This window comes from Pelmatolapia mariae, linkage group LG7, assembly GCF_036321145.2.
Source record: "Pelmatolapia mariae isolate MD_Pm_ZW linkage group LG7, Pm_UMD_F_2, whole genome shotgun sequence".
NCBI lineage: Eukaryota > Metazoa > Chordata > Actinopteri > Cichliformes > Cichlidae > Pelmatolapia > Pelmatolapia mariae.
Window position 1 is genome coordinate 17,407,236 of NC_086233.1, and position 72,089 is coordinate 17,479,324.

At 39.3% G+C, this 72,089-nt stretch overlaps 3 protein-coding genes across 3 annotated transcripts in view; all 3 read right to left on the reverse strand.

Moving 5' to 3' along the window:
* dab2ipb (DAB2 interacting protein b) overlaps nucleotides 1-5,395 on the reverse strand; it is a 156,796-nt gene extending 151,401 nt beyond the window's left edge. The window contains exon 1 of the mRNA XM_063478187.1: nucleotides 5,153-5,395. Coding sequence (XP_063334257.1) covers nucleotides 5,153-5,192 — 40 coding nt within the window. The 5' untranslated portion in view covers nucleotides 5,193-5,395. The remainder of the gene's footprint in view (nucleotides 1-5,152) is intronic.
* A 5,932-nt stretch (nucleotides 5,396-11,327) lies between these two features.
* On the reverse strand, nucleotides 11,328-38,399 carry si:dkeyp-72a4.1 (uncharacterized protein LOC100148058 homolog). Its single transcript, XM_063478192.1, has 4 exons — nucleotides 38,317-38,399; nucleotides 19,380-19,504; nucleotides 12,442-12,547; nucleotides 11,328-11,954 (listed from the first exon to the last, which is right to left on the reverse strand). The coding sequence occupies exons 1-4, from the start codon at nucleotides 38,354-38,356 to the stop codon at nucleotides 11,902-11,904; spliced, it is 324 nt and encodes a 107-aa protein (XP_063334262.1). The 5' UTR covers nucleotides 38,357-38,399; the 3' UTR covers nucleotides 11,328-11,901.
* An 8,131-nt stretch (nucleotides 38,400-46,530) lies between these two features.
* Nucleotides 46,531-51,123, reverse strand: zgc:63972 (protein CutA homolog). The gene is made up of 6 exons (XM_063480591.1): nucleotides 50,809-51,123; nucleotides 50,122-50,270; nucleotides 49,024-49,083; nucleotides 48,216-48,261; nucleotides 48,072-48,121; nucleotides 46,531-47,574 (listed from the first exon to the last, which is right to left on the reverse strand). The coding sequence occupies exons 1-6, from the start codon at nucleotides 50,881-50,883 to the stop codon at nucleotides 47,472-47,474; spliced, it is 483 nt and encodes a 160-aa protein (XP_063336661.1). The 5' UTR covers nucleotides 50,884-51,123; the 3' UTR covers nucleotides 46,531-47,471.
* Nucleotides 51,124-72,089: the final 20,966 nt, after the last annotated feature.

Consider the following 72,089-nt stretch of genomic DNA (forward strand, 5'->3'; position numbering starts at 1 on the left):
CCTCTCTTTTCTCTAACTTACAATGAGGATTACAGCTTATTCATTTACAATGACAAAGGACAGGTATTGGCTAATGACAGATAGCCAAAGCCAAGATCTTTGTATTGGTATTCAAACCTAAAAAGTTGGAACAGTGCGTCCCCTTTTGCAAGAAATACAGCAAACATGACACTGACTTCTTTCAAAGCACCACCTAGTTAAGTTTTATACCGACAGCTTGAAAAACTTTCAAGAAGACTCAGCCTTCTCTGTGGTTTCAAGGTCTTTTGTTGCTGGGTTTTTTCCCCTTCTTTTTTTTTTATGTTGTACTATCCATTATGCAATTATGCAAATACCCACAGCAATCTTCTTGTGTGGCTGCACGGCTACAAATGTGTGTGATGGTTTCTTTTTTCACTTCAGAAACATTCACACTATTCCCCACAGAAAAAGTCAAATATACTATTAAGTGTGGAAGCAGAATCCCATCATAAGCAGTCAATTGAAATGCATTTGTGGAGAATTTTAAATCCAAGTGTGAAATGCAATCAGCTCGAATAGATGCAATCTGGATCTGGATGACGCAAGGTCTTAAGTTACAAAGCTATATTCTTTTTTTTCTTCTTTTTAAAAAAAAAAATACATATGTAGTCCAGTACCAATGAGAGGTGGACAACTGTGGCTATATTTGAAGGTAATGCCTGGTTTTCATTTCAAAATAACATCAGAGGCTCTTTAGTTAAGAAACGCCTTTGCCACAACACACAGCCTGTCATTTGAAAACTGCTCCTGACATTCTTTTCCTTGCCAGCTAATCCAGTGGCAGGTTGAAGAGGTGCTCCTTTGTTTATACTTTGGCTCTTAATGACAGGCTGTCCGATAGATTTGGCTGCCCTAAATTATAGTATGAGGTCATCATGTTAAATTCTCAATATCCAGAAATCAAAGCTGACATATGTACACAATGTGACATAGTCTTTGTTCTTACCTGAATAGAAGGGTAATGGTATTAAACGTTAAAGCCTCTCTTTGTAACTTCACTGGATAATTTGTAATAACATGTATCATTTGCCATGACAATAAAGGGTAAACCATTTATTATTATACTTGTAAAAATAAGGATATAAATGTACGTTTAAAAAAAGTAGTATTTTTTCCATATTCTTCTTCTTCTTTATATTATTATTGTTTAATTATTAATTATTTATTTGCTATTATGATGTAATTTGTATTATTGTACCATATAGAATATGCGATTTTTTAATCTTCTAATAATCATTAAGTAATAAAAATTAATCATTTATGTCACAATATTATCATTCCCTACTGGTGGGATGGAATCAGTGAGGCAGAAGTTGGTGGTAAAGAACGCTATTACCTAATATAGGCAGCATAAAAGGGCATACCTAATGGTTGCAAAAAGACTTCTGGTTGTGAAGTGAGCTTCACTGACTCATTGACTCGTATTGTACTCCTTTCACAATGGACACATGTTGACAACTAACTCTCCCTTAAATTGGGAGCGTTAAGGGAGGGGTAAGAAAATGGCTTGAGGCTTCATAACAGAATTTCACAAAAACAGTGGGTGAGATTATGGTCTCTACCAGGCCTCACAGATGAAGCATGTGAGATACAATGATATTATTAGGCATTACTGCATAAGCATGAGAAACATATAAAGCACAAGGACAACCACAGCAGTCAAAGTTGAGGTTTAGAGAAAATCTAGCTCGTCTCAAGTCTGCTACAACTATGTGAACCACATGGTTGCAGCAGATGGCTGCCCCTCCCTAAGCTTGGTTCTGCTGGAGGTTTCTTCCTGTTAAAAGTGAGTTTTTCCTTCCCACTGTCTCCAAGTGTTAGCTCATAGGGGGTCGTCTGATTGTTGGGGTTTTTTTTGTATTATTGTCGGGTCTTTACCTTACAATATAAAGCACCTTGAGGTGACTTTGGTTTTGATTTGGTGCTATATGAATACAATTCAGTTGAACTGAATTTAATATGAAGTCACATAAGGTCTGTATAGTGTGGGTAGTGACATTTTCAGTGATAAAATTCCCCAGAGGATCCCACTTGTAGTGTATCATTTAGTTATATACTATCATCAAGAGCTGAAAAAGAAAATGACAAATTGCAGATGTTTTTCCATAACTGTTGGATTTTTCAATTAGCAACTGTGCTCAAATGAGTTTGCTATATCAGACTCAATTAGTTCACAACAGTAACTGTATTTAAAAGTCGAAGCTGCCATTGGTTTAGTTCAGTGAAACCAAAGTGAAAGTCGATTAACGTGCAATACCATGATGACTCTAAAGGTGCGACACAGCCCTTTTGGGAAGTGGGACAGAATGACCGCATATTGTCTTTCCACCAGTTTTTGGCCTTTTTGCAAGATAGTGTCTCATTTATTAAAACTAGATTACAAGTGTTAAGCTGACAGCCCAGTTCCTAAATTTGCTCCTGCTGTACCACCCAGCTCCAGTCTGCTAGCTAGGTTTAAGCAATATGACAATAGGAGCAAGAATAAATCTTTTATTAAAAGCCAAGCATTTTTAATGACAAAGCCCACAGCACTTTAAACCATAAAACCACAGCTCTGGATGGTATATTTAGAATGGTAGTCAGACTATGGGGTCAAAATGGAAAACAAAGAGAAAGCCCACTGTTTTTCAGGAATATCAAAAAGCTCAGCTGGTCCAGTCTCCCCGTCTAATGTAAGACAGGTTAAAGCCCACACTCACATACTAGAAAACATTGCTATATTTTGTCCTCCAGTACATGAGCAGGCATTCAACCTTTCTCATCTAGGACAAAAACATGCAGACCTATTTACATGTCAATGAAGGCCATGGATAAGGACTCTCTCTCTTTATACTTCCCTTCCTGAAACCTCCTCTCCTCACCGCATGCGCCTGCTATAAACTAGCACACTGCATGTATTTATTTGGATGCCTAAAACGGCAAGGCTGCTTTATACTCATATGCTTTACATTGTCTTATCATTAAAAGATGTGCCGACCTGATCGGGAGCAGTATTATGACTTATCCCATCATATCATGACAGATAAATGTGTTTTTTGTCTATATTTAAAAAGCTACTCTCCTTTATGACAGCTGCCCTTGGTAGAAGATAAATACACAGGAACATAGGAAAGTGACAGCCCTTTGGCTATGTGCACTTCTGCAGTGCTGGCATGTCACAGGATGGATACATAGACTTACTTTCAACATGACCGATATGGTAAGGCACCTGAAAAGAAATAAGTATATACTGACTTCAGTATAAGCTGGTGGCAGAGACAAAGCAACGACATGGAAACTCTGGGGAGCATCTGCTGAGAGTGAGAGTGGTTTCTTTAGTGCTGAAAAGGTCAAAAACTTTACTGGGGTAAATTTAAGCACAGGATGAAACTACAAATATGAAATCCATGAAAAAAAAGAGTTGCATTTTTTTCATATATATGTATATAACAGTAATAGGTCTGACTATTGATCTCTTTTTATTAGCTTATCTGGTAGCAGTCCCACTTCCACCCAGTGCTATTTCATAAAGTAATACACAGCATCAGCATTTCTCTGCTTTCTGCCAACAGAAATGGGAAACAGGTAGATTCAGTCACAGATCAGTCCCATAACAATCAGCCAGTTGCAGACAAGGACTCTACATCTACTTTAAATGTAAAATACGTAATGCAGTGGGTACAACATGTAAATAATAAGCTTATACTGTATAAATATACTACTCTTAGACTTGTTGTGTGCGTGAAAGTGTGTGCGCATGACAGATGAACTGAAGCCTGCAAGCCTCGGGAAGTGTGAATTCTTCCTGTAGCTTGCAAGCCTGAAGTGAGAATGTAATTGGACGATATCAGATTATTGCCTTTCCTACACCAACTTTTCCTTGTATATTAAATCTTTTGAAAGGAATGTGAGGAGAGTACGGTTGAGAAGAGAAAGTTGATGTTAGAGCAATGAAGCTGCCGTTTTATCTCGAGACAGCCCAATAGTGAAGGTGAGGGAGGGAACAAATAGAGCTCAGTGTTCGCGCTTATTTGGGTTAAACTTTTACCAGAAGTTTCACGTCTCAAGGGATGGATGAAAATGCCAAAGTTTCATCTAATGGTTTTCTTTCCCCCTTTTCTTTGTCTTTTCCTTCTCTGTCGTGGCAGACAGCCCAGTGCATAAAGCAATGTGGCTTAGATGCTGGCAAAGGGAAACTATGGTCTCTTGGAAATATGCTCTCTGTTGACTCATTCTGTTAACCGCATTCTTCATCAGCAGCACAGCAGAGTCCTTCCCCGTTGGTCATGAAGACAAAACATCGTCTTTTCTGGCCCAGTTAATAACACACCAATGTTTTTCCTTCTCCCTTTTCTTTTTAACTATCTAGTTTAGGCTCTAACATTTTGGAGTGGTGGAAGAAAAGAAAAGGCAGTGGAAAATGAGGGGGAAGAGAGAGAAAGAGTGGCCTACAGTGCCGTTTCGATACCCCTGGATTTATTTGTGTACATAACTCTTTCTCTTTCTGCCCCCCTTCTCTTTCCCTCTGTCTCCTGCTTTCATTTGTTCCTGCTGCTCTGTGTCTCTAACACAAACACCCACATGGTACAACCACTATACAGCCTACAAATATTCAGATTGAAATATCTCGGTGCATTTGAGATTAAAAAAAAAACAAAACACCAAAAACATTAACTGGTCCACCCACGGACCTCACATATTCCACGTTTAATTATTCTATTCAAAGACCGAGCAGAGAGCTTCCGGCTGCATGAAGCTCATACCAAAACGCAGTCAACAACTGAAGGCAAATCCCAGAGAGAATCAGCACAGCACAGAGGTTTGAACTTGCTCACATACAACAAAGCCAAAAACTAATCCTGCTGAGACAAGTACCGTCTTTAGCAGGCAGCCCATTTCATCACATTGCTATGTAACGCCCTTCACCCCTTAACCCCCTCACTCAGAAGAATAGACTGGAGTCCTATTCATCACTGACCACTGAGGCCCTAGTCAACAGCTCAAGAGCCAAGCGAAAAGCCTAGTCATAACAGAAAGCTGACAGGAAAAGCATGTGACCTAACTCTCTTTTACATACGTGCCTCAACTTTCTTTCTTTTTTCCACTTAAAGTATCACTTCCATCATTTCTCATCTTTTTTCCTCCCACTTACCATCCTGTGCCTCTGGATGATTGCTGGTGTCAGTGTCCATGTTAAATTCACAGAGTGATGAGCGCTCGGATCAACACACCCATATCCTGAGGCAAAGTTTACTCGATAACTCGGCTGCAACCGCTGGAACTACAACTGCAAGTCCTGTTTTATCTCCTCTGCCAGTGCCGTCTCTGCTCTGCCGTTCCCCCCCCCCAATTCGGAGCTGCTGCCGCTGGTCTGGCCCCTGCAGCCTGCCAGCTCAGCTCAGGCTTCCACCGCTGTGTTACATCTGTCTGACTGAGCAACCTCTCTGGAGAGCAGGCAGAGAGAGAGAGAGAGCACAGAATGGGAGGGAGGAGAGAAAGGAGCAGTTTCCACATGGAGAGAGAGAGAGAGAGAGAGAGAGAGAGAGAGGGAGAGAGAGACAGATACGGGTGGAGGGAGTGTTGGTAGTGTTGGTAGTGTTTCCACTTTGATGAATATTACACTTTATATGTATTTTCTCTCATCATTAAAAAAGCAACAACAAGTCTGTAATATCAGTTTTGGAAAAAAGTACTTGCTGAAGAACTTCAGAGCTTATAACTCTGGAGTTATGAGTGGGCACAAAACAGCACATTTAAGTTCAGAGTTCCTGCACCATTTAAAAAAGTCATACTAAATGTTTTTAAACATTGCTTTTAGACCTACAAACATTCAAATTCCAATAAAATCAAGAAGTGTGAGAACTATGTGTAACATTATTGCCTCTACATAACTAACAATCTCCTTCTTCTTTCCACACATGACAGTAAAATTATAAGAATGTTTGTATGATCAGTGGTTTTAAAGATCTATGCTCATTAGGGGGTTTTCAACCTAAAGTTGAAATTTTGCATTTGTAAAACTCCTTATATATTTAATATTACAACCTCAACTTGGCAAGTGTATTTTATTTGAATAGGAACCAAATTCAGTTTTCACAGTTTTACATATTTAATCCTATTGCTGCTCTGTTTAGTTTGATTAAATCTACTTTGCATCATCATAATGAATTTTCTTAATGATCTACACATATCGCACTTGAGCCACCTCTCTCATGTTCGGTGTCACGTCTTTGCTGGATTTGTCCTATTTCTTAAGGACTTTCAGATGCTGTTCATCTCCTGTAGATAGATTTTTAAGTCTGCCACTTCTTCTCTTGCCCTCTAGTTGTCCAGCTTCTTCAATTTTTTAAGAACTCACTGCACACCATGCTGAGATATGCCATATTTTTGCACAAACAAGAGCTGTTTGAGAATCATCCATCCGTCTGTCCATCCACCCTCTTCTGTTAATCCAATTCAGGGTCACGGGGGTGTGTGGAGCATAACCCAGCTACCATAGAGTGAGAGGCAGGGTACACTCTGGACAGGCTGATTGGTCAAGACCACTTTAAAAAGAAATTACAAGAAAGCCTTGATCCTAAAAAAAAAAAAAAAGAAAAAAAAGAAAGAAAGAAATTTGAGGTGGGTGGGGGTTGTGGTTGTAATGAGCAGTTATTTGGGTTACTGTTGTCTTCCTTTCAGGTTGAACCAGTTTGGCAACTGTCAGCTGACCTCTGGAATTAACAAGGCAAATTCTAATCTCACTGGATATTTTCTCTTTTCCAGACCATTCTCTGCACACACTAGCTATGTGTTCAGTAGATCATCAGTTTCTGAAATACTCAGACCAGCCCGTCAGGCACCAACAATTCAAAGTCACTTAAATCACCTTATTTTCCATTATGATGTTCGAGTTGAAATTCAGCAGATTGTGTTGACCACGTCTACATGCCTAAATGCACTGAGTTGCTGGCATGCGATTGGCTGGTTTTATATTTGCATTTCCAAGCAGATGAACAGATGTACAAAGTGGCCGTTGAGTGTACATGAACCTATTTCTATTGCAGAAATAGGTTCGTGTACAGCAACAGGGTGAGTCAGCACCTACACTGCAATTGTTTCTGTTCAATCCTTTCAGCATAGTAATTCAACCAAATGGAGCCATTAATCTCTATACATACAGCACTTGAGCTTATCTAGCTTATATGGCTATAGGTTAAGAAAATATATAGAGAGATAGCTGATCTAAAATAAGATGAGCTATATCTCCACAATATTTCAGATGTTTTTTATTTTAAGACAAAATAATCAAATACTGATCAGCCCAATGTCAAGTGGCACAATGTGAAGAACACTATCACTTTTAGTTAATAGTAGCTAATTGTAATTAGACACTCTGTGAAGAAAAATGACTTGAGGGACTTAGAACACATGTGATTCAGTATTTGGGCTGTAAGGCTTGTATAAATCATTCAGCAGCCTTTGGTCAGTTATGTAGTTCTACTTAATCCTATCTAAATGTTACAGCTTACAGCAAGAAAAAAAGGAGGAAAATAGGGCAGCATGTGCCCAAGAACCAAAAGTTGAGAACTCTTCTGAGGCTAAAACTTTCACCTGCATGAAATTAAGCTCAGTTGTTCTGGTGGGAGCATAACAAGGCTCTCGCTCTTATGGGTGTTTGTGCAGAAAACTCGACGAGTTCAAAAGAATAGAAGCGGCAGCCACTCGCTATTCAGTCTGAGGATGAGATGAGACCGCTCTCTGATTTGTGCTAGATTCCTATTCATCAAAGTGAAGTTTTTATTCATCACACTGCTTGTTTAGAGCCCGTGTCACACAAGGACAAGAGCGGTAGGGACCTATGCCAATGAATAATTTAGTAAAAAATAGACGGTGAGAGTGTTTGTAGTGTTGTGATGTGGATCAAGATTAGAAAATGCTACAGGTGCAAAACACGCACACGCACACACACACACACACACACACACACACACACACACACACACACACACACACACACAAAATCCAGCTTTAAAGGTTACACACTGCCAAGGGGATTAAAGCACATATTACTACTTGCTTTAGGAATAAATTTAGAAACCCTTGTGTCAGTTTCGGTTTTTGAAGTGATCAGTTTTTTTTCTTTTTGCCCCTGTTCCAGTGAACAAGAGTCATTTACTATTAGTTTTCACTTAGTTTTGGAGACCATCATGTTTCTGCTGCAAATCTGCACTCAATAAGGTAACATAAGTTTTTATTTTTTATCATGACTCGTTGGACTTACATTTAAAGACTTAGATCGGTTTTGCAGTAGTAGCCATTTAATGGGTTAAGAAAATTATGTTTTGGATCTAAAATGTAAATTGCAGTTGATTGCCAGTACAAGAAAAGTACTTTATTAATCCCCTGTAGAGAAATTACTCTCTGCATTTAACCAATTCACTCAGAGAAGCAGTGGGCAGGCACCAATTCAGTGCCAGGGGAGCAGTGCATAGGGACGGTACCTTGCTCAGGGATACCTCATGGTAGCCTTTCGATGAATTTATTTATAATACTATGCTCTGTTTCATTAGTATTAATAATCTAATAATGGCATTTTTTTAATAAGCGCAGACATAATGACACATTGTCTATATCTGTTCCCTTTCACTCAATTAAGACAGTTCAACATACCGTATAGGATATCATGGACACGCATACTATATGCTCTATATGCTCTCATGCCTCTACTTCAGGGAAGAGAAGTTATAACTGTTCGTTTCAACTTTTATAGTGACAAAATGATTGGCATGGTTGCAAACATGCTACCTCTTGCTAGTTGCAAAGGGGCTTGTTGACAAAGTAGACACACTAATGCTACATAGCCCTGCAGATGACAGGGCACATGTCCGACTTGGAAAAGATGCTGGCCAAAAGACAAGTGGCCCTGGTAGCTAATGGATTTTCATTAGTTGAGCGTGACCGAATATAGTAATCACATCTGTGCTCTAAATTTAGTCAAAGAAGATTATGACAAGCAAAAAGGAGGGCAATGCTAATCGTTTATTTTGGTGTAAGTGTTTTGGCTAACTTATCAATGCAGCGCCATTACCAATCTATATTTAAATTATGCACTTACACCAGGGGTGTCCAACTCCAGGCCTCAAGGGCTGGTGTCCTGCAGGTTTTAGATATCATCCTGGGTCAACACACCTGAATCAAATGATTAGTTCATTACCAGGCTTCTGGAGAACTTCAAGACATGTTGAGGAGGTAATTTAGCCATTTAAGAACACATCTTGATACCCTTGAGGCCTGGAGTTGGATACCCCTAGTTTACACTCTTAATATTAACTTTATCATAACTCACAAGCTACAAAAAGTCAGGCGCTCACACGTACGCAGATCAACAACATGTAACAATAACGTTATTGTATATTAAGTCAATACTGGTAATGACATGTGCATAACTATTTCTACTGCTAGAAAGAGCATCTGGAGTCTTATTAAAGACTTTAATAAGTTTTATAAGTGATATCCACTAATCATCAGAGGAATCACTTAAACTTAAATCAAATATGTAAAAACTACAAAACACTTGATAGCATATAAACAATGCCATATTTGCTATGGCATTGTTTCAGCTAGCATGGTGTTGTGGTTTGCGCTCACAGTTGTAAACTGCTCGCTTTCTGTGTGGAGTTTGCAAGTCATGCCTGCTTAGGCTCTCTGCTGTTCTTTCCTACAATCCAAAGACATGCATGTTAGGTTAACTGATGACTCTAAATTGACTATAGGTGTGAATAATTCTGTAAGGTGTACCTGGCCTCTGTGACAGCGAGGGTAGGCTCCAGTCTGCATTCAAAATAGATAGATCTAACTGTATCAAGTTATCTTTACAGTCAAATTGTGTGTAATATGGCAATTCTATTAAAAAATAACAAGATGAATTTGCCTACATACTCTCAAGGTAAAAGAAGACTATAAAGAATGAGGCTACATTTTAACTTCTGACATAATAACTGCTACATTAATATAGTATTAATGTATTGTAATGTATTCTACCTAACGCTCAGAATAGATTATGTTGACTATGGAAATGCGAATCAGCAGTTCTGAAACTGTGTTACATAATCATCATGGAAAATGTTTGTGATTGTCACTGGCAAAGTTGCAAAGGTACCCTGTAATTATGGGAGAAGTCGCCAGACTATTTATTCGTTTAGCCTCCGTCTCTTCCCAAACAAAATCAACCTAATCACAGAGATGCCGTGTAATCAAGTGTCTTCTGCTGATTTCCCATTATCATGTCATCGCTCGAATCAATCGGAATGGATGGCAAAAAAAAAGGGAAACACATGTTGCAGAAGAAAATATTATATGTGTATGGCATTCTGGGTTGTCAGCTCATTTAGAATGAATGTGGCCGTAACATTGAGACTGACAGAAAGACCTTTCTGCTTGTCACATTATCTAGCTCTCATTATTCTAACATAACAATAATACGGCCTTACTTGGGCGGTAAAGGTTAACGATATGAGTCAATAACAGAATGCAAGAAGGAAGAAAAAATGTAACATATTTAAGACATTTTAGCTGAGAATACAAAATAAATGAAAACATTTGTAATTCACATGCTTTTTTTGTACTTTTTTAAAGTTGTTTCCACTAGTGATGGTTTAACAGTGCAGTTGTTTCTATGACCCCTCACAAAAATAAGCATAAGCTTATATTTAGCACACTAATTGGGTTCAATCTATATGTACCAGCTATATGTATCAGCTCACAAGCTGACAGCCAGCAGCCACATTTATTCCAAATAAGCAGAAATACACACTCACTCACAAACATAGAAACAGACTCTCTCAAAAAACTCACGGCAAGAAAAACTACCCAGATTTTTGTTTGTGCCACAGTGCTTAGAAGAAATGCTGCTATAAATAAAAGCAAGTGCATGCTGAAAGAAACAGTGCTCTCATAGTAGCTGCAGTAAAAACAGAAGATGGAAATAAACAAGGTAATATTCACTGAAACAAAATGTAATGTAAATAGAATCATCTCTTCAGAGGAAAAACAAAGGTCCGCATTAGATATGGAGACAAGCTTCAGGTGTTTAGGGTGTACATTTGATGCAGTCCCACTATAAAAAGTAAAAAATGTGAGCAATACTACTTGAATAACACGACACACATGTAAGAGCACAGTTACTACATGCAATCAGTTGCAGGTTCCCTATCAGCGAAGTGGAGATATTGGCAAATTTCCAAACAAATCCACAAAAGCTGATAAAACAAGTAAACCAGAGCCACTCACTACTAAAATCAAGAATTTATTACAGAGAATAAAACTAATATAAGCAACATGTTGACTCATCTGCTCTCATCTGCAGCCCACCCTTGTAAAACTGACTTAGTCTGGAAAAGTAGAGTTAGATGTTAAAATGAGCTAAATGGCTCCCTCTGATGGTGATGGTTGGTGAAAGCTGCAAATTCCACTCCAAATGAACCAAGCCTTAAAGTCTAAGAGCCAGGTTTACTAAACAGGGTGCACCAGCATGTGAGTGCAATCTGCAAAAATTTCTTTTAAAAGTTTGTTTTAAAACATGTATTTCAGTAATAAGTGTAAAAAAATAAATAAAAATAAAACCAGTTCACCTTCGAGAAGGGAAGTCTCAAAAATACATATGCAACAGTCTCTTGAGGTCTCATCCCTTACACAGAATCTTGTAACTGTGATGTCGTTGTAAATACTAAATACACATCTCTAAATCTTTCCCAAAACTAAAACAGATAAATGGGGAGGGGGGGGGGATCACAAAACTAAAAAAACTTGAGCATAAAGCATGTGCAGCAATCATGGAGTCGGAGCTTGTCATCCAAAAGCACCATAGCACAGCTGGCTCCACACCGGCACAGCATCGGTTGGAAAGCTGGTAGTGGCGTCTCATTTGGACTGATTTCGACAGATTTCAGTGACACAACTGTCCACACATGTACCTTTAAAAAAGAATTCAACACACTATTATCACATTGTCATAAAAGCAAGAGGAAAAAGTCCAGTGTAACTGCAGCACTTGGAAAGAATATTTCCCTATCTCTCTTAGCCGTTAACATGAGACGGCACAAGTGCAGAGAAGTGCTACAAAGCAGCAAGCTCTCCATCTAGTGGATATACAGTGGAAGAAAAGAATTTTCTAAGTCTCACCCAGGCATGTAAGCAGCTCAAGACCCAGTTGCCTCAATTAGTTATGCGACTGTTTATATCACAAAGAAAGCACTTCTCAAGATAAGTTGTTGACTAAAATTCTGCAGCTTTGGAGACAGAGGACTGAATCTAAATAAAAAAAACCTCATCAAAAGTCTCTATTCTTAACATATTAACAGAATTATCAATCACTCTACTTTAAGAAAATGCCTTTTAGAAAGCAACAGGAGTATTACTAATAAGTGCATGTGTATGAAAGCGTATCCTCGGGCAACTCACCGCTCTCGGTGGACAGCTGGCTGTGGAATTCTGGAAACTGTGTTTCCACCGGGACGCTGATGGTGCGACGCAGGAGATGTCCCCTGGATGACGCAGAGCGCCTCTGCTGCAAAAGCAAGAAATGCATCTAGCTGAGAATAAGAGTGATTCAAAGGGACACAGATGCAGAGCAAATCATTCAAGACAGATACAATCCTCAATAAATTCAAGTGAAAAAAAAATCAATAAAATAAAAATCGCAAAATAGATAACACAGAAGAATGGTTAAATAAATGGTGGTGTTAAAAAACAAAACCAAAAAACTAATGAATTACACAGACAGGCGTCACTGAGTCTCCTTATCTGTTGTTGTGGATATTCTGGTCACCATCTTTAATGCCGTGCTAAGTCATCAGCACACAATAGCTGTAGCAGTCCTGATAAATTAGCAGTCATTGACTAAAACAGAGCATCCATTAGTGGCACATCAGTCAGTGTCTGATCATATCATCCGACTGCTTGCATACCAAATGTTTGGCTCCAAACGATTAGTCAGACAAAGGAAGAAAAGAATGGTTGTGGTGAGAAAAGTGGTGAGTTGGGGGAAGAAAAAGAAAACAAGAGAGACAGAAAGGGCCTGTTGTCCTCGAAGTGGAGTGATAATGGCTTATCGAACATCCTCACACCTCTCAACTCAATGCAGCACCCTGTCTGTCTGCTTTTCTGTTCCTGTGTTTCATGTCCATCTGTTTATCTCTCTTTCTCTCTCTGAGTTCCTCTCTGAGTCTCTCCCTCTGTTTGCCTCGTGGGACTTGAGTTTTAAGGACAGCTCGAACTGACAGCATCAGTGATAGTGTCTGGTGGCAATAATGACTTTGCAATATTGGCTATAACTTGAAGCACGTTTCTCCAAGACAGTCTGCAGTCTTACATGCGCTACAGTACTGCAGATTCTAGAACACTGGTTTTAAGCAGCGACTGGAGTAAAATCTGCGGCTTTGTTGTGATAATCAATTATTTAAATCATCTTAATCACCCTCTCATCAAGCTATTAATTTTTCAAGCTCAGTGACAGTGTAATAATTTATCTGAAGAGTGAGCGTACTCTGCATTCGGATGCCTAAAATATTGAAAGACTAGAGATGAGATTTTACATAACCTATGCTTCCTTTGCTCTACAAAGGTCTTAACCTGAAACAATGCAAATGTCTAATTGACCAGTTACATGCATTTAGGCAGCAACTCTGTGGATTTAGGTATGTAGACATGGTCAAGGCAACCTGCTGAAGTTTAAACTAATGATCAGAATGGGGAAGAAAAGTGACTTTGAATGTGACGTGAATGTTGGTGCCAGATACTCAGGCTGGTCTGAGTATTTGACAAACTGCTCATCTGCTGGTATTTTCCCACACAACCATCTCTAGGGTTCATAGGGTTCAGAAAAGACTAAATGTCCAGTAAGCAGCAGTTCTCTGGCTGGAAATGTCGTGTTGGTGCAGGGGAGAATGGCAAGACCGTTTCAAACTGATAAAATGGCAACAGTTAACTCAGATAACCACTCTTTACAACAAAGGTATGCAGAAGAGCATCTCTGAATACGCTTCTGCTGCAGAAGACCACACCGGGTGCAATTCCTGTGAAATGGAGAGACATGGAAAACACAGCTGTACTATTGCCGACCGTGCCCATCTCTTTATGAGCACAGTGCAATCATTGTCACCAGATTCCAATCCAGTAGAGCACCTTTGGGATGGCATGGAGCAGGAGCTTGTATTACGATTGTATTACGGTTCTGAAGACAGAAGGGAGTCCAAAACGGTACTCAATGATACAAGGTACAAAATGTGACTAATGACGTAGTGTAGTGTAGATTTAGTGTAATGACTGAGTGGATCACAGTGTGCTCTAAAGACCCAAGGAAGGCTTCACAACAAGCTAGGATAGTATAGACTGTAGAAAGCCTTCAGATATCACACCTTTGTTTCAGTTTTATCACCTACAGTTCGCAGTGCAGCCCTCAAAAATTTAAAACGCCTGACAAATTTAAAACTGGTATCAACTCAGCTTTGCCTCTTTTTGCCTGCTGTTTGTGTTTCTAATTTTCATGTGTTAAGGAAGAAACAAATTGGCTTTACAAATCACAAAGGACTTGCATGGATTACGCGAGCATCGGCTGTCGTCACGCTATGTTTTTCACATCTTTCTCATAACGGTTTGCAACGCACAAATAAGGAAGAGGAACAGGCGTAAAAAGACAGGACTGATGAAAGCAGAGATTAAGTGAACCGAACAAGACAGAAAAACAGAAGACGACAACAGATGAAACGAAAAGTCAGAAACAAAAACAATAAAGAAAAGCGAGTATTTACCAAAAGCCCTACAGCAAACATCATCACAGCAAAGAAAACAATCAAAACTTTTGTTCAAAGACTTTGAGTCTCGCTGTACTTCTACGCATTGATTACTTTTTTTCTTTTCACTTCCACATTTTTTTTCACTTTGGTAGCACAAAGAATGAACACAGAAAAATTATACAGCACAATTACAGCTTAAGACTTAATTTACTTTTAAAAAAGGCAAGCCCACAATAAATGGAGCCGTAAACCTTTTACCGAGGTTGAAGTCATGTTTTCTTCTAATCTTCTTATGTCACTTTTTATTTTTGAACACGGAGAATGAAGAAATTAGAGAGTTTTTTTTTCATTCCTTCAATTTCAATTGCTTTGTTTTTCCACTTGCCCACCTCTGAGTATCAGGGCACACATCACGGTTGTAGGCCTGACCAGCTAAATACCATGCTGGACCATGCTGGTCTGAGCTGAATGTATATGTAACCCTGTTGCTGTTAGCCAAATTTACATTGCTGATGTTGATTTGCTAACGATAGTTTTTAGTAGCATAATGCTTGGCTAAAGCTAACTGAATGCAACAAAGAAAAAAAGCACACACACACACACACACACACACACACACACACACACACACACACACACACACACACAAAACAGAGCAAAGGCTCATAAAAAACCACCACAAACAACTTTGGGGTGGCAACAATGTGACAGAAGAGCTGCTAAACAAGCTAACAGTAAACGGCTAACAGCAAACGTACCTTTTTCTCTCTCTGTGCAATCATTTGGGCATTTTTGTTTCTGTCACTTCCGTAGTTATCGTTCCACATTATCATTTTCCCAAATACACTTGCGTGGTGTTTTATGAGATTTTGTTTTATTCCACTTCTTTTGTATTTATTTATTTTTTGCTTTTGTAACATTTTTTTCTATTTGCTGTTGTTTTCTTAAGTTGCAGCATGTTTGACCTTTCAGGGCCGCCATAGTGGCAAAAAGACAAATAGGACATCGACAACCTGAACAAACCACCATATCAATGTTGAAAAACAGAGGCCTGAAACAATGTTGATGAATGCTATGAAAAGTAATTAATATGTGGACAGAACCTGCTTGTTGTATATCTATCACATTTAGCAGACACACTATATGGGCTACACCTTCTAATTTTTAAATTCAAGTAGTCATTCCCATTGACGCAGGTGACTAAAAATCAAGCATCGAGCTATGCAGTCTGCTTTTACAAACATTTGTAAAAGAACAGGTCATTCTGTTTAGGTGTGGCACTATAATAGGATACTCCTCGATCAGCTGTAAGCAGTATTATTACAAAGTATAAATGTTTAAGAACCACAAAAACCCCATAAAGTTACAGAGTGTGGGTTAGCAAATGCTGAGGAGCATAGTGCTTTTAAGTCCCAGATGCTCTGCTGATTTAGCAGCTGCAGTTCCAATCTTCTCTGGCATTAACATCAGCATGAATAGTAGTGTGCCAGGAGCTTCATGGCCTGGGTTTCCATGACAGAGCAGCTCCTCTAAGTGCAACCATTGTTGCCAACTCCTCAGTAAGGAAAATCGCTATTGGCTGTCCTAAAAGTCGCTAGAAGTCGCTAAATGACGTCATCGCCTAATTTGCATAATTGGTCATGCTAATGTAATTGTAACCCATGTTGTTGGAGAGAGAAATAACAGCGTGGAAGAGACATAAAGTGAGTAAGAATGTCCTAAATGCATTTAGAATTTATTTAGAACTACAAATTAAATTTCTTTTAGCAATTATTGTTTTTTTAATGTCACAATTCCAACCCTGCTCCTTTACCCGGGCTTGGACCGGCAAAAGTGACCCGAAATTGGCACTCTGGGGGAGTTACTTTGTGTGTGTGTGTGTGTTTATAAGTAGTTTTAAACCTTGTGATCCACAAAACAGTAAAAGACGAACTGACTGCGTTGCAGTCATTGCGGGAGCAGCGGCCGTTTGGACGCATTGGTGTGAACGTCTCCTCCCCTGATAGCAGCTGGGGGAGGACTATCCTCCGCCTGTGAGCACTTTGGCACAGGTGAGGTGCCTATGGCAGCACCGCTGCTTGTTAAGAGTAAGAGCGATATGTGTTTTCACGTCAAAAAGTCGTCATAAATAAGTCTCCAATAACACCAGAAAAAGTCGCCAGATTTAGAAAAAAAAGTCGCTAAGGGGTCTGAAAACTCGCTAAATATAGCGACAAACTCGCTAAGTTGCCAACACTGAGTGCAACATGTAGTCCAGTACATTTGTGTGTAGAGTGTCAATAATAACAGACTGAACTGCTTTTTTTTCTTGCTTTCCAGTGAACTATCAACATCATTACATGCACCTGCACATAAACATCATAAAATACTCATATAAAGAGCAATCTCTACAGGAATGCATGCTAAATGAGCATTAATGAAGCTATTGTTTTGTTGTTGTTTAGTCAAACCACTCACTTTGTGACTAAGTATAATCCTCAGCTCAGAAGAAAATGTTACTAAAATAGTTGCCATTACATAAATGTCCATTAAGTGTATATAATGGTTTGACCCTGAATGTATGATTGCTTGTTCACTAGAGGTGAGCTTGTTCAGCTGTCAAAGTCAGGTCATCACACTGTTACGGTTTGCTGACATGACAGAAATCCAGCCGTGCTAAGAGATAACCTTTTCAAGGCTGGGTCTCTAGATGGATGCATTTAAAAGCTGTTGTCCTTTTGTTGTTGAGAAACAAAAAGCACTGTGGAGGAAAGACTGCCAGTGGGTCGATTGAAATTACTCCTCCCTGCAATTATTGCTCTGTTTCAGTGTGGCATAGCCGGGTAATTGCATACAAAGAAACACTGAAGCCATGCTGTTCTTCCCAGTTTCGGTAGACACACTGGTATATTGAAAGGTTTGGTAAATCCAATAGCCATGCCTTGTTTTTGTGCTTTTGGTCATCACTATTTTAAAAGTTAATGCAAAGGTTCCTATAGTCCCTTCGATAGGGGATGTTGCGGGCTGCTGCTGCTGGCTCTTAGATCAAAGCATCTGTTGAAACTGAAACATGAGCTGCCTGGCAACATTATCCCTAAGACATCACTGCAGTAAAAGACAGCTCTGTGAGGACAAAGGAGATGTTCTGAGCATCCTGTATATTCAATTACTTTTTCAGAAGTCCCAGTTCGAGTAATTTATTCCAGTATTTATTCATTTAAAAGGGGTCTTATATAATGTGATTTTTTGTGCCATTCATTGCAGGCTTGAATCCGCCTCAGCCTCAACTGTAATCATCAGATCATTTCATCTATAGCTGCTTTATACAGAAAGTGAGCCAAGCCCCACTGTGGCTCAATCTGGTACTGCAAAACACACACACACACACACACACACACACACACACACACACACACACACACACACACACACACACACACACACAAACAAACCAAAACCTCAACTGTTTTCTGGCTTTACAAAGCAAATCCCTGCATTGTAAGGTCAGTCTGATCATAATAAATGATTGAAAACATGTTACTCTGTGTAAATAATCATCTACTTTGAGCAAACAATTAGACAGTAGTGTTTTTTACCATTAATATTAGACTGGCTGCGTAGGTCGGTAGTATCACAGGCCTTGAATATTACAATATTATCTCTGCCAAGGAGGTTATGTTTTAGGTAGCATTTGTGTGCGTGTCATTCTCTCTGTCTGTAAACATGATAGCTTAAAACATTTTGAGTGAATTCTGATAAAACTTTGTAGGAGCGGAAAGTGGGGGAACTGATTCTTACAAGTGTGGCGTGTATTGTCAACATATAGAAAGTACTCTATAAAATTTTAAAACATCATGTATAATTTGACTTCTGACCTCTCCTTTATGGTCAACAAGGACAACATTAGTGTCTGTCCTCACATGTGCGCTTTTGGAAGAATGGTCAAAAATTCCCATAAACACTCCTAAACCATAAAGAGTTGAAGCTGTATTAGCTACAAAGGGTGGGCTGACATCATATTAAACTCTGTGGATTAACGATGGGTTGTCACTCAAGTTCTTACTTTTGGCAATACTTTTGGCAGTATAGTGTATATTGTCCAATCCCTGCTATATCTAGGGATGTATGCATTAAATGTGATGAAGAAATTAAGGCAGCTTAAAAACCATTAAATGGGCTTTGTTGTGGGTATGTGGACACTTTGAATATAGGCTTACAAAAAGTTGCTTCACAAGGACAGGTTACTGCTGAGTGGACAGTGCAATTTAGATTAGCGTGTTGACTCCTGATCTCTGCTGAACCGGACCTCTAATCTTACGGAGACTTGCATAATCTGGCGTGACACTAATAAAAACAATGGAGGCAAAGAGCCAGCTCACCCAGCTACTTACAGACCCTGCACGAAGATGAATTTAAATGTGATACTTCAGGTTTCACTTAGAATGTTTGGTTTGCCCAAACATTCTAAAAAACCTTGCAAATTTGGAGATGCAATAAATCTATGTGGAGAAAAATTAATATAAGAAAATAAATTTGTAAAGAGGGGGAAAAAAGGAAGAAGAAGAAAAACAATAGCGACACAGAAAGATGACAGACAAGAGACTGGACTGTAAAGTCTGCTCTCACCACCTCCTCTTCATTCAGAAGCAGCATCTGACAGTCAGCAACCACACAGTACTTTGGGTTCCACACACTTCGCTCTTCATAGGAATGACCACGTGCCATCCGGTGTCTCAGCGGACACCGCGTATCTGAAGAGGGAAAGAAGAGACAAAGCACAGCAACAAAGAATTATATCAATTATAAAGGCGCAGAAGAGGCATTGTGTATTTAGTATTTGTGCGCTTGATAATAGAGTAGAATAAGATATCATAATTATATTCTTTAAAAAGTGATGAATTAAGCTGAAAAGAGGAGATTTAATGGGCCCCACATCTCTGGGAGAAGAACTTGTCCAAATAACTGTTTTGCTGAGCAAACGTCCAAACTCTCCTTAATCACGAATGGCACCGGAGAGGTAATGACTACCGCACGCTCTCCACTTTTTTTTTTTTCACTTCAATCATTCTGTGGATGTCAGGTGAAGAAAGAAACCATTTAAAAAGAAACTGAGACATGCGTAAATTGGATTCTCTAGCATCTGACATAAATCTCAGAAAGGCACTGCATATGTAATTCATCAAGCCCCACACGCTGTATTACCGTTACACTACGTCAGTCAACACTGAGCACATTGAAAGACTTTTATTCCAGTTCACTTGAGTGATTAAAATGTAAAAAAAAAAAAAACAGCAAAAAAACACTGAAGCTTTTCAGCTGTACTCCCTGCACACTGCATGGCTAACATCCACCACAACATTTCAACACCTGCTGTGTGAATGTCAGCCAGAGGCAAGTGAATGCAGCATATGGGTCAGGGTGTGCTACTCCGATGTTACTGTACATTCCCACGCTTTCACCAAACCAGGTAGCTACATGCAGGGGTGCTGTGTAATAAATGTTGTTGCATCACTCAACACACTGTGTCCTCTTCCTTTAGAGGATTCATGCAATTATAATTGTATAAATAAATAAATATATAATTATAAGGAATATTTTTAATACTTGGATGAAAATTCTTTCCAGTAAATAACCATGGACATCACCAAATGCTGTGTTTTCTCTCAACAATCTTGAATCTTGAATACTGCTTGTTTGTGGATCCCTCTGCCTTCAGTTTTGTCTTCAGTAACTGAAAAGTATGATCTATTGAGCTGAGTTGAGGTGTCTTGCATGGCCATCGAATAATATCCCATGTCTTTGGCTGGAGATAATTGCATACTGCAAAACAATCTCTCTCGTGTTGGTTTTGCAGTGTGCTATGGGTCATTATCCGTTTGCACTGTGAAGTACCTTTCAATCAGTTTCACGGTATTTGGTTGAATCTCAGCAGAGAGAGTAGCTCTGTACATTTTAGAATTCATCCTGCTTCTTCTAGCAGCAGTCAAGTCATCAATAAACACTGGTGACCCAGTTCCACTGGCAGCCATACATGTCCATAACAAAACATTCCCTTCTTCATGTTTAATGCTCTTTTAGTTCTCAACACTTTTCTCTTCCCATCATTCTGGTGTCACTTAATCTTGAATGGTTTGTATTAATCTTGAATAATCTTGAATTCATTTGTACAACAGTTTAATTTTTTTTCCAGACCTGGACAGGCTCTTTTAGTGGTTTCCCAGCAAAGCCTAATCTGGCCTTCCTGTTCTTGAGTGTAACCAGTGGTTTGCACCTAGTTGTAAACCCTCTGCATTTTCATTCATGAACACACTGATCTCCTCTCACGTTAGTTAGACGGGTTTTTCTTGACCAAGAAAAGAATCCTGATCATTTAGTTGTCTTGGCAGTGTATTCTTTCTTTTTAAGAACGTACTAGGTTGTTGATTTAGCCACATCTGATGTTTTTGCTATGTTTCAGGTTTATTTGCGACCTTTCAGCCTAATGAAAGCCTACTTTACTCGCATCAACAGATCTTTAAACTTTTATTGATAGTTTGAGTGAACAGCTACGGAAAATAAGATTAAAAAACTTGTTTTATCTGCTTAATCTCCTCACGAGGCTATAAAACTGTTTGTTAGTCAATCGTCTAATGACCTTTTGGCCTCCAAAAATGGGGAACTATGTATAAAAATGTCTCTAATTCCCAAACAGTGAATGCAGTATTTTTACTAAACCCCTTGGTCTTCTTGCCCTTCCTAATAAAAGTGCATAATCCTAGCTACAGTGGTGGCAGTAGTACTGATATATTTTTGTTAGTTTTAGTTCGTTTTCTCTAGAAAAAACAGCTCACTTGTGAGCTGTTGACTATAGGCTGAACTTAGTAAAACTGCTGTTTTTGCTGTTGCTAGTCTCTGTTAGCTGTTGTTAGCCTCTGTTAGTTGCTTTTTGCTGTGAAACTGTCCTGGAAGTGGACGTAACTTTGTTGAACTCTGATGCTTAGTGAATAATCGCGAGACAGGAGGGTCACATGTCTAATCTACTGATAATAAGTAGTTCTAACAATAAGGAATCAATAAACATGCATGCATGTTTTTGTGTGTTAGAGCCCTGATTTCAGTTCAGGAGATGAGGCTTGAGGTGAAGAGGATTTTATTAAGATGCTGGTGGCTTGTCTCTTTTCTTCTTGTTTTTGCTTCTTTGGTGAAGGGGATCCCATCTCTGAAGATACAACGTAGTCATCATGATTCATATAATTACAGAAATGTCTGCAGAAACTAATTAAAATATCCCTCTATGGCAGTCAAATTCAAGTTCTCTTCTCCTCATGTTTCAGTGGCCCTACAGCACCTTTAAAATTCACTGTGGTGATGTACAGAGGCAATAATAAAGTCATACAAATACTTATGGACCTAACTATATAACATGCAGTATCTATAAAGGCAAAATTGATTTAAAAAGTAATTACAAAGACACCTAAGTCTCAGTTTACTTAAAAGAAAAAGACAGAGGTCCGTCTTGTTTCTTTTACACAAAAAATGTGTTTATGCTTCCAGGTAGCATCCTTGAAACTGGAGGTTATCATTGTTGCTCTTTGAAATGTAAAACTGAGAGAGTGCTGTCAAATACTCTACAGTCATGCTGAGTTACGAGAATATTCAATGCACTGCGATGCACTGACAAGTTTTTAGCATTTCATTTTTTAATAATCTCAGTTGCAATATTGTGTAATTAGAGCTTGTGTACACTGCCTACTGGTTTATGGTTGTGTCTCTCATATCCCAGATAGCCTCATAAGTATGCAATTAGAGAGTAAGTCCCGAGTGCACAAACAAATTAATGCGCAAACATACACAGAGATACACTTTCAGCATATGGCAACTGTGTGATCAGCTTACAGTCACAAAGTGGACAGGCGAGGTCAAAGATAGTTTTCCATTAGCCAGAGCTTCTTAAGAGACAGGTTTCTAATCCCGGTGCTGATTAAATTATGCAATTTGAAATCAGCTGCATAAGCTTTAGCGTTATGATACAGAAACAGATAGAAAGGCAGAGAAGATCAAAGTGAAGGAAGTCTTCTGAGTGACAGGACATTGCTAAGTCTGTCTACCTTCATTTCCTTGAACTGAGCAACGAGGGTGAGGCAGAGCTCGTATGAAGCGGAAGTGCTCCAAGTGTTTAAGACTAACACTTTACATATTCTGCTGTCAGTCAATACAGCAATGCTTCCTCGGGTAAAAGCCTCAGTTGACATGCACATACTGCATTTTCCTCAGAGGAGTATACTGTAGTACATAAGCACAAGTGCAAAACGAGGTGCACCCACACTCAATATATATTTTGTAAAAAATAAAAGAACAGTAATTAACTGTCTCTTCAGTGTGTCTGTCATCCAACAGACTGACTCCTTTCCTTCCTGAAGTGCAGCGGGCGACCGGAGTCCTTGCTCTACTCTGTGGCCTCAGGGAACTCTGTGTAGTGGCACATGAACCTGTTCTTCACCTGCTGGGGTTAGAGTGACCCTCTCACTTGCAGAAAAAGGCTTCTGTCACCAGCGGCAGTTCGTAACAGTGAAAGTCCAAATCTGTCCAACAGTGGGACAAGAGACAGTGGTGGCTGTGGATGGGAAACACCAACTGGGTAGTATTTTTAAAAATTCATGCTTCGGAAACACAAAACACAGCCCATATTAAAATAAATGATACACACACACAAAAAACCACTATAGGCATAAGATGTCCACTGCATGAGGACATAATTATATAAGAACCATACAATACGAACCAAATAAATTGTCTTTTTGGTAGACTGGCAAGGCATTCCCCCAAATGAGTCAGGTTACTCAAGAAAAATGGTAGCATATGCTCTTGTCCAGTGAGTGTGAATCTAACATGTGTCAAAGCCAAAACTGTCCTTTTGTACATTTTAATCATATACTAAACTTCAGTGGCTCCATAGTGTAGAGGTTTACCCATTCACCTATTAAACTCAACGCTCCCCAGTTCAGTCCCAGAAGGGCACACAAATTCCTTTGGGGTTGTTTCAGGAAGGGCATCTGGTGTAAAAATCTGCCAACTCAAACATGTGGCTGTAACTGCTGTGGTGATCCCTTTTGGAAAAAGGCAGTAGCCGAAAGTAGCTCAGTCACAAACTGAACAGATGGCCGCACCTCAGAAGTACCAGCTCGTTAACACAGAACGACACAGTACAGGAAAACAGACGATTTTAAGATAAAAATGTAAACCGGGACTTTTTTCCCTCTTTTCCACAAGATGATCTCAAATTCTTTGTGTTGTCATTTTGAATCCTAACACCAGCAGAGATATGGAGCCTTGTGCGGCGTGCGGAGGCTTTATGTGAGCTGCTCAACTAAAAAGAGGCCAAAAATTGTCTCTGCGCCAAACCTCAAAGTGATAGAGCTGTAATGACAAGTTTCATTATAGTAGAGGAAAAAGATGAGTCTGGCAGGCTGTTCAGAGATGGGGAAATGCAGATTCGGTGTTTGTGGGTTTTTATGTCCAGCCAGGTTCTAGAGAGGGCCAGGCTGCATGGTAGAGGTGGGTGGATTGATCCAAATTATCCATAATATCGAGACCAATGCTGGTATATGTATAAGAGTAATACAAGCAGGACAGGACCTAAACAACAGAAGTTGAGCCAAAGTGCTTTAGAGACAGGCACATTTACATTCCAGTGGTTCAAAAAGCTAAGTTTCAAGATACATAAGAAAGCTGATAAATGTGTAAACCATGACACACCGCTCTCCGCTACATAAGCTGACTTTATAGGTTTAAAGTATTAGCAATACCGGCCCTGTATGTACTTGGTATTGGATCGAATCAAAAATTGACAGTATGGGACAGCACTACTGCATGGTACTGGTTACTAAATGCCTCACACTACCTACCTGTATCTGACATATCGGGTTTTTGGGAGCTGGCTTTCACATGTGGTACAGCAGCTTGTTTATTTTTGGTGACTTGTTGAGGGCCATGTGAACCAAACTGTATATGAGAAGATTATCTGCAACATGCAATAACATAACTGTGAACATTTTACTTTTTCTATCAAATTAACCCCCCATGTGACCCTCAGTGTGATCATCCTTTCTCAGTGTTACTTTAATGAAATTGAGTTCAGCTCTGCAGCTCTGAAAGAAAACAATTTGTTTGTCGAAAACACCTGGTGAATGCCACAAGAATGAATGTCTGCAGGCAACAGTGAAGCACTTCCTGGCAGATTTGGAACCATATTTCTCCAAAAGGAGTTGGAAACGTGGTTTGGTTGTGAGAATGATTACTTTAGATTGTTACTCATCACAACACAACCAGGAAGGAATCCAATTTATTCAAAAAATCATTCTGCTGCATGCTAACAATCCCAAACTAATAAGCACAAGCATCCCTGTAACAGATGGTATGGTCCACACAAAACACTGATAACAACATCACTGAATCATTCTGGGAATACATGAAGAGACTGAAGGAACTGTGACCATGCACAACACAGATACAACCTGGCAGAATGATCTTATCTTTTTTGTGGGAAAGCAGATAATTGTTTTTTTTTTCTTCAAAAGCCATATTAACCACAAGTTATAGTACAAGCTCCCACACATACACTGTTACATGTAAAAGAAAACTAGCAAAGTCTAAGTATCAGCAACCAATATATTACTTGCTGACAATTAACCATTAACCACATACTTATCAAACTTTACCAGTATCAGAAAAAAAAGAAAGAAAAATCATCATTCAACACTTAAACAAGGCTTATGGCACACCCTAGGGAAAGTTAGCAAGTTAGGCTAATTTTGCTAGATTCTTTTGAGTATAAATAACATACTATAGAATTTGATAATTTGCATGCATAAATAACTTTGTGTACACTATGTAATAATAGACAAAGTTAGAAGAGCGAGTACTGCTATCTCCTGGTAAAAAATCTGGGTAGTGGAGAATATATGGATTTACATATGGAGTTTTAGTCAAGCAGCACTCAAAGAAACAACAACCACCCAACACGAAAACAATATTTCACCAGAGAAGGAAAAACAAATACAGCAGACTAGATCCTGTGCCACAGGGCAACTTCAAGCTGGTGTCCCAGCATTATTATGACCAGAGCCCTAGTACCGTCTCCAAATTGAAGGCCAAGTCAGAGACAGGCCTTGAAGTGGGCGTCCTACAGCACCACAGGAAGACTATTTCCTCACCCTGTCAGCACTTGTAGGCAGTCTTTTACAGATTTCTACAGACACATATCAGTTGGAAACCAAGGAACTAGAGTCTGTAGGATGAGTGTAGAGGGATCTAATTCAAGGTGTCTCGAGTTCAGCATAAATTTCTGCAGTCTGACATGCTGTTGTTGGTGGCTGGTCCACTGTGTTATATCAAATGTGATGTCAACACAGGAGATTTCAGAGCACTTCATGCTTCCTTTTGCTCACAAGTTTTATGGAGATGCTGACTTCCTTTTTCAACAGGATGTAGCATCTACCCACAGTGCCAAAAGCTTTGCCAAATGATTTACAGATCATTCTATTACCCTGCTTGACAGGCCAGCCAACTCGCCTGACTGGAACCCCAATGAGAAACAGTGAGATATTGTTATGAGGAAGATGGGAAACACCTGACCCAAAAAACAGACAAGCTGAAGGCCACTATCAAAGCAACCTGGGCTTTAATAACACCTCAGCAGTGACACGATCCAATCACTTCAATTTATATTAAATGACCTAAGAACAAGTACAGAATGTGTAAATGAACATATGTTTCAAAAGTTGGACATTTCTGTATTGTATTAGTGTTTTAATTGATTGTTAGGACTATTAATAACTTGTGATACTGGATTTCATATTCTCATCAGCTATACATCATAACTATTGAAAATAAAACATAAAAGTTTGAAATGTTTCACATTACATGCAGTGAATCCAGATTATGTGAACTGTTGTTAAATGTTTTTTAATCAAATTATTAAAGATAAACAAACTTTTCTCACCGTTTTACTTTTTTTGAGATGCGTTTGTAGATATAAAAATGTAACCATCCATTTTATGTTATTTACACTTTGCACCTCACATCACTTACATAACATTTCCATCAATATAAAATACCTACGACATTACAGTGAACCATTAGGTCTAAATAGGTCACTTGATTACACACACAGCATTGGTTCCCCATGTGCTGTGTCCCTCCTGAAGCCACAAAGTGCTTTTCTGAATAAGAAGTGGCACATTCACACTGGTTCTTTGTGAAGTGTTACCTTCCATTGTGCCACAGTTATGTAATAAAGCATGTTTTTCAAATTAACAGGAGCATCGAGAGACAGTAGATCACATATTCATTGGGCTTGTGTGCATTGATATTTGTATGTCCATGAAAGTCCAGTGTCACAGATGAGTGTGTTTCACTCTGGGTGTAAAAGATAAGGAGTGCTCCAGTCGGATAGCAGATATATGCTTAAATCTAACCCAGATGACACATGCTTGGCCACATTGGATTTGCATATATTTATGGCCATGCTGTGTTGCTCCCTCATGTATTTTACATATTACTGGCTGACTGAGTAGCTCAATAATGGCAGAAGATTAGCATTTATTACCCCTGCATCAATAGCGGCGCTTAGCAATCCGATAAAAACTACTCGTTGCTACAGAGGCCTTCCGCCATGGTGTATTGGCAAAAAGAATATGAAATGGTTTTAAATCAATAATTTCAGTTTGAAATGTTCTTCTGTGAACAGTGTAGTGAGTGATGGCCGAAACTGAGAGATTGGAAGCAAAAACAGGTGTTTAGGCTGAGTGGTGGAAATGTCATGCCAACCCTGGCTGGAACCTAATCTGACGAAACTTTACAGCGAGGTCTTAAATTTAACTTCCTTTTTTGTGGATGTTCTCCGGTTTGTTTGAGGTTACTATTGAATTGCCATGAGAGAACAGTCGCTGCACCTACAACTCCTACATGTTATGGATTTTTAACCTGCCAGCTCATCCGAATAAAACTCTTACAAGAGTCTTACAAGGTTTGGATAATATCCAGTTCCAGACGTATAAATAAGACCCAACTTTTAGCTTGCTTCATTTGTTTATGTTTCACAGTGTTGCTATAGTGTATCAAGACCCACATATCTTCTTTATATGATCGCGTCTTTAGACTGCTCAAAATTTCATTCTAATCCCTAATGGCAGTCAGGGCGCTGTTGCCTATGTTGTAGCGGTCTGTGCGTGCCTCCATGGATATGCTTCCCCAGACTATCAAACTCACCACCACCTGGTCGTGCTGAACGATGTCACAGGCAGCATAGTGTTCTCCATGGCTTCTCCAGAAACATCTGTCACATGTGCTCAGGGGGAACCTGTGAAGAGCAAAGGGTGCCAGTGGTGCAGCCTGCCAATTCTGGAATTCAATGACAAATACCCATCGCACTTTACAATGCTGAGGAGTGGCACTAGTGGATGCCAGGCCCTCGGGCCACCTCCATGAGGTCTGTTTCTGATTGTTTGGTAAGAGATATTCACACCAGTTTCCTGCTTGTTACACCCCACTTAAAAACGAAGTTTTATTAGAAACCGTAATAAAACTCTTTAATTTAACCATTTTGCCTCTGTCTCCTTTTTCTGACCCGGACACTTTTTGTTACTTCCCCTCATCGCCTGGACCCCTTTTAGGGGAACGTAACACTGCTGGAGGTCATTTTGGTCCTCCAGAATCAGATATCGGCCTTCCTGATCGGTAAAGGACCTTCTATAGCTGTGTCCTGCTCTCCTAGAGTATCTTCTGCTCCTGGAATTTCCTCCTCCTCCTACTTTTGAGTCTGTGCTAGGACACACAGCAAACATTCTGGTAATGGCACACATTAATGTTCCAATCTTAGCAGGAAAAAAGTCAGTGGTCTCTACCTGTAAAACCATTACTGTTTAGGGGTTGTCTTATTGTTGCTCCTCTACTGTACCTTTTATTAGTTTAATTAACACCAAAGCAGCTGAAACTGATTTATAACCCCCTCTGCTACTTAACTGACCAGATCAATATCCCAGAAGTTTAACTGACTTGATGCTATACCCTGATTAAACAGTGTTCCTTTAATTTTTTTTTTTTGAGCAGTACAACATAGAGGGAATAAAAACATTCTGGTAAGATTGTATCTTTGCTCAAACTGATAAAACAAACTCAGGTGAAACTAGTGACATTAGGTGGGCTGTGTTGCATTCAGGTCAGTTCCAGGACCTTGCTTTTGCATGTCCTGACTAATTAGAATGTGGTATAGTTTCAGATACCAAAAACTGGGAGTGCAGCCTTGATTTATGTAACAAATTGTGCATATCCCACTACACACAAAGCTGGTAGAATGTTTAAAGTTTCAAAGATGGAAACTGACTTGGGAATGGGATATTACAAGGTAATACGCATTCATCATAAACCACTGAAGAAGCACTTAAGAAGAGATGCATCCTTTTGAGTAGTAAGCAATAAATCCTGCCTGTCTACATGCTGCTGGCTACACAAGTACCTTTGCCCTAATGCAGCAGTAAGAGAGATTTAGAGCTGCTGGATTGGCTCCACTTGTGATCGAAAGCTTCATCTTCTTTTCTGCTCATACAAAGCTACATAGCAAAGGCCACAAGTTAAGGCCACATGCAGAGACGGTGATTGAACCTCCTCTCAGAGCTTTTCAGAAATGCCATGCAAGCATATAAATGTCACGGGCCTGCCTGTGACTTAAAGCTGTGCACCGCCACCAATCACAACTTAAAAAGAAGTGACAGACATGATGAAAGCACACAAATAAATAACTTTTTAGTCTTATTCTCACATGGTTTGGAGAACTTTACAGGCGTCATTTGTAGCTGTGTCACGATACTCTTGACAACTCCTCATTTTTGCTGTCAACAGACTCAAAGATGAAGCCATACTAAAGGCACTTAAGCAATATGAAGCTACTACTGGCATAAGGCTAGAATTGCTGTGTAAACCACATGGTGTTGGTGCAAAGCTCACGAAAAGAAGTGAAGTATATGCAGCTCTTTTTTTTCACATGGCATACATTAGGCTTGAGCAATTTTGTGACTATGGTGCATCAGTTAAAATGTAATGTACAGTTCTGACAAGTGAGAAAACGATCACAAATCTTCTATGTGTGACAGTGTTAAAGCTTCTTTGAAGAACGGTCACTACGCTTGGCAAAAACAGACAGATACAACCCTGGTAACTGAAAGCAGCCTTTAGAAAATCGGTACAATATGATCATTAAAAAGAATGGACATGGTCAGCAACAATAGTTATGTAAGCTGTGATGTTTAAACAATACTCAGTTGGTAGTTAAGTGTGCCAAGAAGTCTCCTTCACACCATTGCACCACCTTAACCAGCTTGAACCACAAATACAAGGCATTCAAATGTTACAGCAGACATTGGTGAGTTGTAGCTTCAGTTATTCATAGCGAACAGCAGTGGCAGCACAGGTACTGTTGCATTCCTATAACCCTGAAGCAGTCTGGCCATTTTGCTTTGACCTCTAGCATCAAAAAGATATTTTAACCTGGAGAACTGCCGCTAATTAGATATTTTCTCTTTTTTTGGACCTTTTTCTGTAAATCGTGGTAAAGAGCAGTTGAAGAGGTGTGACAACGTGCACAAAACAATATAGCAGCCAGCACTGTTGCTTCTAGATGCTTTGTAGATTCAAACTCTTCATCACAAATCTTCATATAGGAGTGTAGAAGAAGGGCTGCTCTTTTTTAACCTGGCTAGTTCGCCATGGTAACTTGTTGTCTACACTTAACCCGAAGCTTCAGTTTGAAAGATAAAGCATCGCAATCACACAAAAACCTTTCCATGACAGTGTCGTTGAAGCATGAATTTTTTTTAAATACTTTTAAAATACTTTTTTAATACTTTTTTTAATACTTTTTTAATACTTTCAGAATTTTTTTTAATACTTTCAGAATTTCAAAAAATGAAGAGAAGATGGATTAATATTAAGAGATATTTGTATTTATTGATTAGTTTAACCTTGATTTGTTAAAAAAAAATCTTCATTATGGGCTAACATCAGAACTAAATTCTCTTCTTGAGTGTCATGCTTTTCACTGGTACAATTTAATGTTTTGGAGCTCTGGTGTGCAACCGTGACATTATTATGATTGCATAATTATGTGCTTCAAAATAATGACATTAACTCATGAATTTACCAGAATAGCAATATTCCGTGGTTGCACTTTGTAGCTGTTTTTGCTGTAATATATTTTTACAGATACATCTCAACTCTCCAATTCTCCTCCAGGTGGCACTGGATCAGTCCATTTTGTGCAGAAGGGAGGTGTTGCAAGCCTCCTTCTCTGTAAGCACACAGAAAGCTTTGTTCAATTCAATTCAATCAATTCAGTATGATTTATATAGCACAAAATCACAGCAACAGTTGCCTCAAGGCACTATGTATTCTAAGGTAAAGACCCTACAATAATACAGAGAAAACAGAGAAAACCCCAACAATTACATGATCCCCTTTGAGCGAGCACTCTGGTTACAGTGGGATGGAAAAACTCTCTTTTAACAGGAGGAAACCTTCAGCAGAACCAGGCTCAAGAAGGGGCGGCCATCTGCCACAACCATTGTACTAGCCATCGTCTCTGGCTGGTGTTTTAGGTTTTGTTGAGCTAGCTAACACAAAGAAAGTCTAGTTATTTTAAATTTGGGTCATAGTAAACCCCTCTGGTCTAGCAGTTGCTCATTTTCCTACAGCAAGGTGCTTTTATTGTTTGTTTGTCTTAGACTTTCAGAGGTTAAATGAAGAAAAAATTGAAAAACAAATGATAAATAGAGACAAGTATATTCATATTTTTGAGCACATGGCACTTAAGTGAGGCGGTTGTGCATGTGTTTTCTAAAATTATTTAAAGTATGTAACCACTGGTAATCAGTCTCTTATCAAGAGACGGATAAAACTGTGGACCTTTTCTCTATGATCTGATTTATGTGCATGGAGAGCAGAAAAGACCTGAAAGTCTCACAAGTTGTTAATGCTGATGGTTTGGATGGTTGTTTGTTTATTGGAAGGAGGAAGGTGAGCTGGTACCTCCTGCTGCGTCTGCTGGCACATCTGTTTCGATTCAGGATGACCGTCCTGTTAGTACGCTCACACTTTGTCTTTCATTGGTCCTTTGGAAAAACGAGCAGTCATTTTTGCCACCCCCCCCCAAATTCTTTTTAGCTAGCTGGCTTTTATTGAGACAATGTTTGAAAAAGTAATGTGGCCCAACTTGTCAACAGTTCTCTTGTTCTCTGAGGAACAACTGGACTGTGAAAACTATATGTGGAAAAAAAAACCTGTGTGTGCACAAGTAACATCGTGTCCCTGTGAGCTTGTATGTGATGACAAAGAAGAAATAAACAAACAAAAAAAGCCTATAAACCAATTATAGATCATACTTGAATGCAACCCCCCCTTCAAAAAAGAATAGAGTAGATTTTGAGCCATCTCTCTTGGCTGGTGAGTAGGAGTTGTGTAGGCAGTGCTACACTTGACATTAATGGAGGATGTTTTTTTGCACCGATCCAGACTTTGTACTCCCTCGGTAGCTACTGTTTAAGCATCATTTGTCTGCCCCTCAGTCAAAAAGGAAATGTTGTTAATGTATATTTCTGGACACTGAACCTCTTAACTGACCTGCTTTAGACTAGGGATAAATGGACAGGATGCTCAGTCTTCATCTGAGTATCTGAATTAATGATGGCAATGCTGCTGCTGTTTTACTGCTGTCTAAAAGCACAGGAAGCTCTTTATTCTTATTTCCTAAAGTCAATCCTTTTATTCCACTAATAACCCAAAAATACTTAAAGTTGTGGAGCAACTATACCTGCTGGAGGTAATTCAGAAACCTGGAGGGCCTTTTAAAAAAGTTTGTGAAACTAAGCCGCAAGATCATTCCCCATAGTGTGCTTACACTCTATTCATAAGGAATGCTAAGCATTAAAAACATGCTTAAAGTAGACATGCAGTACTCATTTCCAGCTCCATATTTTTATTCTTTTAATAAAAGATTCAAAATAAACCTCATTTATTTTATACTAGACTTCATCTTTGGTTTAAAATAAGACATTCTTCCCTCCCTCAATTCAATTCAATTCAATTCAATTCAATTCAATTCAATTCCATCTCTGTGGCACCAAATCGCAACAATAGCTGCCTCAAAGTAGTTTATATTGTGAAGTAAAGACCGTACAGTAATACAGAGAAAACTCCAACAATCAGATGTCCCTGGTAGAACCAAGCTCAAGGAGGAAACAGGATAAAACCCACTGTGGAAGAGAGCCAAAGATAATAATAACTAATGATTAGATGCAATGTGCTTTATAAACAGAGAGTAAAAAGAGGTGAGTGAAAAAGAAAGCCTAGGGCTATTGCAAGGTAACTTAGAAAGAGTTCATATCAACTATGCGCTTTATCAAAAAGGAAAGTTTTAAGTCTAATCTTAAATGTACAGATAATATCTGTGTCCTGAATCCAAATTGGGAGCTGGTTCCACAGAAAAGGGGCCTGAAAGCTGAACGTTCTGTCTCCCATTGTACTTTTAAATATCCTAGGAGCCACAAGTAAGCCAGCAGTCTGAGAATGAAGTCCTCTAATGGGATGATAAGGTACTATGAAGTCTTTAAGATAAAATGGGGTCTAATTATCCAAGACCTTGAATGTGAGGAGAAAGATTTTAAATTCAATTCCGGATCAAATATGGAGAAAATGAAGAGAAGCCAAAATGGGAGAAATATTCTTTGCTGTCTTTCTAGTCCCTGTCAGTATTCTCCCTGAAGCATCATGGATCAATCAGGGAGGTTTTAGAGCAACCTGATAGTAATTAATTACAATAAAGCCACTATCCTTGTAAGTCAATAACTTTCTTCTGATTTGCTGTCTCTTGCAAACTTTGAACAGTAGGTGGAGCTACCGTGATTATCTGCAGACTGTGACTTAGATGAGGCTGTTCCCTCTTGTCATACAAACATCAGACAAACTCAAAGGTACGAAACGACGAAAAAACTGAAATTTATTGTTGGGCTTGTGATTATATAAAGCCAGTGCAGATGACAGTCAAGAACAATAATGGACGAGGTGAGAAAAGCAAACTTTTTGAAACAAGGCAGCTCAAGGAAGAGAGACGAGGCTGAAGCCAGGCAGCACGTGTTATTTGGAATAGTGGGGTGACAAAGAAAGCCAATCATGTAACTTGGAAGTGTGTTTGCTCTGCTTCACCACAGACCTGGACACAAATACGTCCAAAGCTACCTTTCTGGACCCATTCCCTAATTAATTTACTACAACAACTTGTAATCCTGGCTAAGGTGTCAGTTGGTTGGCTCTCTCTCCCTTCAGGCAGTCAGGCGTAATTGCTGGCACTTGCTTGGCTCCAATATAAGGTCAGTTCATGTAGCATTGCCATTTATAACCAGCCTGAGATGCAGACGTTGAGTTAGCTAAGGCCATTTAGAGAGTGGGGATGTTTTAGTGGAAAGAAAGAAGCTGTGTTCAGGGTCATTTGCTTTCTTGATTATGTACTGTTCTTATGTTGGACAGCTGATGCAATTTTACCCTACCACATCTTTTCCTTTTGCTTCTCCCTATTGCGCTTCTTCAAACTTTCTTTTCTGCTTCTTCTCTGTGTAAGACAGCATTGCACTTCTTTCAGGCTTTTCTTCTATTTGTTGCAGCGACTCTTGTTTATGCATGAACTCGTCACAGCTACAAGCAGTGGAAAATAACAACAGCTCCCCAGCCTCAAAACTCAAGCAGCTGTTTAGAACTGGCGTGTGTTTGCACTGACGTTGAATTAAGAACAGAAAATGATTTGCCACTGGATTGAAATGTTACACCTCAAATCCGAAAAACCAAAAAGAAGAAAAACTGCCATATGTTTCAGACTGAGTTTACCATATAATTGAAAGGAAATGGTGCGAAACATTTTGCCTAGGTTGGCGATTTGTATCAATAATTTGCTCCACGAGTTTTGTAACCCTACATATCATTCTGTGGAATTTTTGCTGATGGACATTCCTTTGATAATTGTGGCCTAGCATGCATGAGGAAAGCTAAGCACAAATTACAGCTCCGTTTAACCCTTTATGAAGCCCAATCCTGATTAAGAATGGTATCTTTTTACCCAAAAAAGGGTTTTATGACTACGTGCAAATTTAGGCAGCCAGCATATGGTTCACGCAGGTGGACAGACACATTAGTGAACGTGTCGTATCAGAAGGTGGAGATTTATGTTCGAAATATTTTCACTGTATTTGAAGTGGCTGTTACATTTTTTAGCTCTTAGGAAAATTTTTAGTCCGCATTGATAGTTACAATGAAAGGGCTGAGGATTAAGAGACGTTCATCTTTGGTCTCATTTTGTATAACATGAACTTTTGATGAATAAAATGTAAAATAGTGCACACTGTCCATGGTCACATTAAATGGTCTGCTATTGGTTTGTACTTTGAGGACCCTGTTTTTTTTAAACCATGTTACATATTTGATGGTTTCTCTGGTTTGTTGCTGCTGTGTTTGAGAATACATGTACTTGCGTACGAAATATATTAAATCAAGGGGAAAATGTTTTCCCTCTTCAAGGGGAAGAGGAGAGAATTGTTCTTTATGTGCTTCGTTATTATTGCTGATTTTATTGAGTACACTGTTTTAATTTCCTGTGACATACAACGATGGTCAGAGTCTTTTGTGAAAATGGAGTTTGTTTCAGGGAAATGCTTGCTGCCAGCTGCTTTCAGTACAGTTTGGTTCTTTTTGATTAAGAGTTTTTTTTTCACATTCAAACTGTTGTAGAATCTGTGCCAAGGCAATCAGAAAAAAAGTACTGCTGTCAAAAAAGGAAACCACAGCGGCATGCAGCTGAAATGCAAAGAGGCTGACAGGGACGATTCTTTACTTTATTTCTATATTGAATAAATGGTTTTGCTGATGGTTTACCTTTTTTTTTCCACTTGCATTTAACTTCCTGTGAACCTTCACATTTCTCTCGTGCACTCGCACAGATTATGTAACCCTTCTGACCAGCTATTATTGTCAGTGCTGAGGTTCCAATACAACACACAGAGTAGATTCTGCTTTTCTTGTTCATATAAGGATAGCTCTACTAATAACAGCCTTTCGTCTATGGGAAGTACACATCTGTGACACGATCATCTCGGCACTGTGCAGCCGTGTTTTCTGCTGTTGTCTTGCTCACAGACGAAGAGCAGCAAAGGAGATGAGAGTGATTTCACTTGGAGCCTGGATGAAATTTGAGATGGGTGACAGGTGTCATGTCAGAACAGGAGCAATGTGTCAGTAAGTAATGAAGAACACTGGGGGAGCCACTACTATTTTGTCTTCCAACTGCCATAATGCACAATACAGCAATGTTAGCTATTTAAATAAATGCCAACTGCAAAGTCACTGTTTTAAGAGTGCAATGAAGATATTCACTACTTAACTGTAACTCAGAGTGCTGTGAAAAAAATATTTCCCCTTTCTTGGTTTCTTGTTTTTTTGCCATGCATCCTCTTAATCATAAAAGGCCCCCTTGCCCACATTAACCAAAATAATGGGCTAAATGCTAAGATAAAAGAAGTTAAACATAACTAGATGGGAAAAGGCATCAAAATTAGAAGAAATGTTCTGAGAAAAAAATCCCCCTTATTTAACACTTAGAGACAACTTATCAATATTTTATTAATAGGTTTTTTATGTACTTGGTGATAAAAAACAAACTATAAATACATCAGTCAAGAACTATGTTATACAGCTCGACTGATATGGGATTTTTAAGACCAATACCAACATTTGGTTATTCAAAAATCCAATATTCCAATATTTTGGTGCATATTTTTTTTAAAATAAAAATATCGAATAAAAGGAAACAAACAGATTTTCCTTTCATTTGTTACGTGTATTATATATTCACTCATTTATACTCTGCTCGACTGCTTAGCAAGTTGTATTTGTGGTGTTCAAACACGTGTGTTGCCATCAGGGACGAGGATAAACTATGGAACACCAATATTCATAATTGTTGAATATGGGTGTTTCTCCCAGCTCTACTTTGCTTTTTTATTGTCATTAATCAGCTGTTATAAATGCCAATACCAATATATTGGCTGATAATAACATGTGACAAACAGGTCAGGCTCTATTAACTTGCACATAATCATTTTCAGTGTATGAAGGAGTCTTCACATCCTACTTAAGACTACTTAAGATCAAAACTGCCAACTAAGAAAGAAAGAAAGTTACATTTTATCAATGTGTTAAAAATAAATAAATAAATAGACGAGCATTTGTTTACAAAATGTAACATGGACTGATGTTTCTATGTCAATTTTCCATTACTTGTATTCCTCTTTTCTAATAATTCCCAGATTTAGCTTTTCTTCATTTTCTTCAGTAGGCAAATGAGGGGACTGTCATAGGTTTAGCTTAGTACCTATTAGTTGGTCAAGAAAAGCTCGAGACAGAAATGAGTCAGGAGACTGTTAGAGTAAGGTGCTGAGCTAATGTAGCTCAAAAAACAGACAAACAACACTCAGTACTGTAAAAAAAATACTAATGCTAATTAAACTAAATCATCTTGTTACGTTTCATAATTTAATCAGTGCCAAATTATATTTGTTTTTGGTGCACTTTTGGTTTATCCATTTTTTTTTTTTAACTTGGTCCTCTTTACATTTACAGTTTCAATTTGTTTTCTACACCTCGCCAAGTTTTTTCAAACTTCTTGTTCTCACTAAGTAGCCTTAATTAGGTTGATGCTGAGACACATTAACAGAATTATCAAACCTTTCATTGTACAATAAATCAAAGTAGGCTTCACTGAGGACGAATTTATCCCCCTGGCTCTAATCAAATGGATTACACAACAAACGGCCAATGAGTGCGAACAGTCTAGTTCCCAACTCAATACCCAGCAGGATCATCCTCATCACCGAGGACAGCTATCAACCTCCACAGACCAAGCACAGCAAATGTAAATGCACTCTTCCTCAGCCCGAGCTACTTGCTTTGATCTTTCGTGGTTTAAAATTCACATACGACCTGCATGCAAATTATGTTGTCACTCTATAGGAGCAAGCTCAAACAACACTTTCTGGCAATCAGCTGCAACCTATTAAACACTGTAAGTTGAAGGAAAAAGCAGCACAAGCCTTGTCAGTATATCTAGGTCAGAAGAATGCAATGTTTTCTAGTCCGTATCCACTTTCTCAGCTATGAAGTGAGGTAGTCATAGTAGCACGAGCAACTCCACCTTAATGTACTCTTTTAGCACTGCCATATGGAAAAAATACAACACATACACACACACTATGTAATTTACAGTTACAATCATCATGGTTATCACCTCTTTTAACACAACACTTGCACTCATGGGCATGCATACGAAGCAAAGAATTACACAAACAGAAAGTGCACAGATGGATACAGAGAGGGAGAGAACTGGAGAAAGAATCCAGAATTCTAACTCTGAAGTAAGGAGAGGAAACATGATGAATAGTGATGACAAGAAATGGGAAGGAAGGCAGAGAAACACAGATCTTATTCTTGCCTTTACCTGACAGGGAATCAGAAGACATCTTTCCCTGCTGCTGCATCTTGAACGCTTGATCCAGATTGTGTGGCTGTAGAGTGAGCGAGCCAGCACGCCTCACTGTGTGTGTTTTGATGACGGAGTCTGTGTAGCAGCTCGGGGAGTGAGCGAGCGAGGAGCGAGCGAGCAAACAGAGCCAGGAGAAAGGTGCGGGAGAAGAAATGAGCTGCTTTTATTGCCTCGTCAAGTGTCTCCAATCTCATTCTGACTTTCTCTCATTCCTGCTCTCACTTGCTGCGAAAGTGGATGTGTTGGACTTACATGGAGCACATGTACTGCAGATGAAGATTCATGAGGTACACAGGGGCAGGGAAATGGGAGGAGCACGAGGAGAGAGAGGAGTTGCAAAGGTTGAAGAAGAGGAGGTGCTGAGGAGAGGAAGAAAGCAATCACCTGCTAGTGTGGGCTTACTCAGTCAGGCACTGAGACATTATTCTTTCCTCTCCTCTATGTAACCTTGCAACGCAGAGCGCTAAGCCAGTTCACAGCTTACATGTACTGCATCACTTTGGCTGTGTGTGACAGATCCAATCTTTAGTGAAACTGCATTCTAAATGGTATAATACCAGCATGTCTACATGAGGGCACGTAGGAAATCCACACGCACATTCTTAAGGCTTGGGGAGCTTAGTATAGTGCACAAAGAAGAGCCACAAGTGCAGAAAGCTTTGTTCTTTTGTCTTAAGCTGATGTTTGTATGGAGACAGGTCGGTTAATGTTCTGTTGTTCAAACTCTGTCTCCAGTATAAATAAATTAAGCGAGATTAGAACTGAAATTCTTAACAACCTTGGCGGCTTGTAGGATGAATGACTTTTCGCTTTCACTTGATTAAAAAAGGCGTAACCATTAGATGACATCAGATGTGCACTGACTCTACAATTCAAGGAATACACCATGTTTCTGAAACACTGCGGGATTTATTTGCACCTGCGAACATACCTGTCATTATGCATTAAGGCTGTCAAAACTGACCAAAAATTTGATTTAATTGTTCTTTAAAAAACACAAACATACATAGTTTAGACTATTTGCCTCCAAATGTCTAACAACAGGAGACACGTGTGCTTATATATGTGTGTCTATGCTCACCGGTGACTTTGTTAGGTACATCTGTTCAACTGCTCATTAATGCAAATATCTAATAAGCAAAAAACATGACAGTAACTCAGTCCAGGCATGTAGGCACGGCCAAGATGAGCTGCTAAATTATAAGCTGAGAATCAGAATGGGTCATTTAAGTGACTTTTAACGAGGCATGCTTGTTGGTGCCAGGCGGGTCTAAGTATTTCAAAAACTGCTGATCTCCTGGGATTTTCCCACACAACCATCTGTAGAGTTTACAGAAAATCATCAGAGAAAGGGAAAATGAGTGGCAGTTCTCTGGGTAAAAATGCCTTGTTGGTGTCAGAGGTCAGATGAAAAATGACCAGACTGCGGCAAGCCGAAGTCAACAGAAACTCAAATAACCACTTGTTACTTCCAAGATATGCAGAAGAGCATCCCTGAATCCATAACATATTGAAACTTGATGCAGATGGGCTGCAGGAGCAGAAGACCACAGTGGTGGCTCCCCTGTCAACTGAGGATCAGGGGTACAGTTCTGACACAACTGGAAAAATGTTGCCTGGTCTAATCTCTTGATTTCTGCTGTGACATTTGGATAATAGGCTCAGAATTTGGTATAAACAACATGAAAGAGCCATCGCGCCCTGTAGCAATGGTTCAGGCTGCTACTGGTGGTGGAATGGTGTGGATCTCTTGGTGCTCAAATCATCTCAATTTTTTTTTTTAAACGAAAAATGAGTTTCATCACTAACACGGTCAGTTTATAGATGACCGTGTTGATGTGGTGAGATTAATACACAATGCTGATGAGTTTGCTTACAGGAATGAACTGTCAGTATGGTGCTCCATCAATTACCTGGCACTCAGTACCTCTAAAAGAAAAAAGCTGATCCTGAGCTTAAGGAAACAGAAGGAGAAACTTGTCACATTACACATGGGTGGAGACACTGTGGAGAGTTTGTCCAACTTTAAATTCTTTGGCACACACACATCCCTTCAGGACGTCACATAGAATATAAATGCAGCCTCTCTGGTAAAGAAGGCTCAGAGGTGGCTCAACTTCTTAAGGATGTTTATGAAAGCCAAACTGTCCAAACAGCTGCTGGTGTCCTTCTGCTGTAGCTCAGTGTAAAGTGCACTCAGCTATGGAGTTTTGGTGTGGCATTCCAGCTGCAATAAGGCTGACAAAAAGGCTCTTAAGAAAACCATCCAATCGGCACAGACAAACAACAACACTCACTCACACTGCACTTGAGGAGATCTACAAAACCCCGGTGCTCATGTCAGACCCCGAACATCATCAAGGACTCTTCTTATCCTGGGTGCCGCCTTTTCACTCACTTGCCCTCTGAAGGATGCTACAGATCAATAAAAGACTGCGGCTCCAGACTACAGAAAAGCCTCTGTCCAAATGCCATCAAAGTGCTCAACTCTGTCTCATAACACTCAACTCAAAACATCCTGTGCAGTATCACTAGGGGCTTCTCAGCGGATGTGTGTGTATTTCTTGTAATTCCTATGTGTGTGTGTGTGTGACCTTTCTTTCGTCATTGTTGATGATGATGATGCTCCCTTACTGTATTTCCTCGTTTCAGTTGGACTAACATTGCATTTCACTCAGTGTAAGAGAGATGTTTTTTGACTCCTTCATGCTTTCAGGCTTTATACCACTGTACTGAAAGGCCAGCAGCCTGACCTCTTGTCAAGCCTCAGGTAAGTTTGTAGGTAAAGATATTTTGTTGAAATAAGCTGATACATTTCAGTTAGCTACCATATGTTGTTGACCTTCCGATAACTGTTAAATAAAAATTTATGTAAAAGTTTTAAAGAAAGAATAAAGAGAAAGTATAACCAGCTTTGCGTCATTTGCAGCTCAAGAGCAGGGAGTTGGAAATGAATATATATTTTTCTTTTCACAAATCTATGTAAGGTTTGTTTTTTTCCCACCCCCACATCACTATTTATCATACTTCTGTTTTTTATTTGCCGCAGAACTGGAAGTTTTTTTTTTCTCTTTGCCAACACAGATTTATTTAGCTTTGGGAAATACGTGCAAAGTTCCTCTTCCTCTGTAAAAAGTAAAAAGCCCAAAAAAATTGGGTTGAATTTGACTACTGGATCCATGTTACTTTATGTGCTACATTTATGAAATATAAAAGCTCAGCCTTTCTAAAAGTTCCATCTTGGTCCACTGTGATAGGATATAATTTAATACAACATTAATAAAACATTTAGATTTTCTTAAAGCAAAGCTTTACAGAAAGAATTTTAATGTGAATGCATTATTCTAAATTAAGAGCAGACTTTCTGCTCTGGGAAGCAGATCTGGAGTTCTTCCTCCCATCCCATTACTAAAGTGCATGTGACTAATATATTCCTCCTACCTACAATGCATTCACCCGACTCCTTCCCCCTTATTAGAATGTGCCACGATAGTATACATATAACAGGGTCAAAAGAAATGACTTCATTTTGACATGTTCTGGGAAACATATACATATTCAGAGAGTCCAAATGGATTTTATTGCAGGTTAATGCAGATACAGTGCAGTGCTTCTCCAGGAAATTTAAAATCAGGCAAAGAACAACATAAATAGCCCATTTCCCCCACAACTGATGAGAAACTTTTATCTCAGAATATATTAAAATTAAAATTCTCATTTTTATCAATAAATATGCACCAAACAATGTGGTGCTTACCATGCCGAGGATCCAGGCATCTAAAAAAATTGAAGATGATGTGCTATTAGTGGTAAATGTTAAATTCTGTGAATGTCACTGCATGCCATTTTGCTCACTGTCATCTTTCCATAGGTTATATATAGCCTCAGGGCTGAGCCTGTTTCTTTAATCTACCCCCGTGAATGGCAGACCGATGAACTGAGCAGACTACTGGCACAAATACAGCCAGTGTCAGTGTTTGAAAACCATATAAAAAAATATATCAGGCGAATGTATAATGTGTTTGAGTTTTCTAACTTGTATGGGTTTGGAAACACTAGTGGACCACTTGTGCAAAAGCAACACCATATTGACTTGTTAACTATGTGGTGAGCTGTGCTGAATGGATGCACGGCCAGCGGTTTGTCAAATTCTTACTGTTAAGAGGTCATTAATAAATCGGTCCTGCATTTGCCAATTTCATAAGAAAGCAGCTTTATTGTCTGCAGTTGTAAATGTTTAACTAATTTATAAGTGGGGTTTTACCACAGATTCCCCACAGACCTAGAGTGGTTACTGTAAGTAGTGACTTCCAGGGCTGCAGTTCCTACTATTGCCATTTAAGGCTGGCTACAGAAGCAAGTTTAAAGGTTTAAAGCAGGTGAGTTATACATTTTTTTTTGTTATTTTACGATAATGGTACAGGTTTACATAAGTGGCTGGTGGTTCCTCTTGTTATTTTCATATGTACTAAAATATATTTTGAGTAGTTTGCAGTTCAAAGAGAGGTTGCAAAGATGGAAATACTTAGAGGAGAGGATGAATGAAGAAAAATGTGAGAGTGCTGAGGACAGATAGAAGAAAAGATAAATAAGGGCGTGTAGAGGATTAGTAAGGCGGAACTCAGGGCGGCTATGAAGAGGATGTGGACTTGAAAGGCAGTTGGTCTACATGACATAGCTGCGGCGGTATGTTGATGTCTAGTAGAGAAGGCAGTGGACTTTTTAACCAACGGTCTTTGCAAGTGAGTAGAGATAAAGTACACTGGTACCAATCTTTAAGAGCAGGGCTGGAGTGACCACAGAAGGATAAAGTTGATCAGCCATACCATGAAGCGATGAGAAAGGGTTCTTGAAGCATCAGCATGGTTTCAACCTTATAAACAGTACATTTGCATAATGACTGAAACTAGCACCGCTGAGGGAACAATGGGCTGGGAGGTCAGTTCCTTGATCAGCGGACAACTGGAGCCTAAGTGAAAACCCGTAGTGATACCCGACACAAACAAAATAATATAGTGTACTCCGTAAAGTGCCAGGATAATTGCCATGATTTATACATCGGGGAAACCAAACAACCTCTGGCTAAATGGATGGCACAACACAGAAGAGCTACCTTGTCAGGCCAGAACTCTGCAGTCTATTCACACCTACAGGCCAGTGGACACTCTTTCAAGGATGAGGATGTACACATCCTGGACAGGAAGGAACGCTGGTTTGAGCAGGGAGTCATCGAGGAGGGGACCCGAGGGTACATCTTTCACTATCTTACAATGCTGTGATTGCAGCTATTCCCCAACTCTCTGTGAATGGTACTCATGACCATTGATCAGTGGTGTTTGATCAGTGAGCCTTGATCAGTGGTTGTTGTCATGAGAATTTGCATATTAATGATCAAGGAACCAGCCCATTGTTCCCTCAGTGGTACTAGTTTCAGTCATCATGCAAATGTGCTGTTTAAATGTACTGTTAAGGTTGGGGAAACCTGCAGTCAGCTGAGACTGAAGAAGTCACTTGGCTGAGTGACGAAGCATTTCTCCCACTGAAAACGCTACGTCCAGATGAACAGAATCAACTTTTGGGGATTTACTTACCTGGATGATTGAGCATGCATCAAAACTCATAAGATAGCAAGGAGGGTGGAGGAAGTGTCCGTTTCACTCACTGTTTGGTCTTGTTTTACTTTTTGTTTACTTTTACTTTCACTAACTATTTGATTAGGTTTATTGCTGTATTAGCAATTATATATATTATTATATATAATTATATATTAGGTATTGCTGTTTGGTTAGTCAGGAAAAGATTATAGTGTGGGTTACATACAAAAAAAGATTACACTCAGACCAAAAATCTCAAATAAATAATATAGTATATAAAATGTTATGCGCAGTATTGTCATCTAAATACAGTTGATCTTGTCGCCTATCAGCTGTGAAACAATACATAAGAGAAACCTACCCTGTATACTAAACTTTGAAACCACTGTGATATACTATATAATAATACAAACAATTACAATAATTAGTAAAAATACTCAATTTAATAACATATCAGTTATAAGGTACTAATCAACATAGCAAAAAAAAATCTAAAACAAATTCTGAGATACCTTCTATTACACTGGAAAGATGGAACAACATCCTTTGTAAATAAATCAAAATTTGGGAAAATGCTGACTACTTGGACATCTTGTTGTCTCTGCATGTGTGCTATCCTCAGTTTATTGAATTTCTCAGCGGGAGCGTCATGTTAGAAGCGTCTGTTTCTTACAGATTACTTTTAATTATCATTTTCTGAGCTCTGCATCCAATGGAGAACTTAATCAAGCACAGGAAGGAAAAACAGCCAGCCATATGTCTCTGTGTTGACACAATTTATGACAATATTCGTGCAAGGATATAAATGGTGCTTCTTCAGTTGCCAATTAGTTAAAGGATAACTCTTAATAGTCACATGTATTAAATATTAATAGCAGAGATTTTATAGTGTCTCAGTACATTATAATAATAATGATATCATTACGTGGGACAGCTATATTAAACACTTTGTTGAATGTATCTTATAATGAGCACACTGTGCAAGAGGGCTCATTATTGAACTTTATGTCAAAATACTTAAAGTAGCACTGACTAATACTGGGGCCAGACTCTTTAACTAATAAGAATTACACTGGCTGAAAATGAATAGATTATATTTTAGCTCTATCACTGCAAAAACTACAGGCATTCATTCAGTATGACTCACATGTGATTGTTTAAGAATGATGTCGAGTCTGTTTGTGTATTAAAACACTGCCATCTAGTGAACATTTAATCAAACTGCATGATAATTATTTTTTTTTGTCACAACATGAACTGCAGTTTATATTTTATATGGCATCTTTTGTCATTGCACAACCATATTTACCAGCCAAGGCAAACACTGTATACACATGCATAAGTATGAATGTGGCTTACTAAAAAACATGGGATGTATACCTATGCATTGGTGTGGGTGTAATTACAGTTGAACAAGAGGAAATTCATTGAATTAACAGCCACACTTGCACACTACCACCAAATGGCCTAAACTCTGGACCTGACAGGGAGGATTATTTTGGCTCCACAGACACAACACCAAACTAAACCATGTCTGCAGTTTCTTTGTTGAGGCCTCATGCCGGAAACACTTTATGCACACTCAGGCTTAGTGCATACTTTGGTTTAATGAGTAAGCTTGCACGGCTGACAAATTTTTGCAAAAGTGCAAATGTGGGGTGGTACACCTATCAGATTTGCTATAATTACCTGGTTCTGAAATTGAATTAAGTTAAATTTTAATAGTATCTGAAAGGTTACAGGCAGCATATTTGCTCATGTACACTTTATAAAATTCATACTAGCAACAAGACTCTTACCTGGCCTGTTCACATAATGTGCAAGTGCCGTTTATTAGAAAATTAAATAAAAAACTTTTTGGACTCATCTATGAAGATCAAGGACAGATCAACAGCAGTTCTTTCAGCTTTTAGAATTAGGAAGGAGTGCTAAAAGTGGAAAACTGATATTAAAATCAAATAGATGAATTTACCGATAGTAAGTTAGATAAAAAAAGATATATTTTTATCTTTAGTTGAGGTTGTGCTAATTGGAAGTAGATGTTTTATTAACACAGGCAGAGCTAATCTGGGACACTTATGCAACACGTAGGCGTGCTGTCCTTTGTTGTATTTCAGTTCACACTAATAAAGGATGTGTCCATGTGGACAAGTGTTACTCTAGAGCCTGACAGATAATCTATAAACTGTGGGTACACACAGATTGCTCTGATACCCTGTCTTGCTGCATGCACAGATTTCTCAGTGTGCCTATGCTTTTGGGAAGGGCTTTAAAAATACATAACTCATAACAATAAATATATTATAGGGTAATATTTCAGCGTGGGCCATGGTATGTTATCTAGGTGACAGTGATTTACTAATTACTTTGGTACTGAGCTGTTTAAACGTTTCTTAATGCACATAAATTACATTAAGTTAAGAAATAGGTTATTAAACCTGTATTTTACCATTATTTCATTATACACAGCATATGTATTGATGACAGGTATGGAAATATTGGAGAGAAAAGGTTTGTCCTCGAGCGGAAAAAATAATTCAAGAGATACAGCGGAATAGTATAAAATATAGATGCATTTATTACAGACGAGAGATGAGCCCATAGGTTTACAGCGAGTGTGAAGTTTAACCTTGCATAGAGGGTTTTCTTTATGCATTCACCCAAAATAGGATGAAACTCAGTGGCCTTCTACATTATTGACATTCAACTGGTCTCTCCTTGAAGCCTTTTGCAGATGCAAAATAGAAAAAAAATTGGGTCTAACAAAATACAGGGGTCAACTCAAAAACTCTCTAAAAGTTGAGACAAATTATATAAATGCACACAGGCTACATTCCAGTGTGTTTAATTCCTGGCCCTACTGGACTGGTGGGCATAAAGAGAAGTGCTGCAGACTGTGGTTCCATAAAATTCACTTTTTTTCCCCCACTTCCTATATGACAGTAGCAGTAAAGCATATACGCAAGGCCTTTACCATGTAGGTGAGTTAAGGCAAAGTGGAAATAAGGGGCAATATGACTGTACTTTTTATGACTTTTATTACATTATAGGTCTTGATTATTGATTATTATTGTTATTTCATATTATTATTATTACATCTTGGTTATGTGACTTGCCACATACTATACTCAAAAAGTCGTTTTTTGTTTTTTTAAACTGGAGAGAATGATCTGGTAACATACCATAAAAAAGAACTGATATGCTTAAAAGCACCATAAGAGTTCTTGTCCATTTCCTTACACCAGATTACCTGAGTGGAACTTTGACTCTTTCATGTAATTTTTTTTTCTTTTTACAAGCAGTGTTTGAAATCCAATCTCTGCAGTACACTTCCGGTTAAGAAGGTCAGGCCAACAAAACTGCCTTGTATTAAACTTTAATGCTACAGAGCACTTCCTGAACTTTTAAAACCCTCCAAATCCTGGAAAAAAAAGTTAAGAGCAACAAACACACATGGCTCAGTTTCCTTGTTTGACGGCAGTCCTCGCTGAGATTAGCTTTGGCCTTAACGAAATATCAGTCATCTGGAATGGCTTCGTCCATCCATTTCATGTACGCCAAGCTGCCGTCATCTACTGCAAGACTGAGGACTTCTGGGTTCCCGTAGGGATGTATAGACCTAAAGACACGCAAAGAACGTGTTCATATAAACTCAAATCTGTATAAAGTGGTTCTTGATTCTATTTCTTCCCATCACCTAGGACTAAAAGCACTGCAGTGCTTTAAAAGCCTCACAATGCTGACAGTACACTGAAGATGTGTGCATATATTGTAATTATGGAGTGTTTTTAACGCTCTAATCCTGAATAGCCCGAAAAAGTGAATTGTCATGTAGAATGAGCCAATCTCTAATTATAAATAGTGTGAAATACTGATGCAGAATTGCAGAAGCCGGCGGATGGGCTTTTATTAAAAAGAAGACAAACCTCATTATCTATTACTTCTATTTTTTTGTCCAAACATGAAAGTATCAGTGTTTGAATGTGAATGTTTGAACTGAAAATAATGTTCAGACTGAAGCCATGAACCTGGCTTTTTTCTCCCTTTAATAACTCTTCTTCACAGAGCACAAGGCACAGTGTCCAGTGTGAGTTGACAACGTGACAAGCCTCTTACCTCACGTAGTCCACCACCTTCTGGATCCTGGAAGTCTTTGTTTTCACCAGCTGCAACAACAAACACATCTCATCTCACCAGTCTTGTATTTCAACATGCACGAGTGCATGCTGATCACAGAAGGAATTGTCTCCGAGAGCTTACCATCAGGATTTCATTTGCATCCTGGATTTCTCCTTTCCAATAGAACCTAAAATGACAGAAAGTATTGGAACTGAAGCACCGCAGGGCTACTGACCGGAAAGTACAAGCAGACAAATGGAGCCTTCAAATTTAACAAAATAAGAGCTTTCACGCAAAGAACTAATAATAGTTTATTACACCCTACAGTGGCTGTCAGACTGTTCTTGATATGCTTCTGTGGTGTCAGGTGCAAAACTCCCTCTTTGTTTAAAAAGTGGTTTTAAAGCACGGGAATGTCAACAAGTTTTATGCTGACATTTAAGATACGAAGATAACCGAAAGCTCACGGCATACCTGCAATAACACACCATGTCAAGTCCAAGCCAAACCTGTATTTTCACCTCTATTTTGTAAACAGGTGTTAACACTGACATTTCTGTTCAGTTACTCTTATTTGTCCAAAGTTCAGCTTCCTCCCCCCCCCCCCCCCCCCCCCCCCTAACCTAATCGCCCCCCATCCCCCGCCTTTGTGCTGTTATGCATTGACAGGAAAGCTAATCCATGCATGCAAAAACATGCCTACTTTGAAGGCTAACTGCCATTCAAGTTTCCAGCAGAAGTAAGGCTAAACAAATAAATTCAGGTGAAGCCCATTCGCTTTGTGGTTTGTGAAGAAAACAGCTTCCCCTTTGTGAACAAAGAAGCATGTGCGTTCATTGTATTTATAAGCGCATACATGTGATGGACACGGTAACTAACGGGAGTTTTTGTGATTGTGTGCCGGCTGGGTAGAGAGGCGTTTCAAAAATGGAGGTCAGGTGTAATTTACATTGTGGAGGTCTTGGAGAGAATGTTAACGCTGGCCGCCAACCGCCTTTCCATGATTGCCCTGAAAGAAAAAAAAAAGAAGAGAGAATGGCGAGAACGGTTGGATGTATTGGTGGAAATGAAATGAAGGGGGCTAAGAGGGAAAAGAGAAAAAAAAAATCAAACACAAGCCAACAGCTGTTTATCTATTAAAACTGGGCCCTTCATTATCAAGACTCATGAAGCAAGCTGAAGGGGAAGGACATCTGATGGGAATTCAAGAAAAAAAAAAGAAAGACGGTAAACTACATTTTATTACCACCTTTGCAATGCCCCCCTTCCCTGAGCAAGGAGCTGTGAAGGAGGTGATTTACATATATGGAAAGCGCTATTTTCCTTGACATGTGGTTAATAGATGGAATCTCATTTGCATGCAGCTAAAATGCCAACAAAGGGAGATGAGAGTGCAAACACAGCGCTCTGCTCCACTTGTTGGTTTGACAAAATTGTATCTCTTCTCCGGGCAGAAAAGGCAAACTTACGTCAGGGGAAATCACTTCAGTCACTTCAAATCTTTCACAAACCACAAGTCACACGCCAAAAAGGAGAAGCTTTAAATGAGCATCAATACTCAGTTATTTTATTTTATTTTTTTACAATTAGCAAAGTATTTTTCTTAAATCAGATGGGAAGATTGGAAAGGCTCTGTTTAATAAATGTGAAGCTATCTGCTTTTTTTTTTTTTTTTTTTTTGTGAAGCTATTTGGAAGTTCTTGTTGCCTGGCAGCAAATGAAACTTCTGTTGTTGCACAGTTTCATAAAAACTAAACAAAACTAATAATTAAAAAAGAAAATGTGAGCAAAAGTGCTAATTAATAAGTGTTAGAGGTGTTTCCAATTTCTTAGCTAACTGGCTGGTGGCAGGTTTACAATTACTGCACACGCCAAACAAGGGTGATAATAATGTTTTCAGCTGAACAAGAAAAGGCATAAATATTCTTTCACTTTGTGGAAACACTGAAAAAAAAATTAAGGTTTATGACACCTTAGGACACTGCAAAATGCAATGCAAGTGTTTAAAAAGACAAAAAAGACCAAAAAAAAAAAAAAAGCACCATACCTGCCAACGTCCTTTGCTGTTTGCTCATTGGGAGTGTTGATGACAAGGACAGAGTAGTGCCCTGGTACATAGCTCCCTGTGCATACAGAATGAAGCTGGACCCCAATGGACCACAGCCCGGGGAACAGGCACGCCAGCAGGATCAAGAACTAGAAGGGGATTTGTGAGTGCAATAGGACAGGGCTGTCAAATGCTGACATCTCAAGACACTGCAAAAGCTGGGTAATGTTTATAAAGCCTGTCTATAATTATTACCACATTTAGATGTCAAACTTCTTTTTTTCCCTCTTTTTTTATGCTGGGATGAAGGAAACTTATAACTCAATTTAATTATCCATTGGCCTCTGTAGGGATTGCCATGTTTGGATTGGATTCAGTATTTATCCTCTTATTATTTGGCACTGTCTGTCACAGATAAATTAGTATTGGACTTGGCTTGGACACAGTGACCAATTTATAAGCTGCCCTACTTCTCCGTATAGCACTGCTTCACAGCCCGGCACAGATGCACGTAAAATCCTCCACCTCCCCCCAAACAAGTCATTGTAAAGCAGGCTGATTTTTTTTTAAATTTTAAATTAGCGGCCAACATTAAAGCACCAGCTGTCACCAGGGCAACTCACAACTTTTACGAGACTTTTTCGAAAACAGAAACGTTCATGTAATTCCACAAAAATAGTATCTCACCAAACACGACACGAGCAGTACCGAGCGAAAGTTAAAGACGACCTCTTTATAGCATCGCTGGAAGAGCCACTCCATCCTTCGGGCTCTGACTAATATCCTCCTCCGGAGACCGGCCAGTTTAGACAGTGCAGGGGGGACTAACTGTGCTGAACTTCGCCCATTTAAACCGCTAACACTTTCACTCGTTGTAACTAGTGTTACGACATTATTTTTTAGAACTTTGTCAGTCCTGCTCAATACGAATTTAGTGAGTGAAAACACGCTAAATACTTGCTAACTTTAAATAAGAAGCGTATACAGTAAAGTTGACAGGTAGGTTGAATGGACAAATACAGTGACGAATCTCTGCCCCTTTCAATTGGTTGCCTATGACTTCCTGCCACGCCGGCGACCAATAAAATTGCTAGTTCACGTCCAGTGCGCTGCCTCCGGGCCTGGGGCATAATCGGCTTTGCTATCTTGCTAGATAAACACGTCTCCCATGGATTTTACTTAAAACATGGGATTTTACTTTAATTTATTTTATTTCAAGCTGAAATAGAAAAATAATGTCCTTTTGTCAGAAGACCTTTTTTCTTATTTAATCTCCTATAATGCGCTCTTATCCACAACCCCCGAAAATATATGACGTTTTATATACATCAAGCTTATAGGCTTGTTTTTATATTACCCTCTCCATTTTGGGACATTTTGACTTAGTTTACTCTTTATTTGTCAGGGACCATGCACAAAATCACTGATCTCGCAAGACAAAAGATGACTTGTTAAAATAAAAGTACATATTCAAGATGCAACTGAGTGCAACAAAGTCAACTATGCACAAGTATGCAAACCCCCCCCCCCAAAAAAACCCCATTCACCCACAAAGTCTCATACCCGCAGAGCTGTGAAAAACCTGTTCTATTACTTCCTGATTTCATAGTTGTTGTTGTTGTTCGCACTTTAGTCGCACTTGTACATTTCAGCTCATCAAACAAATCTGAATGTTAAGATATAATGAATTCATAAGTGCAGTTTTTAAAATTATTATTTCATGTATTAGGGGAAAACCTACCTGACCTTTGTGTGAAGAAATACCCCCCTTTATAAAGACCAAGAAAAATGCCCCGCACATTTACTTTCCCAAGTGGAGCTTTATGCCTTTGGCTATACCCCTCCACTTGATAGTCATAGTTTACTAGATTTTTATTAGGGTTTTTTTTTTATTTTCAGTTATTATAATCATAACAGACAGAACTGGGGACTGGAAAGAGTAAGAAAAGGGAAAGAAACGTTTGGAAGAAAGTTAACAGAAGGAGAGGGAGAGAAAAATAGAGGAGAAGAGGGATAGAGAGAGGAAAGACACTGAAAATCTGCATCACCACATGCTGAAAAGAAAACAGCAAAAAACAAAACAAAACAAAAACAACACAGCAGGGAAACCACAGCAACAAACAACATATGCAAAAGGAACAGTAAGTACGTCTTGATGCATTCTCAATCATCCAGGAAAGTAAATCTCCAAAAGTTGATTCTGTTCATCTGGACGTAGCGTTTTGTGGGAGAAACGTTTCGTCACTCATCCAAGTGACTTCTTCAGTCTCAGCTGACTGCAGGTTTCCCCAATCTTATAAACAGTACATTTGCATAATGACTGAAACCAGCCCACTGAAGGAACAATGGGCCGGGAGGTCAGTTCCTTAATCATAATTATGCAAATTCTCATGACCATTGATCAACAACCACTGACCAAAACCCACTGATCAAAGACCACTGATCAATGGCCATGAGTACCATTCACAGAGAGTTGGGGAATGGCTGCAATCACAGCATTGTAAGATGGTGAAAGATGTACCCTTAGGCCCCCTCCTCGATTCAGAGATGGTCTTTCCCTTTTCACGTAAATGGCCTCCTTGACTCCGCGCTCAAACCAGCTTTCTTCCCTGTCCAGGATGTGTACATCCTCATCATTGAAAGAGTGTCCACTGGCCTGTAGGTGTAAATAGACTGCAGAGTCCTGGCCTGACGAGGTAGCTCTTCTGTGTTGTGCCATCCGCTTCGCCAGAGGTTGTTTGGTTTCCCCGATGTATAAATCCTGGCAATCCTCCTGGCACTTAACAGCATACACTATGTTACTCTGTTTGTGTCGGGGGACACGATCCTTGGGGTGGACCAATTTTTGGCGCAGCGTGTTTTGGGGTTTAAAAGCCACAGAGATCCGGTGTTTAGAAAACCTGTAGTGATCCTGTATGTGTCAGGAGTATCGGAGCAGTTGAGATGCATTTTTTTCTAAACACCGGGTCTCTGTGGCTTTTAAACCCCAAAACACGCTGCGCCAAAAATTGGTCCACCCCAAGGATCGTGTCCCCCGACACAAACAGAGTAACATAGTGTACGCTGTTAAGTGCCAGGAGGATTGCCAGGATTTATACATTGAAGATGTACATCATAAACTGCGCAATAATATGTCATGTAAAGTTACTGACTATAGAGTACCTTGATTTGTGGCAACACTGAAATGCTGCTCGAGCAGATATTACTGTGAGTGCTTTTCATAGACAAAACTGTTAAAGACATAGCATGAAAGTGCTGCGTGATTGTCTGAAGAAGGTGCTCAGCTACAGTAGAAAAGTGATCTATAAGTACCAGCATATTTACCGTTTACTTTAAATGGCTCTGTTTGGGTTCTCTACATTATCACCTGCAAATGGTGCAAACTGAACATTTGGTTGCCATAGTGCTTTTCTACATGTAAGTGGTTAAAAAAGGTCAGAAGAGATTAAATCTTCAGCAACACTTGCAGCATAAAGAACAACTTTCCTCCTCGACTGACGTATTTCGGCTTATCATCGCAGACCATATGATGACTCTGAATGCTGTCAAGCATTAAAGTTTTTCTCTATACTGCAAGTGCTGCTACATCTTAACCTCTTCAGAGTTTTTTTTTCATGCACCTTGGAAGGAGATGAAGTTCTACCAGAAACCTCTACTAACAAAAAAAACAAAAAACACAACCAAGAAATATCTTGGTGCCTATTCCTAATACCTGGAAGTTTTACGGCTGATTTAAAAATAAAATCAATATGACAACAAACTGTCCACATATAATATTAATAAGGCAGTAAAAAACAATAAAACCATCAGCATCACACCTCTAAACCACCCCCTGCACTCAACTTTAAAGAATCGAAACTAGTGCTCAGATGTTAAAAGTTGGCATGTGAAACTGCCAAGTCTGGTGGAAACAGTATATAAATAGAAAAAACAGAAAGGAAATTACGTCAGCATGACATTAAATTTGTCTGCAGGGCATAAATTTAATATTAGGCTCTGACTAGATGCCACTGATACAAATCAGTAAAAAGATTTATATACTTTTTTTCCCCAAAAAAAAGAAAAAGAAAAAAAGAAGCAATTTTGTACAGGATGCCCACATGGGGGAGTTGTGGATTCATGCATCTACAGGGTCCTTGTCACCTCCTCTACTTCCACTGTGAATAAATCAAATGCAGAGCGCTCATTTAGCTTGTATAAAACTCTCGACTAAAATGAAATGTAAATGTTCCAACACAGCAAACTCCATGACTCATCTCATTCCCACCCCACCTTTTTTTTTCTTTGACCTCTCCCACTGCTGGCTTGTGTATTTTGTTTTGCTCGTCCCCCCCACTCCACCCAACCCTTTCAATTCCTCCATTGGACAAGCACAGATCAGAGCTTGAACAGCAGGGGGCGCCACAAGAGACAACGCCTCAGAACAAACCAATTTATTTCCCCGAAGCTCACACAGGCTTCATTTGAGAGCCCATCAGAGAGCTCCAATAGAGCCACTTAAGCCACTGTTCCCCAACATGAAAGAAAGCAACCAAAATAGAGAGAGAGATAGAGGAAGAAAGCTGAGGAGCTGGCGAAGAGGCGTTTGATCTGCTTGTTCTAGGGCGTCACTCAAAGCCCTCCCCCCGGAGAAGCGTAGAGGCCTATTTGTCCCTTAGAAGTCTAATGTGAAAAATAAGATACATTTTTATTTCTGTCCGTGCTTCTTGACTGTTTGTATGTAATGAGGCCACAAGGTCCACAGTGCAAGAGCGAAGAGAGGGAGGAAAAAAGAAGGAGGAAAAAAAGCACAAAAGGACGTGGCAACGGGTGCCATTTCTAATTTGCCATTAAACTGAATCACTGAAAGAAAACAAATTATAGCCACAAGAACTGGAGAGTTTAGGAGAGAGAGAGAACAGATAACTCTGTGTGAACAAGGAAACAGGGGTTACGGAAAATGAAAACTCAGAGAGCTACAGTTCCAAGAATTCTGCAGCCTCTCTCTGCTGTTGTCTTCTTCCCTGTGTGGCAGTGCCATTACAGCATTGATTGAGGGTGGGAGGGGGTAGAGGTAGGGAACAGGCAGACAAAGAAACTGGACACACTACTGGACACTCAAAGGTCAGATAGGTCCTAATTGTTGGACTTTCTAGGCTGTGATTACCTAGGCTGGTCCTCCCAAAGAGGTTAATTAAAGAAGTCACAGGGGCTGGAGCAGGGAAGTGTCTCTATCACTGCTGCGAACCCCGGAGACCCCTCCATCCTCTCAGAGAGACATGGCTATCCGTCACAGCTGATTTCTGGGCTGCCTTGGCTCCTGCTGGTTCTACAGAAATCCCAGAGTGGCTGAAAACACAGGAGTGCATAGCGGCGCCACAACACTGACAAGCAGCAAAAAAGAAAAAAGAAAAAAGAAGACATCCCCTGCTGAAGTCCCTCAGGTAATGAAACCCATCCTCTCTCAAGGATCAGAAAAACACCATATCTTGTCATCTTTTGCCTATTCTCTCCCTTCTCTTTTGCCCCCTATGTCACAACCGGTGCAACACACAAAGCCCATTCCTCAGAAAACTGAACCGTCACATTATTTATTTCTTCTGCACTTGTCGAAAAATCTTGCAAAAAGAAAACCCAGAGCTTTTTTAGTTTTTTTTTTTTTTATATTTGTAGAGCAACATAGCCACCTTTTTCCAGATCCTGAGCCTGAATTTAAGCTCGGTGCTTTTCAGTGAGCAGAATGAAGGGAAGATTAAAAAAAATAGAAGAGACAAGAGAGAGATGTGCAGCAGTTTTGCTTCTTTTGGTTTGAGAGAGGACAAAGTGCCCTGGAGCAGTTTTACAGGAAAAAAAAGAAAGAGAAAAGTTAAATAATATAATTCTGTTCTTGCAGAGTTCACCTGCAGTGACGGTGACGGGCTTAAATCACATCACTCTCGTTTGGTCGAGAGGGTGAAACCTTTCTTGAGTGCGGGCGGCCCCCTCCGCCACAGAAAGACCCGGGCTTCCTTATTACACTTTCTTCACCGAGCCGTCTGCAGCATAACCGTTCCTTGTGCTGACGCAGGTAGAATGAGCTCATTCCCCCTCTCCATTCACAGGCTGAGTGCACCAAAATTCAGAGAAGGGAGAAGGCATAATAAGTTCAGGCTCCAAGTTAGTGTAGCTGCAGGCAATAACATGTGGACTTAAAGGGCTGTGTGCATGTGTGAAAGGAGGCTACAACTGCAACAGAAAAAAAGAGGAAAAACCTCTCTCAATTGGACTATTTCTAGTTCACTAATCCTTAAGTATACTTTAAATATTTTTCCACAGTGCAGCAGCAATCACAGTGATTGATGTTACCTGAATTTGAAATCATGAAGTGAAGGTTCCTGTCTGCACAATTTCTGCCTGCAAAGGCAAGGTCACTTGGAAAAAACATGCTGCTTAAAAAAAAAAGAAAAAATCAATACACTCATTGACGCACCATCCAGTGCAGATCTAACTTTGAGCTTTGTGTATAGTCAAGCTGGACGTGCATGTGTGCTGGTGTGTGTGTGAGAGAGACGTGCAACCATCAGAAGTTATGTTATGGAAATGCACCATAAAAAGGGCAGCCAGAGGCATGCTTAGGGCAACCTTTTAGAGACCGTAATCAGCCTGCCAACTACCTTTGCTCCTATTTACCCTATTTATGAGTCACCTCTAAACCTGCAACCACTTCATCTAATCTCCTCGCCTCCGTCTTCATCCTCTCTGCAAAGAAAGCAGCAGTTCCACTCCTGGATAAAGTTTTCTTCCACAACAGCTTTGTTTAGCTCAGCTTATTATTCAGACCTTCACTGCTGGTCAGCTGATAACCTCCAAGTGCTGAGAGCAATTAAGAAGACTTTGCCTCTACTGTATAGGTACAGGAAGGAAAAGAGCCCTTTTGAGCCAGAGGAGAAATAGAGCAGTTAAGGTCAGGAGAGAACCAGGAGGAAAATGGGAACAGAGAATAAAGAGATAAGTGGGTGAAGGGATGGACAGAGGACCATTTTGTGGTCATTCAAAAGGAAATCGATGCTAATGAATGGGTTGGTTCAAGCTTTGTGGTGATAAGGAAATGACCAGCTAAAGAGGATGCTGCAGAGTGTGTGTGTGAGTGTCTGTGTGTGACCAGAAACCAATAAGGATGTTTGGCATCAAGGAAGAACAACAGCAGTGTTGCAAAGTACAGCAAACACAGGTGTCCAGACCCATTAGGAAGCAGTCTAAACTAAAGGCCAGGTCAATATCTAGAGTGTTGCATTGATTAAGTGACTTTGACTGGTTTGCTGTGGTTAAAATGTTTCAGCCGATGCAGATTATTATCAGTTTCCAATAAAAACATAACACTGGTGTTGTATTGATTGAGCTTCAAAAGGCCTTTTCATATGGTAGACAATTCTATACATTCTATGTTAGAAACAAACCTGGAAGATATTGACTTAGATGATATATGTTTAATGTGCTTTAAGTCTCATCTGGAAGAAAGAAAGCAGTATATGGAATTAAACAATAATTCTACAGTGTTACTTGTGGTGTACCACAAGGATCTATTTTAGGTCCTTTACTTTTTCTATGTATATTAATATATCTCAGGCTGTTTCTTGTGACCTTTTCTTTATGCAGATGATTCTACTCTAATAGTTACTGGAAAAAAATCTTAAGGATGTTGAATTTAAATTGTCTCCAGAATGTGTTAGGAATTGGCTAAAAAAAAAACAAACAAAAAAAAAAAGAAGCTTTTGTTACATTTAGGGCGAACTATCTACTTTTTGAAAGTAGCCAAAAGTTCTAACAATAACTTTTGATAATAACAATAGAGCAATAATAAATATGTCATATGTTATTTCAAGGGCAAAACCACAAAACTTTAGATGCAGTGCTACAAAATTTAAAAATATAATATAAAAAATATTCCATCTAAGTATTTTTTTTTAAAGTTAAGATGTAAAGCACTAATTAACAAATTGAGGATTGTGGCTAATTTACCTTGCTGTTGCTTAGCATGTTTTCTTGTAAAAAACTGTTTCAGAAAAAGGTCCAAAAATGAATCTTTAGGATTACTTTAAAGTGCTCCTTATCCTGGGAGTATCATGGTCTAAATGTGTCTGTGATATTTTGTTGGTTTGTGATATGTATTGTGTGATGCCTCAAAGGCATTTATGCCATTTATCTTTAATGTTTGCTTTTAAATAATTCATTTGTATGTATTTAAGTTAAAAAGAACAGTAAAAAGAGTTAAAAATGTTAAGAAGATTTAATTTTGAAGGTGAACTTGCTAATAACCTCACTTCCTGGTGGGTTACCTGTATTGCTTCATTTCCTGTTTACCTCCTCTTCCTGGTTGCTCTAAGAGGGAGAGTGACGTGGTCATGCTTTGAGGCTTATCCACAGCCATCCACTTGGGAACATTGTTCAGGCAACACCGTAAGTGTATATATTTCATGATGAAGGTGTTAAAAAAAAGCATAAATAGCTGTATTTGTTAAAAAATTATATTTTATTTGTAATTCATGAAGGTTGACTTGTACATGTTAAAAAAGGCATTAGTTTTGATGATCATTACTGTTGCTCAAGCTAATACGAAGATGTAAGGTCACATTTTGAGTTATTTCGTGATACAATATTTATGTAAACACGATCATTTTTTCTATTCTGTATTTCTTTTCAACTACAGTTTTCACCGCTTGTCAAATGAAGATTCTGAGTAAAAAGTCAACTCTACTCGGACTCCTGTATTCATTGACAAAGGTTTAGCTTGGTGTTTAACCAGAGTTGCTACACTCTGCAACAGAACACTACATATTGGAATGAAATAAAATGAATAAATCAACCATTCAACCCACCAAAATAAAATAAATATGAACTCATACCAGAGTTAGAATTGAAAGAGCCAAACAAAACATGCAGCCGGTGTTTGGAAAAGCCTTAGTTTTATGTCAACTTTCACACTTCTTAGTCTCATCCAACATGGACAGATTGTACTTTAAAAAAAAGAAAGAATAAAAAAGAAAAAGCTTCGGTCTGTTCTGCCTCTCAAAAGCTCTTATGTTTTGTCATGTGGAACAATACAGTGGATCTTTATCCAGCTGCAGCTCGTTCACAAACACCATCAAAGCTGCATCGTGAACATGAGAAACACCACACATTTATTTACCTTATAATAGGTTTGTTTGGCTTAACGAGATTCCCGTGGGGAGGATGACGTGGCTACAATTTGCCAAGCTAGACTGAATCAGGTGCGGCTGCCGTGCTGGGGTGAGGTTGTTCTTCAGAAAGTGCTAATTAAAGTGGGAAGGTGTTTAAAAATGCTACAAATTAGCTGTGTCCCAATGGTATCAAGAATTTTGCAGGTTGCACGAGAGGGAAAAAAAAAGAAAAAGTTTCTTAATTCTGTCTATTTATCTGCGCGTATCTGTTGGCCTCAACACATTCACAGTGCTACGATGATTAGAGTTGGGTGGGTGGAGGTTTTGCAGCAGATAACAATGGAAGCAGGAGCGGCGGAGATCAAACGATTTTTATTTCTGTTGTAACTGGGAGAAGGGGGCTCCTTCGGTGTCTCTTGTGGGACTGCTGCTCCAGATTCTGATACCCATTTTCCCTTTGTTTTCTCTCTTGGCCCTTTGAAATATTTAGCGTGAATCTGTGACTAACACATACAGACATTAACTGTGCGCTTGTGTATGTGCTCGCACATCGTCTACGATCGCTACTCTCCCTCCAGGCGTCAGACATCAACTGTGCCTCACAACATCTGGATGTGGACAGCCTTTCCCTCAGGACATACAAGAGCACTTCTCCATTTTAGCATAGCATCCTGGGGGACTGCTTCTCTCAGCCCACCCCTTGGCCTCTCATTCTATTTTACCACTGGAGGCTCCACTGAGGAATATCCCCTCAACAACATTTCATCTCCCATTCTTTATTTTTCCATCTATCTTGCCCTTTTTTGAAGCATTGTAACCAGATCCTCCCCTCATGGCTTGGCCTGCCTCTCTAGGGTCTTCACCAAACAGCCACTAACAGTGTGACCTTATAGTTGACCTGTTTAAAAGGTGGCCATATTTACTGTTTGCAAAAACAGGTCAAACATGAGCTATTTGCAGGTCTTCAGTCTGGAGCATATAAAATATGACCTCCCACAAGAGCAGCACATCACAAGTCCACCATGCTGCTGTAGCTCAGCAGTCCCAAGCATGGCCTTTAACCTCAGCAGAGCGTAACCTCGACGAACCTCCCTGCAATCTGTACCACCTTGTTAGTGCACAGTCACCATCTGAGGCCTGTAGTATTAGGTATTCTAATGCATGTCTTGTTATCCATATAGATGAGAGAAGGAACAGAGCAACAGATGGCCGGGGAAAGTGGGAGTCACAAAAACAGAAATCATCCTCCAGAAATGGGAAGATCACATGCATCCCCTGCACACACCTAGAGACTCACACACGGACACACACGACACTCTCCAGCACCAAATGTTTCACCACTTTCCAATTCTGCTCGATTCTTTGCAGCATCTTGGCGGTGATCCAGTCAGCCGATTGTGTGTAAAAGTTGCACAGGGGGCTGCCAGCTGAGATTTAATCTCTGCTCCCTCTCTCCACGAGCTTCCTGCTGGATCTGTTATCGCCACGTCTGAGAGATATTAAAGAGTATCAATAATATGGTTATTTCGCAGATAGGAATCTTCAGAAACTATGAGCGCTCCAACGCTATGCCCTGTAGGCCTTTAAACCACCAGAACATTTTATTAACTACTTGCAAACATGGCTAGCTTCCATCGCTGGAGGAATCCCACATCCAATTTCAAAGGATTTATCTTCTCATGAAAGACATTTGCAAAGGTAATTGGGGATTTATTTGTAAATGCAATGCCACTTGATTTGTTTAAAATTAGCAAGATGTGCATATATGTATACAGAAAAAAAATCTTGTCAGTTAATGGACCACGGCATTGCAAGCATTAACTGACATGTCATTTTATATTTTAATAAATAAAACCAAACACATGCAAACACAAACACGCAACAATTCTGCACTTACATTCTGTACGAAAACCTGCCTATCATTTTTTTAAAGACTGATAGTCATAAATTGTTTATTAATCCCGTATAAGACATTAGGTAAGATATGCTCTTAGCTGGAAAATAGATCCATTAGTGTGTAACTGCATGAAAGGAAGGAAAAAGAGAAAGAAAAAAAAAAAAAACCTTAAAAGGTTTTTCTATTGCATCAGTTAGCTTATATTTGTCAGAGCTGCCTGGCAAGAGGGGAATGTCAACAGCATGAGCGAACAAGACAGAATGAGCTGCACTGTAGGTAAAGTTGAGGCTATGTACAGTATAAGGTGTTCTTTAGAATTTTCTTGGCTTGTCTACACGACATCAGCTTCATTTTGTAATGTGACTCTATTCAATTCAATTCAATTCAGTCCACTTATCCAATTCAGGGTTGTGGGGATCTGGAGCCTATCCCAGTAACCACAGGGAGAGAGGCAGGGTACACCTAGAACAGGCTGCCAGTCTGTCACAAGGCTAACACAAAGAGACAGAGAACCATTCACACTTACATTCACACCTATGAGCAATTTAGAATGACCAATTAACCTGAACCTACTATCTGCATGTCTTTGAACTGTGGGAGGAAGCCAAATTACCCAGCGCGAACGCATGCAGATATGAGGACAATGTGCAAACTACAGAAAGTAGATTTAAACCCAGAAGCTTCTTGCTGTGAGGCTAACCACTGCACCACTACTGCCCTCTCACTTACAGCCATACCACCCTGAGCATGCGTGATCTCGTCAGTTCAGTTCAGATTAATTTTATTTATATAGTGCCAAATTACAACAACAGTTGCCTCAAGGCACTTTATATTGTAAGGTCAAGACCCTCCAATAATAGAGAGAAAAGCCCAACAATCAGACAATCCTATGAACAAGCACTTGGCAACAGTTGGAAAAAACCCCTCACTTTTAACAGGAAGAAACCCCAAGCAGAACCAGGCTCAGCAAGGGGCAGCCATCTGTTGGTTTGGTGTGAGGGGAGGAAAACAGAACAAGAGACACGCTGTGGAAGAGAGCAAGAGTTTAATATTAACTAATGATTAAATGCAGAATGGACTATAAACACACAGAGAGTGAAAAGAGGTGAGTGAAGAAGAAACACTCCAGCCCTCAGCAGACTAGGCCTATTACAGCATAACTAAGGAAGAACCCAGGCCCTAACTACAAGCTTTATCAAAAAGGAAAGTTTTAAGTCTATTTTTGAAAGAAGAGGGTGTCTGTCTCCTGAATCTAAACTGGGAGATGATTCCACAGAAGAGGGGCCTGAAAGCCTCCCATTCTACAGGGTGGGCCATTTATATGGATACACCGTAATAACATGGGAATGGTTGGTGATATTAAAGTCCTGTTTGTGGCACATTAGTATATGTGAGGGGGCAAACTCCTCAAGATGGGTGGTGACCATGGTGGCCATTTAGAAGTCGGCCATCTTGGATACAACTTTTGTTTTTTCAATAGGAAGAGGGCCATGTGACACATCAAACTTATTGGTAATGTCACAAGAAAACCAATGGTGTGCTTGGTTTCAACGTAACTTTATTCTTTCATGAGTTATTTACAAGTTTCTCTTTGTTCACAGCCATTGACATGTCGAAGAGGTTAACACGTGAGGAGCGGATTGAAATTGTGTTGATATCTGGTGAACGCAGTAACCGGGTCATTGCAGCAGATTTCAATGCAAGACACCCTACGAGACCACCCATCTCCCATGCTACAGTTAGCAAACTGCTTGCTAAGTTTCGTGAAACTGATTCAGTGTTGGATTTGCCAAAATGTGGACGCAAGAAAACTGTCACTAATGAAGCAACATCAGTGGCTGTCCTAGCTTCATTCAGCAAGAGCCCACAGCGTAGCACTCGCCGCATGTCACTGGAGAGTGGCATTAGTCGAACATCCCTTCGGCGGATATTAGCTACTCAAACGGTGTATCCATATAAATGGCCCACCCTGTACTTTTAAATACCTTGAAACAACAAGTAAGCCTGCAGTCTGAGATCGAAGTGCTCTAATGTATTGACACGATACTATGAAGATAAGATGGGGCCTGATTATTCAGGCCCTTGTATGTGAAGAGATGGATTTTAAATTCAGTTCTGGATTTAACAGGAAGTCAGTGAAGAGAAGCCAATATGGGATAAATGTGGTCTCTCTTTCTAGTCCTTGTCAACTGGAAGCTTTTCAGGGAGTTTGTAGGACATCCTGATAATAATGAATTACAATAGTCCAGCTTAGAAGTAATAAATACATGAACTAGTTTTTCAGCATCAGGCTGAGACAGGCTGTTTCTAATTTTAGAGATATTACACAAATAAAAAAAAGCAGTGGTACATATTTGTTTAATATGTGCACTGAAAGACATATGACTCCATGATTCCTCACAGTGTTACTGGAGGCAAAGGTAATGCCACCCAGATTAAGTACTGGGTTATAGAGACCATGTTTTTAGACTTTTTTTGGCCTGAGTGCAATGACCTCAGTTATATCTGAATTTGAAAGCTAAAAATTAGAGTTCATCCAGGTCTTCATGTCTTTAAGACACACAGTTTAACTAAAAACTCTATGGCCTGCTTTTCCAATGTGACACAATGAAGACGGACGAGCTGCACCGAGATGCGCTCTGTGCTCTGTTTTGTTCAATCTTTCCCTCTGAGGGTTTCTGCTGCCACACACCTGCTTGGGCTACATTTAAAATGTGTTCCTTTCTGGACTCTTCTATACAACCATGGGACGCTTGTGAAAACTTACATGAGAAATAAACACACAGAGACACACACACAGCCCTCTGCATAAGTGTGCCATGCTTACCTACACACATAATCGGTAATGATTGACTTTCACATCATGTCTTCCTGCATGTGTGTCTTTAAAAATTAATAGTGAAAATGGGATTTTAATACATGTATATAAAGAGCAAATTATGTGGAAAAACGGCTTTCACTTGCTTGATCAATCATATTTACCTTGGATCAAGCTCCATGTGTTATTAATGTCTCAGATAATCAACCTGTAATGTAGGCTACATTATGAATGAGTGCAACTCATTGGCTTTGAGTAATGAAGTGAGGATGTACTTCACACTCCGAGGAAGTAGCTACGCTCCAAGTATAGCTTTTGATTCATGTGTTTGGCCTACTCCTAGCCTATTGGGACTGATACAGAGGACCATTAGTTTTGTTGTCATTGCTAAGTGCATCACACAAGAGACTTTGCTACATAGCCAGAATATTGCTTTTGCAATTTTACTTTCTTTTAGATGTATGGACTCCTGATATACAATGAGTTCATTGATTTCCACTCAAACCTTAAAATAATCCAGGAAAACCTTGCACGTAAGGACAAACTGCAAAAAACCAGCTATCAACAGTGTTTCATTTTCTCTCTCAGCTCTTTCACGTCAGTCCATCAGTGGCTCATTCCACCCACTCAATCTCATCACTTGTCAAAATATTTTGCTGACTGCGGCGATCCGGGCAATAAGTATTGCCGGGCGATGCAGTCAATAACATCAAGTGGACTCGAGGATTGCCGCCACCGTCTCCTCATCGGCAGCGCGCGTATTGAAAATCTATGTCTATAATATGTCGCCACTCCCAGCGTTTTCTGTTTAGAGCAAAATACATCAACTGACCCACCGTCGAACATATCAGTGATTCGTTGACACCTGAAGGGATTTGGCACCACTTGTTCACAGTTTACTGAAGTTTAGACAAATAAGGGCCGTAACACAAATTCAGTCAGATGTGATAGCCTCTGACTCTGTTTACTGTGCAAATACTCTAACAGGAAAAGTTTCCCAGCCTGAGCATTCCACTAAATAAATAAATAAATAAATAAATAAATAAATAAAGCTAAACTTTCACAGGCTCTTTGAAAAAAAGAAAAAGAAAATCTTTGTAGAACACATTGTGGCATAAGACTGGAATAAAATCACAATCCAAGTGAAAATTAGAGATGGCAGTACTCCCCGGCTGCCCTGTAATAGGGATTTTATGTGCGGCGGTATAAAAAAGAAACGTAGTGATCTGTGGAGAAAAAAAAGAGAGCGAAAAAGAGAAGAGAAATTACAAAGCGCCTCTGAGGGCCTGTCTCGTTATTATTAGTTTTAGATGAAAAACACAAGCGCTACCCGAGAGGCAGCGGCATGCAGCAGGCACGCGTTCTCTGACATTTGAAGAGGTGGCAGATTAGGAGTGGGAGATGTTGGAAAAACTGCTAAACCGCCCCACGAATGAAAGAAACGGGAAAATTACGGCTGAGACAATGTTTTCTTGACACATTGCTGAGTCATGTATGAGACTGACCCGATGACCAGATTTCCTGAAGTCAGAGCTTCAGCTACAAGCTACAAAACATACATAATGGAAACAGCTATCAGCTCCAGTTCACCATCTTTTCCTGTAAGTGCACCATATATACTATAATGCACATGGGATTTCCATAAGTTTTCCAAAGTTAACGAGAAATTTTCAATCGTGCAGCTGAAAAAAAAGTAGTCCTGAAAGGCGTAAAGGCATGATGGGAGCTTGTGATATCTTGCCCGAAGACATGCTTTGCCAGCGTCTGTGCATAATGCAGTTGAATCAGTTGCTGCACTACGAAGAATGGTTGAAAGGGCAAGGCAAGTTTATTTATATAGCACAATTCAACAACAAGGCGATTCAAAGTGCTTTACAAAGACATTAAAAAATGAAAACATAAAAAGGATGATTTAAAATAGATTTAAAATAGATAGATAAAATCAGTAGTTAAAAATGTAAATTTTTAAACTTAAAGGGGAGTGAATGTGAAAAAAACAAACCATTGTCAGGCTCAGCTGTCAATGCCAGGGTTTTGTAAACAAATCTTATCAGATATTATAAAGAAAAACAACTAAAAACTCTGTCAGTCATTTTAATAGGCAGACTCAGTAACACAAAATAACTAATGTATTATCTAACAAATATCCAGTGCATTTACTATAACAATACACAGTCCACAGTCTTAGTTACTCAAATCCCACGTAGGTTGCTATGAAAACCCCTATGCAGCAGTTCAACCCCACCAGCATGCTAAGCGGTCAGCAGATGGTTTGTAAATATATATTTTCGTGTGAATATCAAACAAGCATTACTGGCACCAGCTTATTCCTATTTTACTTCATGTCTGCTAGACTAAAGCAAGGTACTCAGCAAGCTTCTGCTTGTCTACACATGTCAGTCATCTTGTTATGTGTTAAAAACACAACCGTGTGGGTAGTACTAAGTGTTGACTGTCAGTCATTTTAACGGAGACATAATTTTAACGGAGACAAGTGGAAATATATTTTGGTTAGTAGCATAAACAGCGGGCAAAATAAGTATGGAACACTTCACAAATTTTCTAAGAAAATATATTTCTTAAGGTGCTATTGACAAGAAATTCTCACAACCAATCCAATCCACACATGCAAAGAAATCAAACCATAGATGTCCATAAATTACACCATGTGTAAGAATGAGAAATGATACAGGGAAAAAGTATTGAACACATGAAGAAAGGGGCAAAAAGGCATGGAAAGTCATGGCACCTGCTGCAATCTCTCAGTAATTAGGAAGCCATTATGCCAATTTGTGCAAATTCATATCAGCTGGTTCAGTCTCACACCATTCCATGTGTTGGCTTCCCATGATGCACTGAGTATTTTTTTCTTCAGTCACCTTTCTTACTCACTGTGTGTTAATAGACCTCTGATCACTGAATCATACTTGTTATTAATCTCTGGCACTCTTCCACAGCAGGTCTTTTATCCTGTCTTCCTTCTCTCACCCCAACCGGTCGCGACAGATGGCCGCCCCTCCCTGACCCTGGTTCTGCCAGAGATTCTTCCTGTTAAAAGAGAGTTTTTCCTTCCCACTGTCGCCAAAATGCTTGCTCATAGGGAGTGATATATGATTGTTGTGTTTTTCTCTGTATGTATTATTGTAGGGTCTACCTTGCAATAAAAAGCGCCTTGAGGCAACTGATGTTGTGATTTGGTGCTGTATAAATAAAATCTAATTGAACTGAATCCTACCCTATACACCATGTTTGCAGGTCAAAGTAACTGCATATTACCCCCAAAACATCATAGCAACAGTGAAGTTGGGAACATTAGGTGGGAACATCATGGTGTGGGGCTGTTTTTCAGCATATGGCACTGGCACACTTCATATAATTGAAGGACGGATGAATGGAAAAATGGACAGAGACATTCTTGATAAAAATCTGCTCCCATCTACCAGGATGATGAGGATGAAATGAGGGTGGACAGTTCAGCAAGACAATGATCCCGAACACACAGCCAAGGAAACTCTCAGTTGGTTTCAGAGAAAGAAAATAAAGCTGCTAGAATGGCCCAGCCAAGCACCTGACCTGAATCCAATTGCGAATCTCTGAAAAAAAAAACAAAAAAAACCCCTAAAGCTCAGCGTTCATAGAATTCAGGGCCCACGAAGCCTTCAGGATTTGAAGACTGTTTGTGTGGAAGAATGGGCCAAAATCACACCTGAACAATGCATGTGACTAGTTTCTCCATACTCCTCCATATAGGAGGCGTCTTGAAGTATCATCATAAACAAACGCCTTAAGCGTGTTCTATACTTTTTCTCCTGTGTCATTTCTCATTATTACACATCATTTATGGACATCTGTGGTTTGATTTCTTTGCATGTGTGGACTAGATGGGTCGTTACTGACATGCAGTGAAAACTGGTGGTTTCAACTTTAGAACATCTAGAAATACTTCATTACTTATTTTAAATCAAATTTAATCATGACAGAAAACGTGACAGGATGTAAGAGGATGAGCTGTTAATGGTGCCTTGCACTTTAACACCTATACGCCCAGTAATTGAGACAAATGAATGCTAATATTCTGCACTTGTTAGATTTGTGAACATTGGTGTTTTTACCTGGAAAACGTTTGTGGCGACCACCTACTTCTGCACAGATGTGACTGGGATTGAGGAATTAACTGTTTTCACATTTTGACGTGATCTGCTGAGTTGATGGGATGAACCCACACAAGCACCATTCTCTCTTTAACTCACTGGCTCAGCCTTGTCAGAGTAGTGCTTGCTTTGTCGAGTAAGTCTTATTTTGCTGTTATCTGGAGGTGCCATCCTCCCAGATGGAGGCAGATGTTGACAAGCTTAGCATTTAGCCATGTTAAATTGGATCTTTTTTCTTTTTAACAAGAATTTTGGTTAATAACAATACCCAACAGCAGGTGGATCCTGATGCATCGGGTCTGAGATTTTCTTCCAAAGGCCTGCTTTGAAAACTGATATAATGGACATGGGGCCATCGTCATGTAGCAATCTATCCAGCTCACTGTAGTTTCAAACACCAATGTGAAACTCATTATAAAGCACAGTACAAGTAAACTGTGTCTTAATAAACAATTAGTCTCTGACATATATTTCCCCTCAACTTAAAAGATTACGATATGTCAGCTTTAGAGTTCACATCTCATTCCCAGGCTCTCTATGTGACATAGCAGCCATTGTTGCAAGGTTAAAGCGAGGTCAAGTGAGCAAGGCCCTCAAGGCAAAGAGCGACCCATTTCCTTTTTGACAGGTTTTGTCTAGTCAGTACACAAATACTAAATTCCATGCATTATTTATTGGAAATGCAGACATAACAGTAGCCTTCACATTAGAGAATGTAACCCTGTTATCCTATCTACCGAGGAATTCTGCGAAACTGTCACCTTGTCTTTAAATGAAAAAGACATAAAGATTTTAACTAATTATATACCTCTAGTGAAACAGAGATGTCCTTAATAGGGCAGTGTGAGCAATAAGTAATCAAGAAAGACAAAACATAATGTGATAATCCCCCAAAGTGGGGTGTTATAATCATTACAAACACAGCAGTCCAGTGTGTGCACACTCCATTCACAGTCACATCAAGTAAATATCATCTATTTAGATAGTGAGAAAGAACATGCTAAATTAATCTTAAGTCTACATTAAACCATAGAGTAACTACTAGTATATTCTATATCTATTATTTTTTTAATAAAATGTATAGCCCTCATGCTCTCAGAGTTTCAAAAGACTTCCTCGAATTCTCCTTTTGAAGTAATGACTGTATAACGAAGGGGATCATTAAGCCTCAGCTCTGCAGTGGCTTTTACAATCTCTTAACTTGCTGTTTTGGTTTAACGGCCAGCGGTTTTACAATTTTGGACTCGATCCTGATCACTTTCATTGACTTCTTTTTAAACCATAGTACCTACTCCAGTTGTTGTTAGCAAAAGAGGTCTCAGAAAATATGTTAGCAACTTGACGATGGCTATATCGTGGCTGTTATATGGTGGCCCTGAGAGGTCAAATTTACTGCAACTTATGAAAACACCAGCAAATAGAAAAACACTACAAACGCACACAAAACATAGTGGAAGATGAATAAATCTCAAAGGAAGTTGAATAAAATACAGTGAAAGTAGAAAAAAACCAAAAGCTCACAAAATAATAATGGATTGCATTTATATAGCGCTTTTCGAGACCCTCAAAGCGCTTTACAATTCCACTATTCATTCACTCTCACATTCACACACTGGTAGAGGCAAGCTACAGTTGTAGCCACAGGTGCCCTGGGACATACTGACAGAAGCGAGGCTGCCATATCGCGCCATCGGCCCCTCTGGCCATCACCAGTAGGCAGTAGGTGAAGTGTCTTGCCTAAGGACACAACGACCGAGACTGTCCGAGCCGGGGCTCGAACCGGCAACCTTCCGATTACAAGACGAACCCAAGGCTCTGTGGCATGGTTAAAAGAAACAGAGGATTCAGTGCTGGGTATTAATCGTATGATACATATAATACTGTAGGTACATATGCCATTAGCTTGTGACTTCAGGAAGTGTTCCCTCACATTGTTGTCTCCCCCAAAACACTTTTGTTGCCTTTTCTGAGCTGTTTTTTTAAATTCTGTTTTATTTTGTTTGCTTTTGCAGCATTTTTTTTTAATTTGATGGTGTTTTCTTAATTTGCACTGAATTTGACCTTTTGTGGCTACTGCACAGAGATAGCAGATATGAGTCAGAATGAGTTCATATATGCACAAAGTACTGGGCCACCTTCATATTGCACCTCAGGGAGCTATTTAATAATAATAATAATAATAATGGATAATAATGGATTGCATTTATATAGCGCTTTGGCCACTGAAACCCATGCTATGAAGCTCCTGGTGCACAGGTTTTGTGCTAATGGTAATTTGGAAATCTTGAGTCCACAGAGTGTTTTTTGACTTTGACAGTCTGTGTTCCTAAGCACTCAGCAACTCTGCTGTGTAAATCATGTAGTCATGTTGCCATGGTTCCTAAACACTTCCACTTCACAGTAATACCACTTAACATATTTTTATTTCTTCTTGGTTAGATTATTGTAATAGTCTTTTACCAGGTATCAATCAGAAATCATTACATATAATTCAGATCCCGACTTCTCCCAAGAACCAAGAAAACTGGCCACATTATACAAGCCTTCCACTTAAGTTGCTGTTCCCGTGTCTGTTGTTAGGGTTCGTCAGTCCAGCGCAAAACCCAGCTTGCCTCATCAATGTCGCCTTTTAAATCACTGAAGGAAGACAGGATAAAAGACATGCTGTGGAAGAGAGCCAGAGATTAAAAACAGGTATGATTCAGTGCACAGAGGTCTATTAACACACAGTGAGTAAGAAAGGTGACTGAAGAAGAAAATACTCAGTGCATCATGGGAATCCAACACATGGGATGGTGTGAGGACTCCTTTGTATGGTAAGTTTTTTTTTTGTAAATTTTAGTATAGATTTTATATTTTTTGACATTCATTTTGAGAGCTTAACTCCATCTTAATCTTTTAACTTTTTAATGTTAGTTATTACGATGAAATCACACTGTATTACATTCTTATTTTTATTTCGGTGTTGCGAGGCCTTAATTATAAATTGTTTTTAGAATTTACTCTTCTATGTTAGTTCTTCTACTCTGTGCTTCTGGGAAGCACATTGTGATGCTGATTTTGATATTATACAAATAAACTTAATAATAATAACAATAATAATAATATTTTTAAATATAAATTTCTCTCCTCAACTCCTACTAGTTGTGGCAAATTGTTGCCCCTCCCTGACCCTGGTTTTGCTAGAAGTTTTATCCTGTTAAAAGGGAGTTTTTTCTTCCCACTGTCACCAAGTGCTTGCTGGGCTCTTCTCTGTATTATTGTAGGGTCTTTATCTTACATTATGAAGTACTTTAGGCAACTGCTGTTGGCAATATATAAATATCATTATTGTTATTATCATTTTCATCAATATTACTGGTCATGTAATATGTATAAGGGAATAACCCTTTCTCACTCACTATGTGTTACTAGACCTCTCTGCACTGAATCATACTTGTTATTAATTTCTGGCTCCTTCTCTCTCCCTAACTGGTCGCGGCAGATGGCCACCCCCTCCCTCCCTCAGCCTGGTTCTGACGGAGGTTTCTTCCTGTTAAAAGGGAGTTTTTCCTTCCCACTGTCGCCAAAGTCTTGCTCATAGTGGGTCATATGATTGTTGGATTTTTCTCTGTATGTATTATTGTAGGTTCTACCTTACAGTATAAAGTGCCTTAAGGCGACTGTTGTTGTGATTTGGCGCTGTTGAAATAAAATTGAATTGAACTGAAAACTGAATAGAAATTTCACAAAGTGACTTGCTGCGCTAGCAGCATCCTATTGCAGTACCATAGTCTATAATAGGTGTTTTCCAGTGAACGACTCATTCTTTCAAAAATTTTGTAAAAGCATGCGTGGCTAGGAGTTTGAGTTTATACACCTGTGCCAGTGGGGCCATATAATGTAATTCTCCCAGGAGTTGATGAAAGAACTGAAAGAGAGGTAAAAGAAAGTTGGCTCAATGTTTACCAGGTGAATCTACCAGG

Excerpts from the sequence above, each read along its gene's own strand:
- si:dkeyp-72a4.1 (XM_063478192.1), bottom strand. The coding sequence starts at position 38,356 with ATGCAGCAGCAGGGAAAGATGTCTTCTGATTCCCTGTCAG. Across the intron at positions 19,505-38,316 it reads GTCTTCTGATTCCCTGTCAG|ATACGCGGTGTCCGCTGAGA; the intron begins GTAAAGGCAAGA and ends TTCCCTCTTCAG. Across the intron at positions 12,548-19,379 it reads TTCTGAATGAAGAGGAGGTG|CAGAGGCGCTCTGCGTCATC; the intron begins GTGAGAGCAGAC and ends TTGCTTTTGCAG.
- zgc:63972 (XM_063480591.1), bottom strand. The coding sequence starts at position 50,883 with ATGGAGTGGCTCTTCCAGCGATGCTATAAAGAGGTCGTCTTTAACTTT. Across the intron at positions 50,271-50,808 it reads TACTGCTCGTGTCGTGTTTG|TTCTTGATCCTGCTGGCGTG; the intron begins GTGAGATACTAT and ends ATCCCCTTCTAG. Across the intron at positions 48,262-49,023 it reads CTCTCCAAGACCTCCACAAT|GTTCTATTGGAAAGGAGAAA; the intron begins GTAAATTACACC and ends CTGTCATTTTAG.